The sequence below is a fragment of the Dryobates pubescens genome, chromosome 21, assembly GCF_014839835.1.
Source record: "Dryobates pubescens isolate bDryPub1 chromosome 21, bDryPub1.pri, whole genome shotgun sequence".
NCBI classification, from domain to species: domain Eukaryota; kingdom Metazoa; phylum Chordata; class Aves; order Piciformes; family Picidae; genus Dryobates; species Dryobates pubescens.
The window spans coordinates 11,308,418-11,380,263 of NC_071632.1; the positions used below are offsets into that span (position 1 = coordinate 11,308,418).

Genomic DNA, 71,846 nt, shown 5'->3' on the forward strand with positions numbered 1-71,846 from the left:
GAGAAAGCGTCCAGCTGCGCAGTGCGAGTGATCACCTACAGAACAACAGAAAGATATGTAGACCACCTGAACTGTGGGTTTGCCATGTATGGCATGACCAGAACTTGTGCTGTTGAAGTTCCAGAAATTGCCTTTCAGATGATTGACCTCAGCTCTACCAGTTCCCTGGACATCTCAGTGCTAGCAGACGTTCTTGTCAAATACAAAGTTGCAGACTACCCAGAAGTTTGCATCAGCCACGGAAGAATTTATGTGGCAGAAATCAGACGCACACCTTTTGTCGATGCAGACTGCAACCAACCCATCAAATCTCCCCAGAAGTCAGAAACGTTCACTTTGTACACTTCTGATCCCTACACAGCCAAAGACTTGTCTGCTGAATTACACCCCAGCACTGCCACTCCTCTTGACAGACAGAGTGTGGAAATCCAAGTGGATAAAATATGTCTCCACTCAGAAGATTATTTTCCCATCAGTGTTTCTAGTCGAAACTTTGGCAACACACTGTACTGGAATTCACAAGCAGTAGACAAACATGGGCTGCTAGTGCTTGATTTCAGTGGCACAGTAACAGCAACAGGCAGCGATGTGAAGAAGGTTAAAGTTGGAGATCAAGTGGTTTTATGCTATCCTGCTGCTGCCTCATCCAGAGTTCGGGTTCCAGGGACAGTTTGTTTCAATGTAAAGAAATTCCCATGCTTTCAGAGTGTCCCTTGTATGTCATACTTTATCATTGCATGGGAGATCTTCCATCAGAGGTTACCCAAGGGGAAACATGGCAAAACACTGGGTATTATTTCTACAGAGACATCCTCAGTTTTGTGCCAGGTTCTTTCTGCGGCAGCAGAAGAGATGGGTTGGAGAGCAGTACTTGCAGAGCCCACTGCTGGTAAGTTCCATGACATAAATTTATGCAATGCCCTTGTTGTTCTGCCACCAGCAAAGAGGCTGTCTCAGGAGGATCTGTCTCGCATGCACTTGCTTAAGGATGTGGTGATAGTGTGTGGGAATCCACAGTCTGATTGTATTCAGAATGTCAGTGAAATTGATCATGAAAATGTCACCTTCCATATCCTTACACTTAGCAGCATTTTCCAGAAAGCATCTCTAAAGGACCTGCAAAAGACTGTGCATGCATGGATCAGTTCTCTGAAAAGGAAACTGTTTGGACATCTGTCAGGTTTTGTTTTTCAGCAGACTGAGAACTTTGAAAGGGTGAACTCTGTGATGTCCTATTTTACCTGCAAATCTGTCCCACTTGCCGTACTGAGAAGGCAGAAGGACATCACTGTGTCTTCAGATATACCAATCTATGAGCCCCCAAAGAAGCTGTTCAAGCGGAGTGCTATTTATGTAGTAGTTGGAGGCCTTACTGGGCTTGGCTTTGAGACAGTGAAATTCATAGCTGAGCATGGAGGAGGGTGCATTGCAATACTCTCCAGGAGAATGCCAAGCAATGAGAAGCAAGAAGAGCTGATTGCTTTGCAGCAGCACTATAAAGGGAGCAAAGTGATATTTGTGCAGTGTGATGTTACTTCAACCAGTGATGTTGAGAAAGCTTTCCAGTCCATTGTGAACATCTTTGCAGGGAGCCCAATTAAAGGTGTGTTTCAAAGTGCTGTAGCTTTACATGATGGCCGTCTTGAGGTTTTGACCTTGGCTGACTTTCAGGAAGTGCTGAACCCCAAAGTAGCAGGGACTCTAAATCTTCATTTGGCTACGAGAGGCCAGCAGCTTGACTACTTTGTGTGCTACTCCTCTGTTACTTCCTTTCTCGGCAACTCCACCCAGACAAACTATGCAGCTGCAAACTCTTTCTTGGATGTCTTCTGCCTCTACAGGAGGAACTGTGGGCTTTCAGGCCAATCCATTAACTGGGGTGCTTTGAACCTCGGTATACTACTCAATCAAAGCCATATCCAGAACATCCTGGAATCCAAGGGCATAGACATTCTGCAAGTGCATGAAATCCACGAGTATCTCAGGAAGACCTTGCTTGTGAATAACCCTCAGCAAGCTGTTGTCAAATTAAACTTCCAAGCTTTATTTCATCATGTTTTCTCTCGGATTGCTTCAGTCAAAAGTCGCTTCATGTCGATTCTGTTAGAAGAATTCAGTGACAAGATTGAAACACGTGAGGAAACCCAAGCCCAGGATACTGCCTTAATCAAACCTGAAGACTACATCACCTTAGTGGTGAGTGACATCACAGGATCAAATGCAGATGACCTAACCATGAACACAACACTTTTGTCTTTGGGCATTGACTCCATGTTAGCTATGACAATTCAGAACCGTGTCTTTCAGGAGAGGAAGGTGGACATACCTCTTCTGAAACTGCTGGATCCTCACACAACTCTGTCAAGTTTAGTAGTAGTTTTAGAAGAGAAAAGCAATGGAAATGGAGTAGTTGAGAAAAAGTCTGTTGCAGTTGAAAGTGCAAAAAATGAGAGTCGTCTGTAGGAGTCTTCTTCGTAGAGGAACTGTGTAACTCTGATGATACCTGGACCCTTTGTGGTATCTCAGAACCTGCCACTGCAGACAGTAGAACATCCTCTAGTGCTTAATGTACTTTTCTGCACTGTCCCAGAAAAAAGCTCTTATGCTTGATGGATCCATTTCAGTTATTTGTTTGTCTTGTTACTTTCAATATTTTGTACCTTCATTTTCCTACATTTTTATCTGGACATAGGTTGATTGCTCCATCCATGCACGTTTCCATTTGGCAGACTTGTGTCGTCAGGGTACATTGCATTTTTTAAACCATATTGAAATTGTTATTAATATGGTCTGTTTGCAGCTCTAAATGATGAATGTGCATGTAAAGAAATCAGCAGAGGATTATCACCCATGTATGCAGTCATTCTTTGTGACTTTATATAATACTTGAAATTCATTAAAAAATTCCAGTCTAATCTACCTCTTCAAACACAGTTACTCTTCTATTTATTCCCTCACCTCAGACCAAATAATTTTTGACTAGTCTGTGGTAGTAACAGTACTTTGTATTATGCAGAAGAGCTTATAAATACCTTTGATATATCAGAAATTAGCACTTTAGATAGGATGTGCTAGTATACTGTAAGATAAATCTAATGTTAAACCTTCTAAGCAAGTTATATATATAAGGAGATACTTGCAAATCTTCTCACTATATTATATAGAGTATAAATGTACTCTAGATAAATTATTTAGAGTACATTTTCCTGAAGACTCACCACTGACATCACTTGAATATATATCCAAGAGGAACGAAACAGAGCAAGAGGGGTATGCTAGGGAAACTGTAAAGTATTTGCTCTTCATTAGTGAAACTCTTATTCTTCCTTTGGCATTGTTTATTCACCACAGAGTTGATTCAATTGAAAAAAAAACACAACCATATTTTTGCTGCTTCTTTCTCCAAAGTGGGTGGAAACCTCTAAGGATATTTAGACAAAATCATATAATGCTTTGGGTTGGAGGGGTTAGATCATCTTGTTCCATCCACCTTGCTACAGGCAGGAATGACTTGCACTAGATAAGGGTGCTCAAAGCCCTGTCCAGCTTGGCCTTGAACACTTCCATGAATAGGACATTCACTGCTTCTCTCAATGAGATCCAATCTAAGCCTACCCTCTTTTGGTTTAAAAGCATCGTCCCTTTTCCTATCACTACACTCATATAGAGTCTCTGCCCATCTTTTCTCATAAGCCCTCGTCACCTACCGAAAGGTAGGTGTTTCCTGCTGCTTGGGCTGGCCACACCTGGCTGCCGCCATTCAAATGGCCACGGGGACAGATGCTGCTGCCCAGCTCCTGCCTGCCTCTCTCTCAAGGCCACACGGCTTCCCGCCATTGGAAGGGAATGTGTGGGCAGCTGATGGTGCCCAGCTCCTGCCTGCCTCTCTCTCAAGGCCACACGGCTTCCCGCCATTGGAATGGAATGTGTGGGCAGCTGATGGTGCCCAGCTCCTGCCTGCCACTCTCACAAGGCCACATGGCTTCCCGCCATTGGAAGGGAATGTGTGGGCAGCTGATGGTGCCCAGCTCCTGCCTGCCACTCTCACAAGGCCCCACAGGGCTTCCCGCCATTGGAAGGGAATGTGTGGGCAGCTGATGGTGCCCAGCTCCTGCCTGCCACTCTCACAAGGCCACATGGCTTCCCGCCATTGGAAGGGAATGTGTGGGCAGCTGATGATGCCCAGCTCCTGCCTGCCACTCTCACAAGGCCACACATAGCTTCCCACCATTGGAAGGGAATGTGTGCGCAGCTGATGATGCCCAGGTCCTGCCTGCCACTCTCACAAGGCCCCACAGGGCTTCCCGCCATTGGAATGGAATGTGTGGGCAGCCGTAAGTGCCCAGCTCCTGCCTGCCACTCTCACAAGGCCACAGGGCTTCCCGCCATTGGAAGGGAATGTGTGGGCAGCCGTAAGTGCCCAGCTCCTGCCTGCCACTCTCACAAGGCCCCACAGGGCTTCCCGCCATTGGAAGGGGATATGTGGGCAGCTGATGATGCCCTGCTCCTGCCTGCCACTCTCACAAGGCCACACATAGCTTCCCACCATTGGTAGGGAATGTGTGCGCAGCTGATGATGCCCAGGTCCTGCCTGCCACTCTCACAAGGCCACACATAGCTTCCCACCATTGGTAGGGAATGTGTGGGCAGCTGATGATGCCCTGCTCCTGCCCACCTCCCTTGTGAAGCCTGTTACCTGCTGGCTGCTCTCCACACACACAGCCCAGGGGTGCCCAGCAGGCCCCACAGAGACACCTGCTAGGCCCCACAAGCTTCATACTCCTCTCAGCAGGTGGCAACTGCCACTTCTGCTTCTGCCAGTCTCAACTTCTCCTGGTCTGAACCAGTACAATTAGACTGACACAAACTCATGACTGCTCTCCTGAAAATTTATATCCTGATTACAGTGTCTGTGGCAACATATACCTGGACAGAATAAACTAATTCTGAACTTGGAAGACCGTCCTAAACCCAGCTGGAATCAGCATAAAAATACATCTTACTCATCAGAAACCAGAGACCTTGCAGGATCCCTGTCTCTGGTGTTGCTGGTGTGGTGGATGGACAATGCAGAGAGGACTTTAGTGAAAACATTTCCCATTCATATTACAGTCAGATGAAAGACAGAAAATACTTGCTGCCATTCCCAGAAGAAAAAAGTGAAATAAATTTGAAAAGCTGTACTGTGAAAGTCTTTAAGGTCAATAATCTCCCATCACATCATTTGGAGACACACATTTCTTATGACACACTGCATTCTGGCAGACAAAATGTGGAAGAGATTGTGGATTTCAACATGCAGCACATTGTTGCAGGTAACCCCAGTCAAGTTCTTTCAGGAAAATGGAGCCAGTATGGCTCAGAGACTGTTTAAAGCACATGCACAATCTGGAGCTATCACACCTGTTGCCAACTCCCTGCAAGCTGCACTTCCTGATTTAGAACAAATTACATGGAAGATAGATGCTGATCTAAGTATACATAAATCAACTTGATAAAGATGTCATTATGCATGACTGGCACTCCAAGCTCTGCAGCTGGCGCTGGAGTTTCACGTATAGGGTGACGACTAGTGGCCTCAGGGGTGGCAGTTGTGAAAGGAAATGTGCCTCATTCAAGGTGATACAAATCTCAGAAAAGCAAATATCTATATGCTATTAATACTAGTGTAGTAAATCAGAACAGATGGTCCTTCCTCTAGTTGCAAACTCAGCATGGTTTCGAACTCTGCTCTATTTATCAAGTTGACCATTTATCAGTTGAGCAGCCTTCCAGAATCACTGTGAAGGCTGACTTGGTTAAAAATCAACTGCCTTTTCCCTTCTCTCTCCCCCTCCCCCCCCCTTCCCCCTCCCCCCCTTTTCCCTTTTTTCCTTTCCCCTTCCCCTTCCTCGTCCCCTATCATTCCCCTTTCCCTTCTGTTTTCTGCCCGGCTTCCCCGCCGGCGACAGTTCCACTGCGCGCCCAGCAGAGGGCGTCCGCCTCAGGTTCCCTCCGGCCTCGGCTTGCGGCAGCCCCGCGGCAGCGCGGTGCTGGGACCCCGCGGCCGGGCCTGGGGAGGACAGGGCGCTGCTGTCTTCGCGAACAGGCTCCTGACAGCTCTGCAGCTGCCAGTGGATAGCTCAGTTTCCTTTTATTTATTTATTTTTCATCCTGAGACCCATTTTCTGGTTTTAATTCACATGTTTATTTGCCGCTGAAGGCTTGGCAGCACTTTATCTGATGCCTCAAGCTGGAGGTAACTGACACGCAGCAGACATGCCAGATGGAAAGTAAATACTGAAAAACGCTGGCTAGAATCAGAAACGTCAAACCCAGGGAAGCAAAACCAAGACAGGCGGCTGATGGAGCTAACAAGGAAAGCAACTAGAAAATCTCTAAGTAAAAGCAGTTAGCTCTGGGCAGTGTGTGGGAAGGTAGGAGAGATCTGTTCCAGCATTTTTATTTTTTTTTTCCCCCCTTCTGTTTACCATATTGAAGAAAATCAAAGAGCAAACCCGTGCAGGACACATTCTTCTGAAACTGTTCTTGGCCAATACTTGTTTAGCCTGAGTCTTGAAAAATTCCAGCAATGGCAGTTCCACAGCACCCTTAAGTAACCTGCTCTAGCACTTAGTTACATTTAGGGTAAAGCAAACTTTTTCTAATGTGTCAAACAGCTTCTTGATACTTCCTTCTTTGCTGTGATTCTGCCTGTTTTCATGGAATATTTTTGTTCTTTATTTGTCTGGCTCTTCTGAAGCTTTGAAGCCCTGTATTTGGTTTCTTAAAGCATTGCGGCAACTTGTTTTGTTTCATACTTAACACTTGCTGACGACTCCGTTCCAAAATCCATTTTTATTTCCCAAAATGATTTCCCTAATGTACACTCATTATGAAACTATTTGGGCTGCATAGTTTTAAAGCAGCTCATTGATACGAATTTACTGCTGTGAACCAGAGGCAACTGTCTGTCAACCACATTGATAAAAATTAATGCGGTAAAAATTATCCTCTAAGAATTGACCTTGGCTGTTACACAGTCCACAGTTGCTTACATTTCCCCCTAGTGATTTTCCTGATATTAGTTATAAATTCAGGGCTGGGTAAATGGTTTGGCAAAACATTCAAAGCTTCCCAACTTGGCAGACTGGTGAGCACCAAAACCAGATGTTCATCCTGACGTTTCAAAGAAGTAGCAAATATGCTGATTGCACAATGAGCAAAAGCAACAGGAATACAATTCTCTTCACTGTACTGTGGATACAAAAAAACCCAACAACAAATAAAGCATGAGGTGGGAGAGGACATCTTGTCTTCTCTCCAATGGCAAATTGAAATGTGTAGACTTTTTTCTTCTTCTATAAACAGAGCAACAAAGCTCCCTCTGGCATTACATGAGTAGAAAGGAGAGAGCACTGTGCTGTTCCTTGCAGTTGGCTCACAAAAGCAAAACAGAAGATATGCATGGAAAACTTTTACATATCCTACTTTCTGACAGATGTGGAAATACCTGGAAATTGCTTATGGTGAGAATGGAAGTCCTAGTTTCAGAGAGAAAGAGGAGTGCTTCATGACCTTAGAGGTACAATAGGTGGCTTTGAGGCTTCTGCTTTAAAAGAAAACACCTAAGCCGCTGCCAACATAAACAGAAATCAGAAGCCTTTCCACATCTGTTCAAAGAAGGGAAAATATGCCATTATCTCCTACATGCTGCCACTGTAAGTCCATCACAGGGAGGAAACATCCATTGTGTCTCATCCTCTAAGCTTTGCAATGACTTTGTAAACTAGAGTTGTAACCACTTGCTACTTAAATTTTTCAGCTCATAAGCCTCTGGGCTGTGTGTTCCTTCTGCTTCTTGTTACTGTCAGTACTAATCCTGCCATATAGTTAAGGGACCGCATCACGGCTAAGGGCTCCACTGTATGAAGCACTGTGCCAACACCACTGAAAAGCTTCACAGCCCTCAGCTTTCCAAACACAGTGGTAAATCTTTGAGTAATGCTTTCACTCATGCCAAAGTGACTTGGACCCCTGAGCCAGAATTGACTTAAGAGTTGTATGCTTGTGTGGAGAGAAGCATTTATGCCTCGCTTCATTCAGCCTCACTTAGTGCCTGTCTGTACCTCTGTGTGCCAAAGGGCAAGAGACAAGGGGACATCAGTGCAAAGCTTTCAGTTCATCCTTCTTTTACTGCTGTTGATTTAGCTTGCATGCATGGTGGTAGTCAAGCTACAGGAGTAACCCTAGAAATACACATCTCTCTCATGCAGAAACCTTTAAATCTTTGTGAGATTTACAGTGAGACGAGCAAATGTTTTAGGACAATGACTTCTGGCTTTCCCCTTCTTAATTCTTGATGCCTAAGTCATTTATTTACAGAGCAAATCCTCCAAAGCTGGCAGATTCTGATCGCACTAAGCTGATGAAATATATGCACTTTCCTGCCAGCTAAGGAGATATTTCTCAGATTATCCAGCCAACTGGCAGGACAGTGTCTCTCAGGAAATGTTTCCTAACAGCATCCCAGATGATTTGGTACAGGAGCCTGAAGGAGCTCCAGGCAGCAGCTGAGACAGGTCAAACTGGCTCCCTGGCTGCTGAACCATAAGTCAAGAGCCCCACAGAACCAGTGCCAGTGGCAGCCCTAAGGTCAACGCAGAGAGGTTCAGCTGGGTGGCAGAGCATGGTGAGAACAACCTGGCTCCATGCTCCTAGCAGCTGGAGGAAGGGCTGAGTGACATTGTCTTCAAATGTCTTGTCTCAAGCCATGCCATGGTGCCTAAAGTTCCCCCAGCATGCTTCTCCACTAGGAAAGCTAAGTGCATGGGCATTCATTACAAAGGTGCAAGAAGAGGGCTTCTGCCACTGTCTTGAGCTGTTCTCTATGAGTAACTGAATTTGTTTTCCTTCACAGCTGCACATACTTCAGTGTAAGTTTATGTGCGAACGCTCACTTAGGAGTAAGAATTTCCTATCTTGACTTAATTAAAGTTACTTAAAAAAAAATAAATCTACTTAAATTAAGTCAAGCCTCTTAATTTTGCCCTCACATAGCTCTGTATTGAAGCTGCTGGAGGCATGAATTAGACCAGATGTAGTCAATTCAGCTCCAATGTGTGTGCTGAGGAAACGCTTCTGTGAACTGATCATCTGAGGGTTTTGCAATGTACCTCTTGTCAGCAGTCGCAATGAAGCACTTCAAGGCCTAAGCCACAGCAGCATGGTTGGACGACAGAATCCATAAACAGCTCGCCATGGCCTCTGTTTAAAATAGAAAATGGCTTATTTAACTTCAGGCACAAATCCCATCACAGAACTTGGCCCAAATCCACAAGAATGCTTCCTGAGGTCAGCGGGAATTCACAGTTTGAGCAGAGGTCACGACAATGCTTGGCTTCTTGCCATAGCAGTTCATCAGAAAATAATTATGAAAGTCAAATGCTTACAAAGTGCCTGTAAGGACACATCAAATAAGGTATTGTGCTTTCTTTGCTGGCTACTTCTGAGAGCTGTCATTTGTTAGCCCATTGACTGCTCATTCTTCTAGCACAGAAACAAAGGCAATCCAGCTCTTCGTCCAAAAGCGCGATGTCCCATACACATGCTTCCCTAGAGACAGCAAAAATCCTGGACAAATGCAGCAGCCATTAGTTATGAATACAACACACCAGGAGTAGTTTTTCACTGCTGGACTCCAAAGAAAAGAGAGAGAGAAAGCTGAGAGGCCAGATTCCTCAGGACAGAATTTCAAACCATCATACTTCTCACATATGTCTACACAAGCCTTTACACTAGCAGACATTACCATGATTGCTTCTGGAACACCACATGAACAGATCTGTGATGAGGAAGCTCTGCTCCCCATTTCCATCTGCTCATAAAGAAAAAAAATAGAAGTGCCACTGACAGTATAGTCATTTTGGTCACCTGCAGGAACTACTCCCTCACAGATGTTCTTCTAAATGGTTGCAAGACTACAGCTCTAGAGACATCACAGCCTTGGGCTCCTTTTGAGCACTAGTTAATTTGAAAATATGACCTGAAATGCATGCCATTGCTTCCCTTTACTTATTGATTTGGAAGAGAATCATTCTCTTTCCAGACTCCTTGTAGATTCTCTTGCTGCACACTGTTACCTTATCTGCCTATGGCTGCTTTCTCTTGCTCCCTTTAAGCTTTTGGACAACCCTGCAGAGTGCTTTCTGAGTGGCCATTAATGATGTCAGCAGTGGGAGTTTTTGGGAGGAGATGATAGATATGGTGTGGAATATGGTGGAGTGGTGGAGTGGGATTTGTTGTCTCTGTTTCTGGCATTGGAAAAGAAGGAATGGTAACAGGGAGGTGTCCTTAGTGGGGGGTTTCAGAGCCATATATATTTTGTTCATATTTAAATCTAAAAAGGGAAGCTAGTCAGAGGTCATGGAAGGAAAGAGCATGAAGTGGGTAGTGTTTTACAACTTCATATTTCCTTAAAGAGCTTAAAACTTGTTCTCATTAAGGGCATGGTGGAACTTTCCAAGCTGATACTGATTTTTGAACTTGCAATGCCTCGGTGTACATGACACATCTACCACTAGTTTTGAACTTCAAGTAGCTGTTATTCATACTTTTATCACAATTATCAAGCCACTCTGTTCTTTTTTTCCCCCTTAAGGACCTGAGTTTCATGAATTGTAAAGGATGTGCGACTGTTTCAATTTTTATCCTGTAACATTTTTGGAGTGCTTATTACTGAAAGCTTGAAAGTCGAAACAAACCCGCGAATGTTAGAGAGCAAAGGTTTTCAATAACAATTTGTAATATTGTTGCTGGTGGTGCTGGGTCAATAAATGGGAAACCAGCTTTCACAACAGACCTTTAAACGCTGCTTTATTCCCAAAAGTCTGTGGGTGGCTCAGAGTTATCCTGTACGGAGTGTCCTTTTATGGTGACATTTGTTTATTCACATTATGGAGGGAAGGCTATTTCCAATAGCAGTCACCTGAAACTGTGCGTGCCGAGAGAAATCAGAGCGCTTCTTTCCAGCAGCACCTTCTGGAGCAGACTGGAGCAGCTGCAATATCCAACAGGCACAGGAGATGGCACCAACCTCCCAGCAGTGAGCCCGGCAGCAGGAGTCAGGGCTGATCCGTTTGCTCCCTCTGAATTTGCACCTCCAAATTACCACCGGCCAAGAGGTGCTGGGGAAGAAGGGAGAGCATAGAGGAGAATGCTCATTATGAGGACAACCATCAGTGCTGCTGATGTTGGGAACACATTTTGCTGCCTCTCAAGAGACGTGCAGCACTGAAAGCTGAAGTGGCCATTTCAAAGGCTGTCTCACAGGCGTTTAGGATATTGAAGTTGGTTTGGGGAAATGACAGGAGCCTAGGGAACTCCTTGCTACTACTGGTTAAAAGGTTAGCAATATTTTTTTGTTGCTAAGGGTGGTATAAAACCTTGTGCCGCTTCTTTTGTGAAGTCCTTGCTCTCAGTCAATGTGTAAAGTGTTTGGTTAACATAAGCCCCACATTTATAGCAGCTTTTAAAAGCATAATATAATTTAATAGTTAATAGACTGGTTAGTGATGACATGAGTGAATGGAAGATAGCACAGAAATATTAGCAAGAATATTATAATAGCTGTGGAGGAATTATGAGGGCCCTGAGTTCCTATTTCATAAACTTTTATTTTGAGGGAAGGTTTTGTCTTTCTTTTCTTTTCTTTTCTTTCTTTTCTTTTCTTTTCTTTTCTTTTCTTTTCTTTTCTTTTCTTTTCTTTTCTTTTCTTTTCTTTTCTTTTCTTTTCTTTTTTTTTCTTTTCCTTTCTTTTCTTCTCTTCTCTTTTCCTTTCTTCTCCTTTCTTCTCTTCTCTTCTCTCTCTTCTCTTCTCTTCTCTTCTCTTCTCTTCTCTTCTCTTCTCTTCTCTTCTTTCTTTCTTTCTTTCTTTCTTTCTTTCTTTCTTTCTTTCTTTCTTTCTTTCTTTCTTTCTTTCTTTCTTTCTTTCTTTCTTTCTTTCTTTCTTTCTTTCTTTCTTTCTTTCTTTCTTTCTTTCTTTCTTTCTTTCTTTCTTTCTTTCTTTCTTTCTTTCTTTCTTTCTTTCTTTCTTTCTTTCCACAAAGTGCAGGATTCAAAATGGAAAATGTAAGATTAAATCTAAAGCTGCAAGCTTACAAGTGAGAGGTGAAAAAGTGACAGTCTTCAGAGTAATACTATTCCACATGGCAACCAGCAATATTTTCCATTCCTGATTTTCTTTTCAGATATTTCTTTCTCTTGCTGCTGAACTTCTTGCCCCCTTGAATGCTCTGCTCACTGATACACAAAACACGGCAAGCTCATCCTCCTTGAAAGGGGCTGTTCATTCAGTGAAGTTTTTGTCAGAACACTTATGTACCTTCAAACTCAATTCCCAGTGCTTTACTTTTGCTCTCTCTTTGTGAGAAGCATCTGGGTTCTTGGACTGAACAAATAGTATACAAATACAACACACCGTGCTGCTGTGTCAGCATTGGTTGCTGCAGTTGGATAACCAGTGCTACACAGCTGCAGAAGGAGAATGGTCTTGACAAATAGGATACATTGGATTTTTCCAGTACAGAGTATAGAAAGAGCTGCCACTGAAATCCCTGTTAGGCAGCAACACTACGGAGGTAAAGGAGAGCTACATAAGTTGCCACAGCAACAATTGGGAATCTCTCAGGTTCTTGCTCAATTATTATTCAGAGGAGACCTTATTAATGTGTGCAAATATCTGAAGGGTGGGTGCCAAGAAGAAGGTGCCAGTCTTTTTTCAGTGGTGTCCTGTGATAGAACAAGGGGCAATGGATATAAACTGGAACACAGAAAGTTCCACTTCAGCAGGAGGGAAAACTTCTTTGCTGTAAGAGTTACAGAGCACTGGAGCAGGCTGCCCAGAGAGGCTGTGGAGTCTCCTTCTCTGGAGAATTTCAAGACCCTGCATTGGCAGAGTGGTTGGGCTTGATGATCTTCAGAGTTCCTTTCCAACCTCTAACATTCTGTGGTTCTATGATTCTATAATTATTACTTCCTTCAATCACCACCTTGCCAAAGTGAAGAACAGCAAAATGTATTGGATTATCAGCCATAGGAAAGCTGATGACTGACAGAGAAAAGCAACTTTACTTTAAGGCACAGATGGGAAGCACACACTGCCCTGAATTTGTCTGCTTTTCCTTTAGAGAATGACAAGTATTTAGCATTGTGCATCCCTTGGGTATCATTGGGGAACTATGAATGTTAGCTGCCTGTAACATTTCAAAGCAATCACACTGTTAGCACAATTAGAAACACTTGATTAAACCTTTCTACACTATGAAAAGAAGTTACAAACAATAGGTTCAGGGAGTTTTTCTCCTTGGCATGGACCTGTTCAGACAGCTTCAAGGTTGGTTTATGAGCATGACCTAGGAGAGAGCTGAAGGGGTGACACAAACTGCATTGTTGAGTGAGTAAATTATACTCCACTGCTAAATTATTTTTTGCCTTCCCATTTGTTTTTCTAGTACTAAGCCATGAAGTTTGAGTTAGTTGTACAAAAGAGCAGGAAGACTTTGCAATACAGAAGTCCTGACACAACTCAGACATGCAGTCATATTCTCAGATGGTTCTATGCTCTTTCTACCAACAATGATGGCACTCAGCTCCATCAAATAAGCCAAACATGGATCATTGCTAGCAAAAATACTCTCTTTCCATTCATAGGTTTTGACAGGAGAGAAGAATCAGTCCACAATCTCCAGTCTTGAGGTTGCCATTGACAAAACATTGAACTAAATATTTTCAGGTGTTTGATGAGGATCTAGTATCAGATGGATTGGAAAAGGAATAGAAATGACAGAAAGATTGTGAAGATTTTGGGGAGAGAGTTGAAAAATGAAAATGTCTTTTCCAGATCTTTTCAACATTCCATGAGTTGGCCAAAAAAGGGAAAGCATTTTGCATCTAAGGAGTATTTTAGTAGAGAATCCAGAAAGTGCTACTGGGGGAAAAAAAAACCCAACCCTTACCTTTGAAAACAGCTTGACTATCAAAGGAAAGAATTAGACTGTCACTTGGACTATTAACTTATTTGAAATATGAAGGATACTACTGAAAGGGGTGTTGGAGATGATGGATTACACCTATTTGCTACACAGTGGCAAAATAGATGCGTAGTAGTATGGTTTCTAGTGTGCCTATTTTTTTATTATTATTATTATTTCTAGTGATTTATTGGCAGAAGGCCTGTAAAAATAATGGAAAATCAAACAAAGCAACCAGTTAGTGAAAAAAAAGAATAGCATTAATACTCTTAATCTGTTCAAAAGCTGTATTTAAATAATATGAGTTGCTATTTAAATAGGGTGTTGCGTGCTTTGTCTGAAGTCAGAGCAGGTATGTGGTGTTTGCATAACTCCGAGGGTAAAAAGCTCTCTCTGGTATTTCTGGATGCTCAGAAGACCATTGAACCAGGACTGCATATTTATAATGCATGTTTTCTTCTTGAAGCTCATGTATATATATCTCTGATTATAATTCCTACAAATTACTGGAATGCCTCTGTGCAGTTTAAAGTCATGTGTCAAAGTCGGGTCTTTTGAAAGGAGTGATTTGCAGAGAATGAAAATACACTAAGCCTTTTTATCTTAAATCTCATCCCCTCAGCAGAAGGAATGGATATGAGTAGGAGAATACAGATTTGCTCTTACACAAAACAGTGGAAAATGTATAGGAGGGAAAAAAATACATCACCCTTTAATGTTGGCAATCTAAATCTTTTGGGGCACTCTAATACTGAGAATTAAGAGAATACGTGTTCTGCTGATGAGATATCTCCACTGATGGAGAAGGAACAGTATGAACATTCAGGGGGTGCAGCTAAAAATAAAAATAATTTTTAAAAAAGTTTTGAAAAGTCTGGTTTTACAGTGAAGGATAGAAAATCACCCAAGTGCTTAATCACAATCTTCTATAGTTTCTTGGCTGCTTGCTAATATGAGTATTACCATCCAGACTGATTTACTTGGCTCAGTTCTTCCCTTGATGGCTACCCACCCTTCTGAGAACACAGGCTCCAGGAACACTTGTCCCAGTCGCTAGGACATGCCTGCTCTGTGCATGCTCTGAAGAAAGGATTTTCTTCTTCTTCATTTTTCTTTTGTTGTCTTTCTTATCCTTCGATAAAAACACATGCACAGGTTGTGAGATAGATGTTACACATATCATTTAGTCAGGAGGATACTACAAGGATACTAAGCTTGCTGAGGACTGAATATCTGCTTGCATCAGGGAAACTGAGAATAATGAGATTAAGTTTACTTTTACAAAAGGCAGTAGGTCTGTGACAGCTGAGCTAGGGACAGCATGAATTTAGTAGGGCAAATACCACATTTTGTGAGGGGCAAGTGCAATGTGTGCAAGGTCAAAAGCAACTCTGGTGTCTTCTTGGTCTCTTTGGTTGTTCTTTGATACGTATGTTTACAATTTTAGAGTTCAAGAGACTTGTATTCAGTCTATCAGATTAACATTGAAGCAGTCCCTCCTCTGTGCCTGCCTTTACCTGCCTAGTTTGCTCCAGACCACCCTAACAACACCTATGTGTGGACTGCCAGGCAGCTTGGACTCAGATCTATTGAGGAGAGGGTTCTACTCCCTCTTGTTGGAGGGATTTCTGGTCTTCAATTACTCGTGCTGCACAGGGCACTGCCTTTGGTTTCAGTCCTCTTTTTCCTCTCATTTACGCAGGAACTGAGAAGAGCAGAGGGAGCAGGCAGCTTTAATTGAAGCGTTGTTTTGTATTAACAACAGTAACATAATAACAACTAAGAAATGAGGATTTTAAGTAGCAGAGTTATACATTACAGATGTGTGTGCCTGCCAGTCTGATCTCAAGCAGACTTCAATTCCCTAAAATCTGTGGGCTGTTCTCCTGCTCCAGGCTGCCCCACTCTTCTGGCTCTGTGTGCCTACCTTGCTTTAAGTCTCTCACCTGCTAGCAGCCTATATCCTTTTAGTTTGTTGTGTTCACAAGAAAGCCCTTTCCAGTGAGGTTGGTAGCGGCTTAAGGGTAAAACATCTGAGTGAATATCCTTTCTGTCAGTGGAGTCAGTGTCTGCTGTTGTCATATCTCCTGCTTATTTTTCCAGTGTGCTGTTAATCAACAGATTTATACAGAAATACACCAGTAACAAGTAGACAGTCACAGCTTGTTCAGAAAACAAGAGAGAGCAGCTGTTATCCAGGAAGAGTTGATAATGCTAACCTTGAAATTATTGGATCATTCTCCTGTCATTCTTAAACCTGAGAAACAAAATAAGAAGATAACTCCTTTGGGCTGAATTTGGTGGTTTTCATAGTTAAGACTCTACTGTTAAATGGGAGATTTGATTTAGAAGTCCAATTCCAGCTCTTTATTTTATTAAAAAGTAATTGAATGTTAAAATAGAAGCGTGCAGGTAAAACAATGGGAAACTCTCTGGATTTGTAGGTCTAATGTTGAATTTTATACTCCAGACCCTGTTTCCCCAACTAATATGTTTGTATATGCTTATAGAATTTACCCTTTCCCCCCCCCCCCCCCCCCCCCCCCATATTAGGGATGTCCAAAATCATGCAGTCAGAAAAGCTAACCTGTTGTACATTTTCTCTGTGCAAGGTGCCCAGAGCACCACCTTGTTGTTCCACTTGCACACTAATGCTTGCAAAACATGGCCATAATGTTTTCACTGCTCACTGTAAGACATTCTGCACACAGAGTATTTGATATCAGCAAGGGAATATATTTCCTTTGTAATCAAGGGACCTTACATGCAGTCTCTAATTAGCCCTTTCAGTAGGAAAAATTAACCCAAGTTACTACCTGAGTGGAAAAATCTCTAGGGAACAAGCTTAGGAAATGGCATGGGTGATTTGATGGATTGGGCTCTATCATCAGAATAGGCTGAATGAGCATCCAGGCCCTGTTCTGAGGAAGGCACTCATAGCATTTTAGATAAAACATAAAACTGCGACCCTTGCTGCTTGTGGTCATCAGAGAGATTAAACTATTTTTATAGTGTCAACACCAACACCATGGCCAAGAGCCATATATGTCACTACTTTGCACCTACCCAAATCCCCCAGCTGTTTCAGTGGTGTCTGATACCATTCTCCACTTCCGACACTAAGCTCATGTTAGAAATCATTCATTGCTAAGCAGCTTCTGCACTCCCTCTTGGGGTGGGAGTGCCTAACTCTTGGGGCTACTCTATAACATTTCATATTTCATCCTTCAGCATCCTCTGATGGAAGGAGATGTGGAAGGCCAGAAGTGTACACGAATGTATGTGCATTTAAAAGCTTGCTCTCTAACTCCAGAGCTGAGGCCTCTCATGGCTGGCAGCAGTTTTTAATATTGAGCAGAGCTTTGCAGGAGACTCCCAGCTGTTACAGAAGCAAATTTTCTGAAACTTTGACATATTCCCCCCCACACCTCTCTTCCTTCCTTCAGAGGACAAAAGAGGCTAGTTCTAGGTATAAGTGTGAATTTTGTGGTTCGGTCTCTGCACAGAAGCTAGTCCCATGGTGTCACTGGCAACCACATCACACTGTCTGGACTATAAACTGATCTTTAAAATAATCACATTTCATTTCTTCTTCATAGCTCTACAGCAAAGCATCTCCTAACTTCAGACTGGCTTTCCAGTCTTTCTGGAGTTAGCATCACCTCTACAGAAATGAAGAGCAGGACAGGAAGCTGGTAGCTGCTTTCTCTTGCTGGATGTGAGGAGGATGAAAGTGATGTCCCAGTGCAGTGGCCTTTGGCTGATTGCTGCCACTTTCCTGGCCTTTTTATAATTATGGTGATATCTTGAATTTTTCAAGAAGAGAAGTTTGGATCCATTGAATGCAATGATTTATGGATATGGACTTATGGATATTTCAACCATATCTTACAGAACTTCAGAATGTTATGTTGTCCAGGAAAATACAATCTCACAAGAAGCTCTTCCAAGACTCCAGTAATTAGTGAATTTTTAGCTAGCAGGTAACCAATATTCAGGGGAAAACAGTTTCACTGCACAAGTAGATAGAGCTGCTATTTATTTCCCATTCTCCTTTCAGTATCCAACTCTTCTGCCCTTTCCAGTTATTTCTTTATTTCTAATGGAAATAAGCATGGAGTAGCTTTCTTTGCAAGACATCTTAGCAACAATTACTTGGTTGGAAACTTAGATGGATACTTAGGAACCTTGCTTAAGTGGAATCCGTGGTGGAAGACATCCAGGAAAATCTATTGGCAGCTCAGATTGTACTGAGTAGTGTTAGAAGATTTAAGTCTCTCCAGAGATGCTTAAATCTCAAGTAGATTCGGCAAAGGCAGCATCTGCTGCAGCTCTTATTAAAAGAAAAAAAAAGGGAAAAAAAAAGTTGAGTAAGTGTAAGATGCTAATAAGCCATGCTGAAGTGAAATATTAGTGTTCATATGAAAGGTGGAACAGGCAGCATGGAATCTAGAAAGGGAAGACGAGATGTACCCGAAACCATAGCAGAAACAAATGTCACCGGCGTTGCGCACTAGGTAAGGTTTTGAAGGAGCAGGTCCCTGTACAGGTGCATGGAGTATTGGCAACAGAACAAGAAAAGTTCAGCTGTGACTGAGAAGGAGAGAAATAATGATATAATGAACACAATGAAAACAGTTATGTTTCAGGACTGTCATCCACATTTCTGTGCATCTGGAACGTATTTTTCTTGGAGCACAAGCAGAGATAAATCCTCATTTGAAGCCCAAAGAAGTCCACAGAAGTCTTTAAATTGACTTTAGTGGGTTTTTCACCAAGCCTTTGACTGGCACATCATGTAAACAGAAGTCTTAAATGAGAATCAGATGAATTCTTTTGGCTTGCACTGTTGCAGACACCTTTCCTAGCACTTTGGCTGGGGAAGCAGCAACATTTTAATGAAAATACTTTGCTTTCTTGCAATGCAAGTGAGACAAACATGTTAGTGAGAAACCCAACAATAGCAGGGTCTGGTAAACAGCAAGTATCAGTAGAGCCTGCAGGGATCTGATTCTTCCAAGCCTAACCCATGCATTTCATATAAATGTGGATCACTTGCTGATCTGGAGCCAGAGCGCCCAGTGCCAGGCATTAATAAACCCTCAACACCCAGTCAGCAGGAGAGTGCCACAGGGACTTAAAATACCAATTTCAGGAGCTCAGAGGTTTCGTGGTATTATCTGCTGCAGTTTTACCTCACTCAGCAGTGCTTAAGTTTCTTTTGGGCTTTCCATGAGTAGGCACTGACCCAGTATTTGGCCTTTAATGAAGAACAGAAGCATTAAATGCTCTAAAGTTTTCCAATAAAGGAGTGAGCCATTACTGAAATCCACTCATTTTATCCCAATAACACTGCATTTCCTGCCAATAGCTTAAAATATGCGGTTATTCTCCCCGAAAAGAAAAAAGGTCTTAACTCTAAAATAAGACTCTGGAAATGATATAATATAAACATGTGCTGACATTAATTACTGTAATATTTATCTATAAAACAGATGGTAGTGCTTTCAAAAATGTGTGAGCAATGATCAGAATGAATTCATTAGGCATTTATACTGCTGTCATGTATTCGCATAGGTGTTGCCTTGGACCCTGCTGTATGCTTAAGGGGCTCTTTCTTTTTAAGTGAGGTTTTACCAAACAGATGGAAAACATTATTAACTACTGTTTTCCTTTCTTGTCAAAGATGTTTTGTCTAATCATCACTATAATTACACATCCACATTGTAGTAAATCACGCTGTATAAACATTTAGAACGGAGCGGATTATTAGGGTGAAATGCAAAGTATTCCAGACATTAAAACAAAACAAATATGGACTGGACTCTGATGAATAATAACAATTTTCAACATCAAGGCCAGACAAAACACAATTTAATAGCTGTGGCTTCTCTTTCTTCCATTTATGTCCCATTATTCTACGTACAGGGTATCCTGGGTGCTTTCAAATGCCTCTCTGCCCTTTCTTTGTGTGAATATTTTAATGAAGAGGCATTTTCCCTTACACAACAGCCTTCTTCAACATCTTAGTGCCACTGTTTTCTTCTTTCCATTTCACATATGACCCCAAAAACATTCTGGAACAAAATGGACAACAACATAATCTAATGGGGACTGTTTGTTTCCTAAGATAGACACAAAATGAAGATTCTAGCTGAAGCAAGCATGTTTGATGAGGCTAATCACCTATTCTGGGACCAGATTCACAGTAGTCAACCTTTCCACCTGCAGTTCCACATCTGTGAAGTTCAGAATCACACAATGTTGGCATGAACAACTGCATTTCTGCCAGGCTTGTGACTCTGCTCAAAGACTGCCACAGCCCTACTTCATGGAACAACCTAGGTTTGGGAATTGCTGGCACTGGCCGTGCTTTGGCACCTTTCACACCATGGGCTGTACTTGGCTGTATGGCCAAACAGGGAGTAAAGTGGAGATGCATTTGATTTAACACCTGTGGTGTAGATGCCTGTGTTTGTGCTGGTCATCCTTTAAAGTCAGTGGAAAGCTTTTATGGCACTGGATTAATTGACTGTATTGACAGCTCTTGTGTCCAGATCTTTCTACTTCAAGGCTCTCTGAATTTCTAGGATTTAAAAGGTCCTGCTTCAAAGTAATCCCTTCCTATTATCCCAAAAGCTTGCAAATATTATCTTACTATGTCAGAAAATAGAGTTATTCTCTTGTGCACATCATGAGAGTCATCTGTTCAACTGTTGCAGACAACACTCAGATTCCATCAAAGACTGGAAGAACATTTACTGTGTCTTACACATGTTTCATGCTTGGAAAACAACAAATACTGTGATGCTGTATGCAATTTCGTGACCAATTTTCATGTCTTCTTTTCCAAGAGTCAGGCTGCATCAATATTTCCCCCTTTCTAACTTAGTTAAAAGTTATGGCACCAGCTGTTTCTTGCAAGATCAAAAATTCATGACAGCTATAGGAGCTATGCCCAGCAACTATGGCTAATACATAAAGGTTTTATTTGGTTTAGAACTTTTCTGCATACATTTGCATCAAAAATAGAGTTGTGCAGTGTCCTCCTATTCCTAAAAGACATTATGGTCAACTGCTAGGACCAGCAGAGTTATCAGTTACACTGGCCATATAAAGTTGGTTTATAGGGGAGCTGAAATACCAAAAAACACCCAAACAAACCCCACAAGGAGAAATATAAGTAGTTCTACAGAAAGTAAACTAATTACATTCAAGAGGAGGAAAAAATGTCTGTACAGAATCGATACACCAAGCAATAACAGTTTGATCTTTTGGTCGTCTGTGGTTCAATATCAGGATCTACTTAAAACATTAAAAACCTGGAGACTTTAAAAAATGAACAAACAAAAAAACCACAGGAAAGACAGATTTAACTTTGTTATATTTCCAAAGAAATGAGTGTAATTTTCCTTCATGTATCAATCCTGCTTTTTGTTCCTATTTAAAACAAAGAACCCCCCAAAAAACCCCCCCACAAGTAGTACAAAGCAATGTTTTCCTACAGCAGATTAAGTTCTTTCTATCTACAAACATTTAGAGAGCATGTCAGAAGTTGATCATAGCTTAGATTTTATCAGCAATGGTCTCTTTGTGGTAATTCCATACGCTGCCTGAGGAAAACCAAGGGCACAGAGTTAGCTGTTTCTACAAGCTGATTAAGAAAATCTGCAACAAATTGTGAGAGTCAGGGCTTGATTAGTGTCTGCTGCAACATAAAAACTGATACAAAATTGTTATTGCACACACACACACACACACACACAAAGGTTGATTAGCAGGAAATCTGTTATACCTTTCCACAGATGCATATTTTACACCTTCTACAGACACCCCTTGAAAGCCAAACTTCTGAGCGCTCCTGCGTGGGTGGCAGAAGGTTTACTCAGCTTAGTCCTGCTGTGTTGAAATGGACCCACATTACTGCAATGCCATTAGCTGGCAAGGTAGTAGGTGTTTAATGTTGCTATTTCAAAGCACATTAAGGCCACTGTAACTTTCTTGGCTCAAGATATGAATTCCCACTTGCTGTCTTGACCTGCCAGTGCTGCCCCGTGTGCTCATCCTTCTTGCCCAGTACCACACCGAGGTGAGGCTGACCAGATGACAGCTTCCTACTTAGACATGAGTGCACGGTCAGGATCAGTCTGTTTGCAGTGGCATGCTCTCAGGTCATATCAGAGCACACTCTAACCTTTCAGCAAACACTGCTGAGGGCTGCCATGCCACTTACCTCTGCCCACAGCAATGCAGAGTCATGGCACACTGTGCCTGCTGGAAAAAGTGGATATGCCAGATGTCTTTGCAAAGAACCACTGAAGTCACAAAGGGAAAAGCCAAGCAATGTCACAACTGACACACATATCCTTGCCACATGAGAATAACTCATGGAAGTGCTCTCATGCTATAGGAAAGCCAAGGACAAAACCAGACCTTCGGCTGCTTTGAAACCACCTGTTTGCATTGGAAGAGGCTAGACAATTTACAGTCATCCTCAGGTTACAGTTTAAAGCTGACATCAGTGAGCTATCAAAACTATCAAGGGCACAGGAACTGACTGATAACAGCAGGACCTCATTCTATACTAGAATACCTTTGCTACAAAGTCTACAGCAGGAGGAAAAGAAATCACTTGGCGGTGGAAACCTACTCTGGTAAGTGCTGGAACAGTTGGTCTGTAGACCCTTTTGAAGCACACATCTATTAACAATTTTCCTGTTATTGTTGTAAAAGTGTTTCTATGGTGCTGCTGGACTTTTCTGTTTGTGAGCTCCTAAGTGATGATGATATATGATGGCAGATATTATATGAGTGGTGTGAAGAGTGCTAGCTGACTGTTGCTGTTTTGGGCAGACATGGGGCTTCTAAATAGCCTTCTCAATGTTTAAAAGTGTGTTAAGGGAGGGAATCACTCTAAAAACAATGTTGTTAAAATGCTGTCTGGCTTCTCCTTTCCACAGACATCTCCTCATTTTTTAATGTCAGCTGTCAGCCATAACAAACTCTTACCATCAAAATGTAGCTGGGGAGATGGACTGGGAGTGGTTGTGGGGGAAGGAGCTGTTTAATCACTGCTGCTCTAAGAAAGCAAAACTTCTCACTCATCCATCCATGTGTCTCTCTCTGTTTGCCTTGAATGACATACAATGCCATGTGTATTTTCTCTTCTCTTCTCTTCTCTTCTCTTCTCTTCTCTTCTCTTCTCTTCTCTTCTCTTCTCTTCTCTTCTCTTCTCTTCTCTTCTCTTCTCTTCTCTTCTCTTCTCTTCTCTTCTCTTCTCTTCTCTTCTCTTCTCTTCTCTTCTCTTCTCGTCTCTTCTCTTCTCGTCTCTTCTCTTCTCTTCTCTTCTCGTCTCGTCTCGTCTCTTCTCTTCTCTTCTCTTCTCGTCTCTTCTCTTCTCTTCTCTTCTCTTCTCTTCTCTTCTCTTCTCTTCTCTTCTCTTCTCTTCTCTTCTCTTCTCTTCTCTTCTCGTCTCTTCTCGTCTCTTCTCTTCCATTCTCTCCTCTTCCTACCACATGCATAAAGAACTCCTGGAATTTTTGCCTATAGGGTTGAATGCTTAATACAGAGAAAAATTTTCATCTATGGAAATACAGGCTAAGTGCAGGACAATTACCTGACTGACTGGAGCATTATGGGTTGTGTGATAAGTCCCAGTGCAGTGCAGATACTGCAGTGCAGTGCAGTGCAGTAACCTCCACATGTGAGCAGACTAGCCTAGTGGCTGGCCCAGTAGCCTCTTTAGCTTCAGCTTCAGTTAAATGACTCTGGACTGCTGCCAGTGTGAAACCAGGCACAGGTCCTGGCAGCTGAGTTCAGAGGGGATCTGTACTCACATTGCCAGCATGCCGAGACTGCATGAGTCTAGCTTGATTTGCTGACAAAAGGGACAAAGCTGGGCTAAATTACACAGGATTAGACTCACATGGCTGCATTTCAGTATTTGTACCAGTGTGTCATGAGGCACAGCAGAGCCACTGATTTTTCCTGGATTTATTCTGTCCTGAAGGCACAGGACACAGTTGGGGAGAAGAAAGTGCTCCTATTCCCTCTCAGCAGCCTCATCCAACCTCCTGTGCTCAGCATGAAGTTGAGAGCAAAAGGTGAAAGACTCTTCAACGTTTTTCTGCTGGGAGGACACCTGTCATGAGATAGAGCTTATGGCAGGGCTGAGGGGGAAGCAACCAGGACAGAAGCTTCCAGACAGCAATTATAAAACAATCCCAAAGAACAGACTTTAGACAGATCAGTTTAGATCATAGGAAACAATTTATGAACCTATCATGTTCTGGTTTCACTAGACTGAACTCAGAGTGCACAGACAGTATGTGGTCAGGTTTCTTCACCAGCACAGGCACCCAGACCGCTTGCTGGGATGCAAGGTGATGTGCTGAGCAGCCAGATCTCAGCCGTGCGAAGGTAGAGGCCAGAGAAAGGCTGATACTGTTTGTACAGTGAAAGGCTTACTGAGCTGGGACTGAGCACTCACTTTTAAAAGACAGGATATAAATGTCAGATTATAATAGCTTTGGTAAAAGGAAGTAGCTTAGACTGCACAGAATTAGGAGGAAAAGGCCACATATTTTTACCAAAAAATTTTGTGTTGTCTTTCATCTGTAATGAAACAGGAGGAACGATGGAAAGAGGTCCTTCCAGCCCCTGACTGCTTTTTTAGAGGAATGATTATAGAATTTATGTACAGACCCTGACTCGTCTCAGGCAATGTACTTTTATGCCATTCATTCAGACACATACAATTAGGATATACCCAGGCCAATATATCCACAGATGCATCCTGTGCCATGATCAATATACGTGTTGAACCAGCTTTAGAAGGGAAGTGTGAAGTCCAAAAGCTGTAGAAACAATAAATAAAACATCACACTACCAGAGGATGGCAATTTTTATCTTGTTTGTTATTCATTCCTCATTTTATTCCTCGGGAGCTCAAAAAGTTCAAGCAGTCTCTGCACTTCTAATACGTTTGAAGTTCTGGTGTAGCAGAAAATAACCTGTGAGCCCTGAAGGAGGCTTCAAAGCTTCTGAATTCTGGATGCCCGCTAAAGTTGAAATATTTGAATAGCCAATGTGAAATTCTTTTTTTCTGACATCTATTAGAAAAACAATAGTTAATGATCTAGTACTTCCAGTGAGAAGTCTCTGTGTTCTCAGCAAGCTGTCAGATTTTATCACTTTGAACAGTTTGTGTAAATTTTTTTCTTTCCTTCCTGTACGCAATCCTGTTTTCACTTGGATTGTATCAGCCTCCACCACTCCAGAAAAATTAAACTAGACAGTAAGATTTGAGTTGTATATACCCCTGAAGTAATTTTAAAACAATGGAAGATTGTATCACCTGTGGAAGCACAGTCTGCTTGTTATGAACTCCCAGGACACCACACTGGGCCCAGCAAGTGTAGGTGATGTCTAGAGAAGATGTCATCCACTGCCAAAAACAGTTGGTTCCTGTTTCATACACACAAGGGTATTGTTAGGTGATACAATTTTGATGATGTAATGTTTGCAAATTTGTATCCTGTTTCCATAGTTTTGGTGGGTGGAATTGCTAGGTTGAAATTACCTTTGTGTGGTTGAACTAATCTCTCCCATTAAAAGAGGTTGTTCTTATCACAAACCAGCAGTGTGCCAAGGTGTCCTCTTTGCCATGAGACAGAGGTTCTGATTATGGATCAAGAGGCATCTCAGTGATAACAATTTGCTCACATAAATATTTGCACAAATTTTGTCAGCAGTGAAGCTAAACTAAAAATGGAAGAAAACTGGTAGAGCTAAAAAAAAAAATCTGCTACCTTTACATAACTAAGATGGAAAAGAACAAGCTACTCCAATTGCAGACTGCTGTGGACATAAGGGTAGTTCCCTACAGACATAAAGCTTAAGAGATTCCTGTTGCATGCATAACTTGAAATAATCTAAATTCCTGCTGGCTGAGGACTGTAGGAGTAGCTCAGGTGGACCTAAGACTATGCTGCCTCTGACAGTTTGAAGGTCCCCTCACCCCTTTAGTTTGGGTTGGAAGGGACCTCCAAAGATCATATAGCTCAATCCCCCTGCTGTCAGCAGGGACATCCTCCACTAGAGCAGGTTTCTCAGAGCCTTGCCCAGCCTGACTGTGAATATCTCCAGGGATGGGGCCTCAACTACCTCCCTGGGCAACCTGTTCCAGTGTTCCACCATGCTCATGGTGCAGAATTTGTTCCTAACATCCAATCTAAATCACCCGTTCTCTAATTCCAAACCATTACCACCCATCCTATCATTCCAGGCCTTTGTAAACAGTACCCCTGCAGCCTTCTTGTAAGCTCCTTTCAGGTACCAGAAGGTTGCTATTAGGTCTCCCTGGAGCCATCTTTTCTCCAGGCTGAACAACCCCAGCTCCCTCAGCTTGTCTTCCTAGGAGAGGCATTTCTGCTCTCTGATCAATTTCATGGCCCTCCCATGGAACTGCTCCATCGGGTCCATGTCCTTGCTGTGTTGAGGGCTCCAGAGCTGGACACAGTATTCCAGGTGAGGTCTTACCAGAGCAGGGCAGAGAGGAGTGACAGAATCACCTCTCTCCGTCTGCCAGCCACACTTCTTTTGATGCAGCCCAGGATGCTATTGGCCTTCCAATCTCAACTTTTGCCCTGTACCTATCCAATCTCTTGTACAAGTTAACAACTAAACCATGCTTTAGTTTTTGCTTAAGACTCTGTAACCCTTTAATGCCTGTAGTTTCCTGTGACACCTAGGCAGAGCTTAGTGGCTTCTTCTGTGAATATCTGAAGTACATAGAAGGGTAAGGCTCATTTTGTTCACACTGGTTGAATTGATAGGAAATGTTTACTAATACCCAGGCATCTTAATTTAGCACATTTTTATGCAAGGAAGAAAAACTCTAATTTTGTTTCTTGGAAAGGTGTATCCTGGAACCTGCACTCAGCCTGATCACTGACTTTGGTGGAAGGGTCTTTCAATAGGAGCTGTGGGGGAGAAAGGAACATTTTCTATGTTGCTACTACAGTCTCAGGACTAACCTGCCCTGCATTATCTCCCCTCCACAAACTGTTCTCTGCAGTCACCCTTGTGTCCTGACCTCCAGCTGGAGCTCAGCTCTATCCTAATTCTTTCCCACATTTATGTTTCTTTGTAGCAAGAAGCTGATATTTTCTGATAAATTACATCATCCTTCCTAGAGAAGTACAGAGTACCTCAAATAGCTCAAGATGCTGAGTGTTGTAGTCTCCAGCTATTTTTGAAAATAAAGAAAAACTACAGGCCACTTCTGCCTGTATAAGCCCAAGAACACATCCTGAATGGCAAACCAGCAAAATACTTCCCTGTATATAGAACTGTGCATTCTCCATTCAACACGATACACTGAGTCAGATTAAATGAACACAAACTTGCTGTAAAGCTATGCTTGCAATTTTTCAAAGACTGAAAAACCAGGAATTCCATGCAAGGAATCACTGCAGAGTGTGAAGGAAACAGAGTGTGTGATAGATGAGAGGAAACCATTATGACTCAGTTCTGTTTATACAGAAATCACAGTGAGATTTATTAGTAGATCCTCAGGAGCAGGACCAAACCCTGTGTAAGTGGGTAGTGAATGAAAACAAGAGGTCTGGTACTGGACTGCTAACAGTTTACATCCTCTCAATATGCTCAATATGTGCATGCAGATATTATGAAATATGCAGATTCAAAATAACAAAAGCTCCAGATTAAACAGTTCTATACAAAGCTGCTGTGTTCCTGGAAGATAATTTAACAAAAAAGGCTCTTTTTCCCACATTGGAAAGCAATTATTAATACCATGTGAAGAATCAGTCAAATTTCACAAACTCCAGTTGCATGAAAATGTTTTGATACAGACTCTAAGCCTCAGAAACCATCTGCCAGTACAAAACTTTCACTGAACTTTGTTGTGTTGACATTTCAGTAGAGGTTAATTTCACTCATCTTAACAGGAGCTGAAAAAAAAGCCAAATTGTGAAGTGATTGTACCTCTTTACATTCAGACGTGAGGCATTTACATTAAGATGAAAAGGCACCACTGTATTGTCTACTAGTGACTGAACAACACTGTGGACCTGAAATTCACAGAAAAAAAACATCAGCCAAACTCAGAAGCTACAGAAGCCCAGGACCTCTGACTGCCCAGGAAAAAGCCATGTATGATGTTTGCTGGAAGGCAACAGCATTCTTTAAAAACAGTCATTAAAAGGAGACTGGATGAGGCACTTCGTGCCATGGTTTAGTTGATTAGATGGTGTTGGGTGATAGGTTGGACTTGATGATCTCGAAGGTCTTTTCCTACCTGGTTAATTCTATATTCTTGCAAAAACAAGGAGGTGTTTGTGCCTTATCAAATATTAGTCAAGACAGAGGGGCAGGCATTGTGCCTCGAAAAAGTACTTTGTTTGAGGAAGGTGCACAGACTACTAAAAGGCCACAGAAAACAGGAAATGACTCACATTGCAGTACTTCAACATCTCTGGCCACTTACAGGGGTGAACATACTGTGCCTCATCAGCTCAAATTGTAATGGAGATGATTTAAACCTGCATTATCTTTCTTTAACAACAGTGAATGCACAGGATACAGAAGATCAAACGCTCAAACATATACGAGATCTGCAAAAGTGCTTCCAAAGCTCAGTGTGCTTCTAGAACCTGAGGTGGAAAGCTCAGGTGACAAATGGAAACCAAAGGCTTTAAAGTCCTTAGCAAATAGCAAGTATCAATTAGTAATTGAAACACTTGTGGGAAAAACTACATTGACACAATGGATGGTGGATGATGGAACAAAAGATCTTAAAGGCTGAATACAAGACCCTGGGGAGTCCAGTAGTGTATCCAAAGACTAAATGACACAACTGAAAACTGTAACTTCATTCAGGTTACCGGACGCGCTATAAACGCAGAGCTGAGCAGACGAAACCAGAGAATCAAGGGGAAGTATCACAGTGATGCAGGAAACCCAGTGGAAAAGTAATCTTTTCAAACCCATGGGAAACAAAAAACCTACGTGTAACTATATATATTGTATAACAGAGGAGGATTAGGTGAAAGACAAGGAATAATTCTCTCATGCCAGGAAAATTCAGTCATCTAATTCAAACTCCTGATTCAGAAGACAATATTTTGGTTTGTTTGCAAGTGTTTTGGCTGACATGCTGTCATGAGGAGATGACAGCAGATTATACTTAATGTTGCCATCCAGGACATAAACCCTGATTACTGTTTGGAAACAGATATCACTAAGAAAAACTCAATATGTCATAGGGAAAATTCTTGCCTGCATGTAGGGCTACTTTTCTCTTTCAACAATTTCAGAAGCCCTGTGATTTTGCAGAACTGCATACAGTTGGGCCCCATTCTAACAAAAGTCTCCAGGCATTTGTGCAGTGGAAATACAGAAATAATACAAAATCAGTACCTCAGCTTGGTATTAAAGAGGCTTGCTCATTTACTGGCACTGTTTCATATCAAATGAGAAGTAAGGAAAAAGATTAAGAACATGAGCTGTAGATTCCTATTACAATTTTTGCAGCAGTATAGGGGCATATTAGCATCACTCCATTTTGACTGTGTCCATCTACATTTTAGCTTCAGTTTCAAATGGAGATTGTATTTTGCCTTGCTTTCTCTTCAAAATTGCCTTCAGGGTTGATGTGTTATGCAGTTTCTGACTTCTTCCTCAACAGGCTCCAGCGGCCTCCTACAAAATTTACAGATAGCACTAAGGAGAAAGATTATACAAATGTATGATAAAATTATTCTGATATTTGTGATAGACTTGATAGCAAGAAGTACTGACTACCTACACCTTTTCTTAAAAGGGAGTTGCAAGAGATTATCAGCATAGGGAGTTTCATAATAATGGCATATGCTGTGTGCAAGAGAAATGTGATGAAAGTGCAAAAGAGTTACTCAACCACACTGCTGCAAATCCTTCCAAAACCCTCATCTGGTGTAGTTTTTATAAGGGAAGATCTAATGATGCACAGTGTTTGTTATCGTGCTGCCATGGCCACCTAGTGAGGAACGTGCTTAGGAAAGTCCAACAAAGACGGCACAGTTACGCTGACCCTGGCATAGGCCCTGTTGGACACAGAAACAAGAGTCCCTTGCTGGGTGTGTTGGTGGATGAAAAAAACCTGTGCTCTTGAAAAAGAGAAGGATGTGACATTCTTTATGTTGTATGTCTTTTTAATGTCCATGCATTCATAATGATGCCCAAACTTAGAAGGAACTCTCTCTGCTGGAGGTATTTCCAGAAACAGAGGTCTCACCCTGAACCAAATGTCCATTTCCACTGCCTCCCTTTGCCAGAATCATCGAATCAATAAGGTTGGAAAAGACCTCAAAGATCACCAAGTCCAACCTGTCACCCAAGACCTCATGACTACTAGACCATGGCACCAAGTGCCATGTCCAATCCCCTCTTGAACACCTCCAGGGACGGTGACTCTACCACCTCCCTGGGCAGCCCATTCCAATGCCTAACAGCTGTCTCTGTGAAGAACTTTCTCCTCACCTCAAGTCTAAACTTCCCCTGGTGCAGCTTGAGACTGTGTCCTCTTGTTCTGGTGCTGGTTGGCTGGGAGAAGAGACCAGCCTCCTCCCAGCTACAACATCCCTTCATGCTACTATAAAGGAACTGCTACATGGCTTTTCTCATAGTTTTTTACGTTCCTGTCTTATCAGGATTGTGTGTTGGTGCAACCTTTGAGCTACATGTTATTATGACTATCAGTACTAAGGCTTTTCCTGATTGGAAATTAATTACTTAACATGCAAACAACAACAGTGGGAGTGTGCAATTGACTGCCTGACCAAGGTGATTACAGAGGCAACGACATGATGGGCCTCAGCCACGGAAACTCTCTCAGAGAGGCTGAGAGGACAGGAAACTCCAATAACAATAAAACTTCAGTTACCTCCAAGGTATGATGGTTTGGATTTCAAAAGTAACTTCTCCACTAAGCAAGCAGCTCAGCACCAGAGGAAGAACAACTACTGATACTGTCCTAGATGACAGGAACAGTCAAAGTGTAACTATGAAAAAGCCTTACTGTAACAGCTGTATTCAACAACCTTGCAGAAATGACAAAAGGAGTGGAAAATCCAGTACCATCCCTTCCCCCCCCCAAAAAAAAAAAAAAGGAAAAGAAGAAAGAAAATTACAAATATGGAGAGATCTTAAAATAAGACTAAAGGGTAGAGTGTAAGCAAAATGTAGATGGTTTAAAGACATCATACTTGAATCTTGGCGTAACTGTAAACCATCTGTCAGCAGCTTTGCAAAGTTTCAAAAGGCTAACGTGGATAAACAACAAGATACAGGAGATCTAAAAATGAAGAAGGCATTCCTTGTGGAAATGCAGGAAAACAGCCTCCTGGGTTGTATTAGGAAATGCATCGCCAGCAGGTCAAGAGAGGTGGTGGTTCTCTTCTGCTCAGGTAGAGGTCACACTTGAATGTTGGGTCCAGTTCATCAGAATGATACCAATTTAATGTTTCATTCATACAAGAAGAGATCAGGAAATCTGGAACTGTTTAGCCTGAGGAATAGAAGGGTGTTCTGTATATAAATGTATAGAAGTATCTGATGGGAGGGAATGGAGAAGAAGGAGCCGGTGTCTTCACCGTGATGCCCACAGAGAGGACAAGAGGCAGTGGGCTGTACTGTTGCTTTCATATGAGGAACAATTAAATAGATCACGATTCCACTGATATAATTCAAACTGTTGGAGGAAATGATGGAGATCTAGAAAATCATATGTGGCACAGAGTAAGCAAATGGATAGCTGCTCATGGTCACACCTAATTTGAAAAGAGAAACTGAATGAAGGCAGCTGGTGTAAAGTATAAAGCAAAAGTAACAATGTCTATGTAGCTAACCTGTGCAAGTCTGTGCTTCAGAAGGCTCTGTATGTTAAGTTTCAAACACATGGTTGAGAAATTCTCTTCTATGAAGAGAAATACTGCTATTATTTACGAGAAATACAGCTATTATATATGGAGACACCACCCCTATGGGCTCAACCTGGATCACAAACTGCCATAGTCTGCAGTAATGTTCTGTGTAATTACCATTACATGTTCACCCTGTTCGTATGCTGTTGCCTTGGTAAAGCTACTCACTGTCACTGGTGACAGATGGACTTTGTTCTGATCTGATAAAACTGCTTGCCATAGCCAGCCTTGATTTGCCCCCATTTGAATTTACATTTCTGTGTGCATTTTTTCCCCAAAAGTTGTTATAGATTTAATACAGACTGTGGTTTGGCTTACTTGGCAATCCCTGCCTTGGTGTTGTGTTGCTGTCCTTTGCCCACCAGACCCTCTGATTTATCAGGATTGCGTCACACAATGTTGTGCAAAGGGTGAGACGCTGGTGACAGCGGTTACTTAATCCACTCCATCCCAGTCTAACAAACAGCTAATCCTGCAGGCACATGCAGCCTAGATGAGGTACATTATCCCTTCAGAGGAGATTATGGATAAAATGGTCTCACAGCAGGGAAGGGGTTATTCCTTCCCTTCCCCCTTTAACATTAAACATGTTATGGATGGGAGTGCCCAGCGCTGGTTTCTGTTGGAGAGGGAGAGAGGAGCACTGTTATGTAGTGGCTTGACACAGCAGGATCATTTACATCACAGCCTGGTCTCCAGAGAAATCCTGCCCAAAGTCCAGAGATGGCTGCAGCACTTTCACTCCTGGCTACTATTTGCTGAATGTGAAATCATGTGGATGAACTGACTGTGTTTGAGGATGTCACATGGAAAATACACATCCCTGAACCTGACACACATGGTGACAGTCACATGCAAATTACTCTATGGAGAAGAAAAACAGAATGAATATGTGTGTGCATGTGTGATTTCTCCAAGGAGGGACTGCTGAGCTTAGCAACCATGCCTGTTTTGTATGTGTGAATCATAACCCTTGACTCACTACCACAACAATGTACAGGTCAGTCTCATAATCTGGAAATGGGAGAGCAGGATTAGTCTTCGCAACACAAGACCTGTGGATTGCTGTTGACTTCTCTCTGAAGTGACTGAGCTTCTCAGCTTCTGCTAGAGTAATAGCTGGTGTAATTGAGAAAATCTATGGAAGTACCAATGACTTAAGGGCTTTGACACCTGGAGACATTCATCCTCCTGAGAATGCTCTGTACCTAAACAACCTAAACCTAGACAGTTCAAGGCTTCTTTTTACTTGGGATGGCAAAGATCCCACAGCTCCTATGCACCTCCACAAAACCGACAAGAAATAGACATACTGCTTTCTCGTACGGCTGGGAAGCACAATGAAAACGGAGTCACACCTTCCACGACTCTCAGATTATTACTAATAAACTAAACAGTGTCTTGGTATAAACACAGCACGTTTATTTATAGAATAAATCTCCATACATTTAACAAGGTAATTATTGATGTTGTACTTATCCTGGGAGTCAATAGCAAATAGTGTCACGTATCGACTGCCCTACGTTGCGGGACATAGGAAGGTTTGTGATCACACGAGATGGTTTCGCTGCTGGTGGGTTCCTGACCAACTGTTTTACCTCGCCCCGAGAGGCGGTGGCTCGCTCCGCTTCGGAACAGGTTGCTGGCCACCTGCCATCGTGCGGCTCAGGCTTCCGCCTACCCCTCTACAATCTCATTCTGTTTCTTTTCTCCTGCGATGCCGATTCCGGACGCCAACTAGGACTGAGGACCCAAAAGCAGACCCGTCCCGCCCGCTTCTCCCCTGAGGTGGCAGGGACAGAGCGTACCAAGACCGTACCAAGAGGCACCGCCGCGCCGAGCGGCCACGAACGGCAAGGGCAGAGCCACGTCCGCCTGCTGTAAACAGCCGGTGTGAGCCAACTGGGCCCCGCTGCGCAAGCGCGGTCCACAGCCCCGGCTGTTTCCTCCCGTCCCGCCCGCCGCTGGCGTACCTGAAGCGGCCCAGGCGCATGCGCGGCGCTGACGGCGAGGGGGCGAGTGGAAAGGGGCGGCGGGGGCGCGCAGGCGCAGGCGAGGCTGCCGTAGCTTGTACAGGGAGCGTCGGTCGGGGCCGGGTTTGGCCGGGCGCGCTGACGGGATGGACGAGGATGTGTTGACTACTCTGAAGATCCTCATCATCGGCGAGAGCGGTGTCGGCAAGTCCAGGTGAGGGGGTGGCCGCCTCCCCAGCCTTCTCTTGCTGCCACGCCGGGCACCGGTTAGGCCAGGCCCGGCCCGGCGCCGCGTTGGACAACCCCCAGCTCCGCTTCAGCAGCTGCCTGGCCTGGGCGCGGCCTGCCCAGAGGAGGGCTAGGCCCCGCGCGGGGAGCTCCCCTGCGCCTTCTCGGCCGGCCCACCAGCAGCCCCCCTGCTGGGGCCTGCCTGCCTCTTCCGTAGCCACCCCCAGCCAGCGTCCTTGCGGCGGGCAGGGGAGTGCCGGTGTTTGCCTGGCCCACTTGGAAACTGAGGCGAAGCAGAGCTCTGCCGGCCTGGCCAGCAGGATCTGGGCCTTCCTGCGTCTTCTGCAGCCTTCTGTCTCGTGGAGATGGCTGCACTTGTGCGTCTCCGTAGCACTTTGGGGTTAATCTGCTCATAGGGACTCGCACTGCGTGTAGGGGGACAACATAGGGTAGGCAGTGAAGTTGTTCAACCGTTGAGTCTTCTGCTGACTAATTATACTTTTTTCCTAGTACTTCGAGCCTGATTTCTGTGGCTTTTGTGTAAGCTGCCTTTTTTGTCACTTGGTATTTTTTTTCTTTAGCTTTTTCTTAGGGCCATAGATCTTAATAAAGGAGGTAGGACATAAATGCAGGAGGGCATCTGTAATACTGCCATAAAGGCAGTAATCTGAGCTTTCTGCCATGACCCAAACCAGCTTGTAAGTTGCTAATAAGAGAAACAAACGCCCTTATTTGTTAAAAATCTGTCGCTCCTGAGTTGATAATGTTCTATAGTAGGCCTCTGGTAACAGCCATTATGTGAGCAAATCTCTTTTAGCTGAGGTCATCTCTTTTATGTGTGACCATATGGAAAAAATTTTCCTGAGACAGTGTCCTATGTTTCTGTGTACCTACTTATGCTTACTTGTTTACATCAGAAAAAACCGTCAAGAGACCTTATGTAAAGGAAATAAGTGTGCTCTGAAATGATAGCACTACAGACGTTCAGATAGAGATACTTAATGCAGGACTATTCCTAAATTTACATGACTTAGCTGTTACTCGAGTAGGAAGGGTTAGATGTTTAACTTGTATTAGCATGGTGGTGTAAATGTTTGGAGTGTTGACGTCTAAGCCAAGTGCTGTCTTAAACCTGGGCCTTGTGAGTGTGCTGCATTTTGTAGAAGAGAGCAAATGTGTATGAAAGAAAGGTGGAGAAAAGTTGGCTGGTCGTAAGACTTGTAAACTTAGGTGTTTAAGCTAGAGGTAGTATGTGGGTTCCATATTTTGTTTTGAGTGAAACTGGTTTTGTTGGTAACTAAAAATAGCTGCTTTTAAATAGCATCCTGACAATCATCTGAGGGCACTAGTAAAAACCTATTTGCTGCCAATTTATTTGATTTTTCTGAGATGTTAGTTGTTATTTGGCAAATAAAGCAACCATTTTGATGCTCTGCAGTAGGAGGGGGGAGAAAAAAACTTTGGTCTGTGGTTAACTTCTGAATTGTCATCCAGTCCTATAGAAGTAAAAGAATTTTGGTAGTCACTTTTCTGTTAGTGCAGGACTGTGTCCAAATGTTAAAAAGGATTTGGCTGCTAAATTCACATGCAAAAAGAGAAGAAAGGAGGACTAGGGGAAAAAAAAAGGGTGTGGTGGGGAAGACCAGAAAAATAAACAGGGGTTTGTTTCTGTAGCTTGGAAATGAATAGAAGCTGCCAGTCACAGGAAACAGCTGCCTACCACATGGTAATACACACTTAGCACAGACAAACAAAAGTGGTGATTTTAGAAATTGTAGTCTGGGAATCTTTGTCTCTTGCCAAAATGTTTACATTTGGCACAAGTACGGTGGCACTGTGGGCACTTCTTTGAGGAACCCTACTCTTGTAGTGTGATGTCCCAGTAAATCTTAACAGTAGCAGTTCTGTTGGTAGTAGACATCCATCAGGATAGGGGGAAATCTTACGTGCACAAAAGGCCTTTTATGCAAAAAGATACAAAATTGTAAAGCAATGGTGAACAAATTCAGTTCTTAAACTTCTGTATCTCTGTTGCTGATGGGTGCAGTCCTTGCTGTTCTACTGCGGGCCCAGCTCAAGGATTCGTTGCTGAGGTGGAAAGCTGACTTGGAGTTTTCTTAAGCTTGTGGAGATGTTGCGTGAGGCAATATGAAACAAAGACTTTTGTGCTGAATTCTGGGGAAACACAAATGGAGTAAGAAAGGGGTAAAATATTTTTGAGAATCTGAGTGTGTGATTGTTCAAGCAAGTGATTGGACAACTTCTATGATGCTTTGTTTTCAAAGGGACGTAATAGAGGCAGAGAGGAGGCCTTCTTTCTGAGCACATCTGTATTATTTTTGTTCCCTGTTTTCCCCATGGAAAAAAACAGCAATCTTGCTGTTACATTCAGATTTGTAATTTGCAGGCTTCCAGTAAGCTATGGATATGCTGCAATAATGGTAACTCTTTATTTTCCTTCCCTCCCTATCAGCCTTCTGTTGCGATTCACAGATGATACGTTTGACCCGGAACTTGCAGCAACCATTGGTAAGTACGTGCTGATGCTACCTCAGAAAAATTTATACCAACTTCAGTAGAAAATTGTTTGTTCAGACTTGCCTAACCAGTGGTGGAGTTCAGACCTGTCTGCTTCTCTATAAGGAAAGAATGATGTGGGTATAGCTTTAGCATGCAGTGCTCCTTGCTGTAGACCATTGACTGTACTGGCCTGTAGTTGTCCCCTTCACGCAAGAATACATCCTTGGCTAGGCAGATAGCTATAAATATCACCTTCACCATGAACATGGAAGTCATTGGTATGGACTGTGAAAAACTCTAGTGGAACAACCTGCAGTTCACTGTCACAAGCATTTGAGGCTCCAGTGAAAATATAAGAGCTACTGATACATCTCCTGCTGATTTATCTGTACTAGATAGCTATCAAGTTTGAATAGTAATGCTACTGTCCAGAGCTTGTGTTCTAATAAGATATCTACCAAGTATTGTAAGAACACTTAGGACTCTCTTTAGTAGGGATGTTAGCTCTTGCAGCTCTTGACAATACTGGAGAGTACTGTATGGTTTCTGCTTTTCCTCTGTAGGGAGGACATAACAGTGTGGCTTTTTCCAGTTCCTTGGCAGGTAGAGAGCCAAGAACCTGGAGCTGCTGGGGAAAAAAGCAGTGATAGGTCATTGCTCTGTTGGTATGAAACCTACCAACAGTGAAGCCAGTTGTGCTGGAGGAGAGTGACCCAGAATGTATGTGGTTATTCATGTGAATTCCACATTAGTATATTTGTTTCATCTACCCAATTATGCAGATGGTTGTGAAAGGAAGTAAAATGAAACTTCTCAGAATGTGATGCAGCTCTGTGCCAAATTAATAACTGAAGTAATGGAAAAGATAGGTGACTTTTCCATGTGATGCATTTCAATTGTATTTTTTACTTTGTAGGGAGAGTTCTGGCTAAGAGCTCATATCAGACTTTTTCTTTGAATTCAGCTCTTGGTAAACAGCTGTGTCTGGTTTGTTGAGAAGTCAATAAATCAATCTGGTTTTGATCAGTGTTCATAAGAAGGAATGTGGCCTACTTTTGTTCATTTCATTGATCGTAAAACATGCTCTTGTGCAAGCACCCCTGTCTGATTTCATAAGAAAGGATAGAGTGGAAGGAGACTGCAATGGAATGTACTAGGTGGTGGAGATGGTGGTCTCATATTCTGATCTAAAGTACCCTGTTAGCTCAATTTAACAAGATTTTCTTGAACTCTGTGTTTTCTCTCCTGTTATGGCAGATCGATTATCAAAACCTGAGTTATTTACAAGATTATTTTCCTTTTTTTGTTAGCTGTCTTTTATTTGAGTTCCTGGTTTTCCTAGAATTGTATTTGCCACTTTGTTGGATAGATTTTGGTGTGCTCTTAGTTAATTTGTATACTTCTGCTTTTCAGTAGTCAGTCTTTAACACTGTTTTAGTTTCTGAACTTGCTTGCATTGCTTATGCAGAATTTGAAGCATTCTCTTAATACTGAGCTAGCAGCAAGGCTAACAGTGTGTGCACCCTAGCCATTTAATGAAGGTTACAGAACTGTGCAGGCACAAGACACTGAACCAGTATACTGAATGGGACAAGGCTGCTGTGGCTTCAGAATACACCTAATCTTTATCCTAAGGAAAAATGTTTCTTCTTAAAACTTGACATACTTTTGGTTTAAGTATCTGACAGACTTGTAGTAACACAGAGGTTTTGATGTCAGACAGATGGCTGAAAGTGTGCTGTCAGGCATTGGACATCCTGGGTGAGCAGTGGTGATTTTTTTACAGTTTAGGGAAAGAAATAGGCACTTACAGTGGAAGAAGAGATTCTAGTAGTCTAAAAGTTACTTCTGAGTGCTGAAAAATTGGCAGGACAGAATGTCTTTCAGGATCAGTTTGAGACAGCTTGCTAGCATAGCAGGCTCCTATGAACTAGGTGAAGTTCTAAGAACTGGTGTTGAAAGCTAAGTTAATAGTGACTGTTTTCTGTGAACATAACTCTGGAATAATGTACCCTCCTTGTGCATGGCAGGGAGCATTATATTACTGGCTAAATCAGGAACTAAGATTCTCAGTCCCTAAAACAAACAAACAAACCAACCAGCCAACAACAACAAAAAATCCCACCCAAACAAACAAAACCAACCAAAACAAAAACTCCACAAACACAACACCCACCCCCCCTCCCAAGCAGTTCTGCTCAGTTACAGCAAAAGTCAATGTCTTTTGGCAAAAATGTTGCCTGGAGTGTGGGCTTCTTGCAGTGCAGGATGTAGTCTGAAAATCACTTGATGCTTCAGGGAAGGTAGTGAGCTGAAGCTGTGAAACAGTGGAATGAAATTTGTGTAATCCTTTCAAATAAAGCTCTTTTAAACCTCAGTTGTAATGAAGCTGTAAATTTGCAGTTTTTAAGCATTCTGTGTGCTCTCTCTGACTTTGTAAACTACATGTATTTTGGCACCTGTTTGTTTATTCCTGAGGCCATGCAGATTACAAAGTGCAGCAGCACACTTACAGTGAGGCCCTGCTTAAACATTTTGTGTTAGAATAGCTATAGCAGAAATTCCAATTCTTGCAGCAAGTACAATGGCTGCTATTTTATGTCAAAATGCAGAAAGTTTGCTGTCACACTTGACAGTTGTACATATAAAGGTATCAGCTTTCCATGCTACTACTTCATTTCAGGGCTGCTGCCTGATGGAGTGAGAGGTGCTCCAAAATAATTGAAGCATACTCCCAGTTACTTGCTCTTGGTAACCCAAGGATTAAATTACAGCAAAATGGATCATAACTGTACTCACCCTCTGAAACTAATGTGTGTATTTGCACAGTCATTAACATCTTGTCCTTCTTGGCATAAGTTTTGTGCAGCTTTTCCTTGGGGAAGTGATAGGCTGCTAGTTACTGGGTATTTAAAGAAAAGGGGTTGAGGAGAGAGGGGAATTGTCGAGTGTTGAGGTCGATGGTAATAGTTCTGCTGTTGATAAACCATGTCTGGTTTTTTTTCTTAGTCACTGGGCATGGTAATGGGGGGTTCCTGATGTTCTCAGAATCCCTGTAAGAAAGATACTGCATGTTCAAATTACCTGAAGCTTATTTAACATGTTTGTTAGAGCAATTACTGTCATCTAACATCATATCTCGCAGGATAACAATCCTGTAGTAGATGAGTCTCTGTCTAAATTGGTTTACCTCTGCATGATCACCTTAATGGGACTAGGTCAGATTGTTTGAGATAGGGAAACAGCAAAGATCTAAGCCAGTGCAGCTTTGAAAGTGTTTCTCAAGACTGTGGGCCTGTTCAAGGAGAACACATATATGAGTAGTGAATAGAAAGTGAAGCCATTTGAGTTATAAACTTGAATATTTGCCCTGGAATATGTGCTTTAATAAAGAAAATGTGTTTTTTGCCTTATGTTCATGAAGTCTTGAGTTGATGGCTTAAAAGGCCCTTAGGCTTCTGCAAAAGCCTGTCAGCAACAAAACCTTGAGTTCTGATCAGGGTTAGTGAATAGCTGATGAAAGTTACTCATTCTGTTCCTGTCAAAACAACTTGTTTTCTGAGTGGTAGTTGTTTGTTTTTCTCTTTATCTTTCAAAAATAACTGTTTGTATTTCAAAACTAGTGTGTTTGAAGAGCTAAACCAATTTTTCCTTCTCTAGGTGTGGACTTCAAGGTGAAAACCATTTCAGTTGATGGAAACAAAGCTAAACTGGCAATTTGGGTAAGTGTCTCAAGTGTTTCATGTGTTGGTTTGCTTTAAGAATAGTGCTGGCTTGTGTTATGTACAGTTTGTATGGATTTCTATTTGCTAAGGCATTTTGAGCAGTGGGAAGTTAATACTGAACCATTAAGAAAATGGTATGAACTTTTGGACAACTAGCTAATGAGGCAATTCTCTTGCCTTTGAGCTTTTTCTGCAGCACTGGTTGTAGGTCTGGTTGGGATAGAAGTAGAGAAAAGGAGGAGTAAAGAATTACTAAAAATCAATCAGGCTTCCAAACCATGACTGGGTATTCCTTTCTGTTTTTTCAATGAGCAATATATTGTTTTACTTCTAAAGAGTTAGTCTTCATTGACTTCATTCTTCCTGTATACATCATTCTTGTCTGTACTTGAAGATTTTAGAAGGCTACACTTAAACTAAATTTAGTAGTGTTAATAGGTTAAGAATTACTGCTACATGCTCAGTTTATGCTCACATTACCTCTCCAAGAAATTTTTAGCTTAAAAACTTCATAGCCCTCATGCAATGACTTTTATAGGCTTGAGGTCAGTGTTGCTTGTAGCAGATGCAACTGACAGAGGGAGAGGCAGTATTTGTCTCAGTCTTAGTGTTCAGCATTGACTGAAGCTAAAAGTAGAACTTGTAAATTCATGGCAAGTGAAGAAAGAAAAAGTACTGCCAAGCTTTTCTTTAAACTTTCTCCAGCTTCCACACTTGTGTGACTTGAAACACCTTTTGAATATTCAGAGCCAGTTGGGACTTCTTGAAGCAAGCAAGAATAAAGCCTTGTTTCTCATATAAGCAAAATACCTGACCTGTACTTCCTTGGGAAATAGTAGTGGAACAGGAAATACATACTGCAATAATTCAGTTGCTTTGAGCGTGGTTCATGTCTTCATTTAAAATAAGCACTTTTGTCTTAGTGTGGCACTAGTAATTGCTAAAAAATAAATGGGTTTGACAAGGAAAAGAACTGCAGGGACTTGACAGACCTCTATATGGAAATTCAGACTGGTAGCAGAACAGTGCTGTCATGGGCTGGAAAACCTTACATGGGACTGATTTAGGGTTCATGTTGATCAATGAAGAAATAATTCTGAGGTAAACTGAAAAAAAGTTTCAAAGGTGTATTGTGATAGAAAACCAGTTTGAGATGTATGGGATTGACTGACTCAAGATTGTTGGTAGTCCAGTTCAGTTATTCATGTTCTTTGGCAGGGAACCATTTGGAGCAGGGGGGTCATTCTGCCCCTGTACTCAGCATTGGTTAGGCCACACCTTGAGGACTGTGTCCATTTCTGGGCCACTCAGTTTAGGAAAGTTGTTGAGTTGCTGGAATGTGTCCAGAGAAGGGAACAAAGCTGGTGAGGGGTTTGGAGCACAAGCCCTATGAGGAGAAGCTGAGGGAGCTGGGGTTGCTTAGCCTGAAGAAGAGGAGATTCAGAGGAGACCTTACTGCTGTCTACAACTTCCTGAAGGGAGGTTGTAGCCACGTGGGGGTTGGTCTCTTCTCACAGGCAACCAGCACCAGAGCAAGAGTGTCCTCTTGTCCTCCTCAGTCTCGAGCTGTGCCAGGGGAGGTTTAGGCTGGATGTTAGGAAGAAGTTCTTCATAGAAAGAGTGATTGGCCCTTGGAATGGGCTGCCTGGGGAGGTGGTGGAGTCACCATCACTGTTTAGGAAGAAACTGGATGGGGTGCTTGGTGCCATGGTTTAGTTGATTAGATGGTGTTGGATGATAGGTTGGGCTCGATCTCAAAGGTCTCTTCCAACGTGGTTAATTCTATTCTATTTTGAATCCAGTGTTTCATGTGTCATTTCTAACCTGGGGTAACTTGGGTGGAATTATTTAATCCTCTTTGCAATGCATGTGCACTGTAACTTAATCTCTGAGAAGAAAACAGCATTTTAATATTTGTATTTTTGTTGACACTTTAAATTTGAAGATGTAAATTCAACTTCACTTAAAAACAGAGATTCTGCTCTGTCATAGCATATAAAACACATTTTATCTGGCACTGAATCAAATTGAACTGGACCAAGGTGATTGAAGTGAGTGAGCTAGCTTTCTTGCCATGAGTTTTGATGCTTATTGCAAAATCTTAGTACTGCGGTTGTACTTCTTCCTGGTTGCTAAAGCCTTCCATAGAGGTGGCTGTCTTATTGCTGTATAGTCCAGTGATTTACAACACTTAACAGCTTAAAGGTGTTTCCTAGGACAGACTGCAAACATCTCAACATGCAGTAAAACATCAGGGGAGAGTATAAACTTGGTTAATCTGATAGCTTTAGAATACTTATTTTGTATGTTCATTAGAAGCAGCATGCCTGACAGCTAAAGGAGATTCTGCTAGAATTCAGAATAATGGAACTTTATGAATGTGGCTGTTTTAGGATACTGCAGGTCAGGAGCGGTTCAGAACATTAACACCCAGCTACTACAGAGGTGCACAAGGTGTTATCCTAGGTAAGTATAGCTTTGCATTGTACTGAGTTGTGTTTTTTAAGGCATTGGAGTTAGACAAACTCACATAACCTTTCTGTAATACCTAGTTGATGTTAAAAGCCATTGTTTGTGTTGAATAACTCTTAGTATATTAAAGGGTGTCAAATTCAGTGGCTGGCCTCTGTCTCATGTAGTCTTGCTGTCCTGAGAAACATTAATTTTTGCATGAGAGGAAAAGCCACTGCTCTTTGAAGGGATAGCTTGGAGCTATCTCTGTGCTACCCCAAATTTGCCTCTTACCTTTTTTTTATTACATCTGGTTTTTGCCTGTGCTTGCAAGAAAAACCAAACACACTTTTTGTTTTCTTCTCAGTGTATTCTTTCTATATCAGCATGTACACAGGTTTCTCTTTCTTCTTCCTTTTGCCTAATGAAATCAATACAAACACTGTAGAGTGTGGCTGAGAATTTTTTGCTATTTGTCCCTCCATACTGATGGGATGTTACACAGAATCGCTTAGAAAAGACTAACCAGGAGCATAGAAGTCATCACTTGGTGTGAGAGAAAACCAGGCCAGAACCCATAATTGCAACTTTCCACTGATAAACTGTTAAGCAGTCACTGAGCTCTGAAGTTCTGCTTCTCCACTGCTACAAGTGAGGAGCTGATGAAAGTAAGGGTAGGGTATTAAGTCTGACTTGCTTTGAAGTTGTGTCTGTTTTGAGAGATTCTTGGTAAGGTATTGTGTCCAGTTAAATTATTTGACTTGGAATAGCCTCTGTTCTGAGACTTCCTGGTGGCTTTTGGTTTGCATGTACTTGTTTCCCAAGTATGAGTTGCTTTATCCTCTGGTGTGGGAAGTTGCTGTCAAGGCATGTCTCAAGTCACTTAGTTGCTGGCACTGAACCTGCCACTTACTGTTGAAGGCTGTAAAAGTAAGCAAGCGCTGTTTGGGTGATAGAAAGTGTTGTCACTGATACTTGCTCTCATTTTAGTTAATAACATTCTCCTACATAGTTCTTTGTTATTATCTTGGATAGCTTTGTTAAACAGCTTCCTTAAAATAAGATTGTTCATGCAAGCCAAGCTATGAATGTGATTGAAACCAACTGTTTATGCTTGTCTCACATGGAATGTTCAGCTGCTGGTGGATGTTCCATTTTTCTGCAAGTATGGTCTTTCTGTAGTAGCTAAATTGGAATCCTTGGGACTTCAGCTTTCAGAAAGCTGTGGGTTGGTTGGTTCCCCCCCTCTCCCCCCCCTTTTTGTAACAAACTGTATTTCCTGGAAAAAGTATTGTGGAAATAATGTTAATATCTTTCAGTTTATGATGTCACAAGAAGAGATACTTTTGTCAAGCTGGATAACTGGTTAAATGAACTGGAAACGTACTGCACAAGGAATGACATAGTGAAAATGCTGGTTGGAAACAAGATCGATAAGGTAAACCGAAATCAACTGCAGGAATTCATCTGTTGGTGTACTTTGTTAATGATGTGCATTAATGCTGTGTCTTATTACAGGAAAACCGTGAAGTTGACAGAAATGAAGGTCTTAAATTTGCCAGAAAACATTCCATGTTGTTCATAGGTATGTTATGGGGGGTTGCAGGGTTATTACTTGGTTTTATTACAGAGTGAGAGGTACCACTTCTGTAGGACTGATAGTCCTTACATGTACAATCCAGTTAATGATATTGCTCAGCTGCAGTAGGTACAAAGATAATAGATACTCCACTTCTTTTAAAACTTTTCATTACCCCTAAATATGTCCAGATATTTATTCTGAGGATGAGTATACTGAAATTCAGGAGGATTAAGGGCAGAATACAGGCTCTACTCTAGTCTGACAGAACTTGTTTTAGGTTTGGGGTTTTGTCTGATTTCTTTTCTCAGCCTGCTCATTAAATAAGTAGCAGAAGCAAAATGAGAGATGGAAAACTGGCACTAGTGGCCAGCTTTCAGTATAGCAGAAGAGCTGGCACTTGACAGAAATCTGCACTGGAACTGGGTTGTTAGAATAGGAATGCAATTAAATTTAAAATGGGTGGGATTGAGTGACATAATCCTGACTGGAGCAAATAGGTTGGTCTCATCTTGCTGCAAGATGAAATGAAACGGGACTTTTATGCAAAGCCTTGCAGTGATGAATTGAGGTGGGCGGTGAAGTGGTTCTTTGTGCCTAAGTTTTAACATGTTCCATTTAAGTATCAGCAGAGGTTTCTTCATAGGATGACTCCAGTAGCAAAGCAGTTCATTGACGTGTCCTGTACTTTGTCATTAGTCAGAGATAAGGAACGTAAGACTAATCTTTGCCTAGTACCTTGCTGTGTTTCTTTTGGCCGTGCTGTCAGATGCGGAAATAGAAGTTCAAAGCTGAGGCACAAGCTGTTAACTGCATGAAAGATGAAAAGAAAGATAGAAATTAAACTATAAATACATCTATCTGCATGCTGTGTGTGCTGAGTATCTGCATGGCTGTGTGGAGGAGCAGCACAAGCCCCAATGGTACTGAATAGTTTCAGATGGTGCCTGTTGCTCTTAGAAGACAGCAAATTTCCTGGGTTTAGCCAAAGTAAGGCTCCTGAGTGAAATTAGATTCTGTGAAGTGAAGAGGAAATGAGATCCTACCTGCTTTTTATCAGATGAGTTCTATCATGGAGGCTGACCCAGAATCCTGCTGTATGGATCCTTGAAGCTTACCTTACAGTGGTGCTGCAGTTCTGACTACAGCACTGAAATAAAGAACAGCCACCAAGTTTAGCAGACATCTTAAGTTAGCAGAACCCTCCTTTTGCCTTAGTGTAGTGCTTTCCACAGAAAAATAAAGCTAAGCCATAGCTGTCTTTATGTATTTTGGTGATCTTCAACTTGGAAGCTCTTACATTAAAGTCTTTTGAAGTGCTGCCTTGTGTGGTGACAGAAATCTGCATACTTGCTAATTCTGGCAGTGCTATGTTGTTACAGAAAATATTCTAGAAGTTGTAAGTCTAAGCTGGAGGTTGAGACTTAACTGAAAGAGAAGCATGTTCCTGGAAGCTGTGCTAACACTTGACTTCTTGTGTCCCTTCTCCAGAGGCAAGTGCAAAAACATGTGATGGTGTACAGTGTGCCTTTGAAGAACTTGTTGAAAAAATCATTCAGACTCCGGGACTGTGGGAGAGTGAGAGCCAAAACAGAGGTGTAAAGTTATCAAACAAGGAAGAAGGATATGGAGGAGGAGGAGCATGTGGTGGATATTGTTCTATGTTATAAACTTTGGGAAGCTTATTCTTTGCGTATTTAAACAGCTAGTGACATCTTTCTGTACATAAATTCATTAAATGCTATTTTTAGGGACCTTGCAGTTTGCACATATTTGTTTTGTATCATGGCAGTTCACACTTGTAGGAAAAAATGTTCTGCAGCTTCCCCAGTTTGAAAATGTTATGGTAAGCATGCCCAAACTACAATCTTCAGGGTTTTATAAGTAGCATAAATAATGTGCAAGAACAAATGCACTAAAAATTTTATGGCTCTGTACATTTATCATGTAACTACTCTAAACAAATCCATCTAACAGAAACACATTACTGCATTGTCTGCTCTTTGTCTTATTTTTAAATAGTCTTGAAATTATAGAACTAGAAATGTGCACACACCTTGAAAGCAGTGTGAGCTATAAATATTATGTTTCATCTCTTCTAGTAAATGCTTTTTCATGTTATTAAAACCAGCAAGATTCTACAGTTCTTGGGCAAATCTGCTGAGGTCTTGTCTTTCAGCAGAGCTGTCTAAAATACAAATTGGCATAGGCCATAGTTGGTATCAGCACTTTCTTGAAGCATCTGCTCTGAAAGCTTCCTTTGCAAAGCTGTGGGATGCCTTTCTTTTTTTTTTTTTTCCTCCTTTTTAATTATCACTTCAATTTAGGGCTTACCTGGAGTTTTAATCCTGTGATATTTATATACTAAATTTGTGGTACTCTTGCACTCTAAGTTTTTATGATGCAGTCTACTCTAGACTTGCTGTACAAAGTCTTCGTTATTGGTAAGGGGTCAGAATGACATCGCTGTTCTTTCATTGTGAACCAGTTTGCCACACTTCAGTACCAATGCCTGATTCTCCTCAATGTTTGTAACACAACTATCTCCAAGTGTAGCTCACTGTGGCTGTGAGGATCTCTATCACCTGTCAGCTTTGTGCAGCTACTTGTTCAGAAATAAAACTTCCTGTCGCAGACACTAAGTGGAAGCTGTAGGGCTTCTTGATCTCTGTATGGAAAGATAACTATTGCAATGAGTATTCACTTGAATTTACTGTATGAAAGCCAATGGTTTGTTTCAGAAGACTTGTATAGACTAATAAATTCTTTTTTCCACAGTATCCAACTTTTCTAACCTCTTCCTATCGTAGAGCTGTGTATTTTCTAGCTCATATGGTTTAAACAAGGTCACCTCTCAACAAATCACTTCTGATGCGGGGAGGACAAGACAAGGATACTGTGTTGTGGTTTTCTTTTAAAATAATCACTACAGTGCAATCAGTAACTGAACTACTGGGCAGTTGCTTGTAAATATGGTGACTGACAGCACTTTTTTATTCCTGCAGGGTTTTGTGTGAATGTCAGCATACGTGATCTGTATTTTTGCAGCAGGTCTTGGCTGCTTCTGTTAAGATACACTTCTTTTCTTCACCAGGAAACTTTTGTTTTCTATTCTGTTTTACACTTACTAGGAAACAATACCAAAATTTGCAGACTTAACTGTGCTAGTTGTTTTTAACAAGTATTGTATCTACAGTATTGTTAATGTAGTAGAGTAATTTAAATATGTAAATGTAACTAATATTAAACATACTGTATCAAAATGTTAGATTGGTATTACTGTTTCATGCAGGCTGTGTGGGCTGAGCGAGTATTAGATTTGAGGTCAAAGGATTTGGGGTTTTGTAGGCTGGTAGTAGAAGACACTTGTAGGAGCATTAAAAATAACTCACTTTAGTATTATTTCAGTAATATTGGGTAAGTATCGTGATGCTACCAGATGTCTGTAGTTCATTTCCATATTTTCCCTCTAGTGTGGGTGCATCTCTCTGAAGAGAGACTTAATTTTCAGTTTCTCACAAAAGATCCTTTTATCACAGGACCTGGATTCATCTCTCATTCTGCCTTTGCCAGATCTGACAGCCTGTGTCAAAAGGAGGAGCTTCTGGGCGCTCTGAATAGTGGCCATTGTTCTGCAAAAGAATCAGCTCACTTGTTCCTTTCCCTCCAACTTTTTTCTGAGGAGAAGAGTATTCTGAACCAACAGGCTTAGTGAGACTGAGCAGTTAGACAGGCTTTCATTTTTATTTTCTGAAAAAACCCTGACTTGCAACTAGCTTTCCTGTCCTCCTCATTTGAGGAATGGCTTTTCTTAGAGTCTTACCTCCTTTTTTACCTTGCTGTGTCCTGGAGGGGTGGGTTCCTGTGCTTCCAGTGTTTCTTAGAGCAAATTTAGCATCAGTTAGTCGTCTTTGCTGCATTCTTGTTTGGGTTTTTTAACACTCTTCCCGCCCCTTCAGAGCGGGAGGACTGCCATCTTTCAAATCAGTCTATTCCCAGGTCACAATTATGTCACTGTTGTTTCCAAGTGCACTTTCATTTTTGCAGCTGCAATGTAAACATTTTTGAAACTACTGCAAGCTGTATCATAACCTCTACTTACTGCTGATTTAAGCCTCTGTCTCTGTGGAGTATTGATTGTTGTGCTCACAGGAGTACGCTCAAGAGACCCTTCAGTCTACCTCAGTACATAGCTGAGGCATAATGGAGAGAGCTGCTGTGCTCTGCATCAGGTGATGACAATGTCTACTGCCATGGCAGTTTCATAAGAAATTACTGAACCAGAATGAGGTAACTGAGAAATGTTACATGATGATGAGTGGCAGTTAAAACTGAAGTTGTTCCCAGTTCACTTCCTCCATAGTCACAAAGGCTGATGTAATAGTGGCTGGCAGAGGTTTTCTTGTAGTCTTTACAGCAGCCTGGACAGGAGTTGCATCTTCTTGAATTTACACTTGAGAATACCAAGAGTTGTGATGGTTTTATCTTTGTTTGCTTCTTACATTGTTTTAAAAGGGAGGTGGGACAGACTTCTGGGGAAGGATTCAAGATGCCTTTTACAAAAAATTCTTTATTGGTGTGAGTTTTAGCTGAACTTTTTCTGTTCTGCAATAATGAAGTCAATGGCTGGCTCAAAGTCAGGCTTAACTGAGTGAAAATGTGAGTTCAGCAAGTCCTCAAAGGGTACCAGTGACCGTTTCTTCAGCCTTGGCAGAACTTCAGGAAGCGGCGTTCTTGCTGCCATCACATGCCACAGTGGTAACCGCTCCGTGTGCTTCGTGTTGTTAGGTCCATTGTTTGTGAGTAACCTGACAGAGTGAACTGCTATAATTTTTCTAATCTTGCCCCACAATTTAGTGTAATAATTCTGTGTTCTGAGGCTGAACTGAATGCCTTTTCCCAAACATTAAAACCTGGGCAGCATGTGTTGGGACCAGCACGAGTTGCTGCTGTTGGCATTGATAGAAATGTTCAAGGTGCTGCATCCAGCCCACATAGGCTCAGAGCTTCTGTAGTAATTTTCAGTGCCTTGCTGTCCTCAAGGCGTCAGTAAGCAACATGAGTACAAGCAGGGTATTTGTGTTGCCAGGCATAATGGTTTCAGAGGTGGTTGAGTCTTCAAGGGCAAAACACCAGTTATATTTTCCCCAGTCACTCCCCAACAGTATTAGATTATGAGTTAAAAAAGAAGAGAAACCCTCTGTTAAAACTGTTCCAAGTTTTGTACCTGTGGCACCCTCATTAAAAATGGAAGGGTTGTACAGACAAAAAACTCTGAATGCAAATTTTTAGCCAGCTTAAGATGATATATTTTTATGAAGCGCGTTAAAAATCACACCCTTAGTTCAGCTGGTTCAATCTGGCCCCAAAGAGGCCAGAATGACTGCCTTAAGACTGGGCAAAAATGATGACTTTATCCTGCAGTGTCCAAATGGCTCCAGCTGGCTGTTGTTGTACTGCTGTCCTGGGTTAACACAGCCTGTGCTCACATGGCTCCCCTCTCCCCACACAGATGGGGGGTGGAAAGTAACACACAAAAGACCCCTCTGGGTTGAGCTAAAGAGTTGAGATAAAGAGTTTAACTGGAAATGATCCAATGCTCACTTACCTCAGCCTGTTTGCAGAGAAGTGCAGCAAAATGGAAGAGCAGCAGCAGAAGCCAAGTGACCTCCCCTGCAACCAGCCCATCTGAGAAGCCCAACACACCAAAACTGGAAACCAGCAGTAGCAACTGGAACAGGAAGCCTCTCATGTTACAATCTGAACTTCAAGCCCCATGATACTTTGCTCCAGCCAACGCTGGAAGCTGCTATGATGGCAGCATGGTCTTGAATATCATCAGCAGATTCAACTCAGCTCATGACAACTGCCCAAGAAATCTCTTAAGTCAGTGTCCCTGTCTCTGTTCTCTACTCCATCAGACTTCCTGAATGCTCTGAAATGACTGTAAACTCATAGGTGAGAAAGTAACTTCTACTCAGCATCAGGCAGTTCTATGCAAAGCAAGGAAGTGTGTTTTTCTGAAGTTACTGGTCACAGAGGTAAAGCAAGGAAGACTGAGTGCAGCAAGTGAAGATGAGGAGGACTGGTGTTGAACCAACTGCTTTTCAAGATCTCTTCCATAAGATGGCAGCAGCCCATTTTGAGAGCTTGAGTGGGAGACTGATGAGAGAGGGTATCAGCTGGAAGCCCTACAAAGCAGGCATTCAGTCTTCAAAGGCTTCATCGCTTGCACATTGTGCACATCCCTTACAGTTGTCCTAGCACATATCAATTGGGAACCCTACTTCCTGTTAAACCATTTGGTGTGGTACAGCAATGGTTTCATTGTGGTTTTAATAAATGTGATGGGAGAGGCCAAGAGGCAAATTCTGCTGGAGCTGTTGGTGTCAAGTGACACTTCTGCACTTGCAGGGGTTGTGTGTGTGGGATGCAGGGAGAGTGACAGGATCGTTTGGCCCACTTTGTACCTTTTTTTTTTTACTGTGTTGCTTTGTGCAGTTATTTTGTTAAGAATTGCCCAGAGCAACTTGAGTTTTGTTGAGCAGAAGAGAAAAACAGCTGGGATTTTTCTCTCCTCCAAAAAAAAAAAACCCAAGGAGATCTGTTTCATGGCACTGAACAGTTTCAGTCGAATCAAGCACTCCTTTTCTTGCAAAGAGAGGAAAGCCTTGGGGAGAGGGCAGCTGCTTGTTGGTTGGCTTTATTTTGTTTTATTTATTTATTTATTTAAGCTAACAGCAGTGGAAGGAAAAATATTTTGAGAGGAACTATTTTCTGAAGGCATATAACATAAAGGATTTTGTATTTCAGCTATTTTCCCTTTTCCTTCTGAGTGTTTCCCGTATTTCCCGCGACACAGTGCCTTGTGTGCTGCTTTTGTGCAGTTTGACTCACCTATTTATGCATTTTTCTCTGCAGATGAGTGTCAGACACTTACCCATTAGTAGCAAATACTCAGTAGTCAAACTGCTGTGATCCTTTTAATAGAAGACTCCATTTAAGTGCAAATTTGGAATCATTCTTTCGGTGCTTGTGCTTATTCTGGATAGTGTGGGAGGAGCTAAAGCAGCCCGCTTTTGGCATTCCCTGTTGCTTACACTTACTGGCTAATGTTAGCCCTCTGTTTTGGTTTCCTGTGGCCCCATTAGTATCTACCTTATCAATTGCAGAGGAGCTGCAGTAACAAAGCAAGACTCTTCCATTTTGTTTTTAAGTTAAAGGGTTCAGCCTCCCTGAGTCAGTACAGCACAGCCCAGATGGGATCTGTCAGGAGCTGGTTCTGACATTGCTCTGTCTTTGAATTCAAACTCTGGCTTGGTGAGTAGCCCAGAGCTGGGTCTTGTCTGCAAGTGGTTGGGACAAACACAACAAGTGTGAGTGGTTTCCACAGGCACACTGGAGAAGAGTTGCACCCAAATTACTGCTGACAGGAATCTGACGGTTTCAAGCCCAGAGGAGAATTTGGGGGTTTAGAGGCTGAGAGCATCTCTTTAACTCTTGGACTTGGGTGTTTGGTTTTTTATTTTTCTGCTGAAAACAGCAGCTGAGGTGGGTTGCTTTAGCCCCTTTTCAGCTTTCAAACTTTGGCCAGTGGTGAAGTTCAAAGTCTTCACAGAAGTTATGCTTGGCAAGAAAAGCAGTATTTGAAAGGGTCATTTCATTGTTACTGGTGTGCTGTGCGTGTGCTGCCTGATTTATACCAAGGAGACTCCTGGAATGTGTGTCTTGGTGACTTCTTTCTTTCTTTCCAATTAACTTTAAAGAAATAAGAGATGAAAGCAAGTTACTTGAATAAATGTTTTATTTGTTCTAGAAAGGTTCACATTCTTTCCAAGAGTCCACTTTCTTCCACTTTCAGAATGGAGCCTTTTTCACCTCAAGTTATTTGTATTGTGATAGCATCCCGAGGCTCTGGTTAGGATGGCTGCAGAAGGCTTGGGGAAGCAAAGTGGGAGACATGGGGGGCACTGGGTGTGCAGAGTTGGCTTGTGGCACCGAGCACAGGAACCAGAGCTCTATGGAGCTGAAGCCTGGATGAGGAAGACTAAGCTCCAAGTAAAGTGCCTGGGTTTTTCTGTTTTGTTGGGAACAGATGAGGCTGAAAGGAAAAGCCCAACATCTAGCTGAGCTTGGGCCTAGGAATGGGCTTTCCATGGCCACAGAAAGTGCTTTTGTGCAAAGTTGTGCCACAACAAGTTAATGGCAACAATTTTGGTTAGCAACTGCTCCTTGCAACCAATGGCTTCGCGTCAATTGTGTATCAGATGTTGCCACATATTACTTTATTTTTTGTGTTTAGCCACAAATAACTCGGGACACTACTTTGGTGTTACAATACACCATAATTTACTTCTAGCAAGCATGTATTTCCTAAGAGACAGAATGGCTCTCAGCCTGTATGTGTTCCTTGGTCTGCTCTATACTGGGTGCAGCTGGATGATTTCATGTCATCCCAAAAGAATTCACACAGGCTGTTGAGAGAAAAAAAAAAGAGAAAACAGGCCATGGAAATAAATTGTAACTAATTGTGTTCTTAAATATAGGGCTACAATGCACACTAAGGCTGTATAATGCTGCCCACTGCTGAACTCTTTCAACAGCCCTGGAGCCTTTACCCTCCTGTGGGAGATGAGAAAAATAAATTTTAGAAGGCATCCTGCAGGGGAAATTCCACTAGCCAGTAAATTCTGTGATAAATTCTCCTTTCATATCAGACAGGTGGAAGTTCAGGATTCCAGGACAGTTCAGGGGAAGGATGAGGTTTGTACCAAGTTCAGGATTCCAGGACAGTTCAGGGGAAGGATGAGGTTTGTACCATGTTCAGGATTCCAGGACAGTTCAGGGGAAGGATGAGGTTTGTAGCAGCACTGACACACCGCTTTAAGGAAGAGTGAGAAATCCAAGAAATATGCTGAAATCTCCCTGCCAGGTGGGGAGGTAATATGGGGAGTTTTCAAATCTGATGTGTAACAACACAAGCAGTTTGTTAGTTCACTGGGTGTTTCTGGGCTTGGCCAGGGGGGAAAGAAAGAGTGTTCAAAAAAATTTGAGGTGTGGTCATAGAAGTATTGGGTGGGATGTTGGACTTGATGATCTTGGAGATCTTTTCCAACCTTAATGATTTTACAATTCTGTAATCGCCTCTGGCTTGCTCCACTTTCAGTTTTGGTTTTGGAGTTTAAAGCTGTTTCCAAGCTGGACTCTTCAGCTTTTTATTTACTGGAGAAACCATCTGATTCTCCTTGCATTAGGATGTTCATTAATTCTGCTCTGTTTTAACTACATCAGAAACCTACCAGAAAATTTCCATGACAGAGATTTCAGTGTAATTTTTGGACAATTTCTTTTATTCTCCTTTTAGCTTATTTTATTTAAACGTATTCTTGAATACTTTCCTGAACTTGAACCTAAATAAATAATTTTCATTTGAAAAGCAATGAAAGTAGTTTCCACCAATATTCAGAAGGGTATCACTAGGCAAGTGTAATGCTTGCTGTGTGTGCTGCTCTTCAAGTAAGACCTCTGGTAAGTGTAAATCAGTTTGGGTTTTGGTGTTTGGGTTTTTTTTTCCTGTACAATTGTCCCCAGTGCTGCAATAGCACCTGCCAGTTAGGAAGCTTACAGCCCCTGGATTCCAGTGAACTCTGGAGGGCTTTGTGTGAGCATCAGGACCTGTGCTGTGGTGAGTTTTGTAGCAAAATGGAGGCTGTGGCGTTGAAAATGCAGAGACAAGATAGAGTCCAGAAAATGTGTGTCCTCTTGCAGCATTTCCTGCTCAGGGCAATGACGCCTTTATGGCTGCAAGGGTTTAAGCAGCTTGCTATTGACTAGTCTTCTAGTATTTGGTTTAAAGATGGTTGACAGTGGGCTAGAGTCAGAACAGAAGCAGAAGCTTTCCTTCCCCCAGTCTGTTGGCACAGGCCGCTGCCGTTTACCTTGAAGTGCCCGTTCCTGGAGACACCAGCGCCGAGAAAATGCGTCCCGGTGAAAAGCCAATTCATGTACCAGAAATGACTACATGTGTAACATAATTAGAATACCTGCCTTGACTTCTCAAACCTATTGTGGCTGGGCCTGCTTTTAATCTAGCATCATCTCTTCAGCTTACGAGATGAAATGTAGCTGGGGAGCGTTATGAGAACCAGATGGAGAGCCTGGCTGGAGGGCTGGCAGGGCTGGAGCCTACCTTGGCCCGCTGCGAGCCGAGTGTGCTCTATACCTTCGAATGATACCTTAATCCACGATAAAGACAGACAGCTCACTTTTCCAAAATCAAAACCATATTCATCAATGGTAGCCTCCTTCCAACGTGGCACAGGCTGCTGCTCAAAGAGATGCAAGTCTGGAACAGCTTGATACGGGCAGAACTAGATGGCTACACATGGATAAGATAAAAATCATTCAGCTACCTAATAAATAAAGTTGAAAGATGTTCTAAGATGCTACAAGCTCAAGTACTAACTTGATTTATTATCCCAGAAGGATATTTGCCCCACCTTTCTGTTGCTGAATCCTGATTTATAGTACATGATTTTAGGCTTGAAATTTTTTTTATTAAAGAAAGAAAACCTTTCAAGTGGAGCTGGGTGACCTGGCTTTCTCTGCCCAGCTAGCTTCATGCTGCTTAAATTAATACAGCTTGTTCAAAAATGTCGTTGAATGGACAGATTTTGAAGTCAGCAAGGATTCAGTTTTGGTAACTAAATGTTATTCCTAGATGGTAAAACACCAGTAGAAGTAAAGTCAATAAACTCTAAAGGCAAAGATATTAAAGAATTCTCCTGCATCGCGATTTTCTTCTTGCCATTGAGGGAAAAGATTGTATTTTATACAGGAACTTAGATGTTTCCCTTTCTGTAGTCCTGTGTGGATTTAACTAAAGCAGCAACTAAGAGAAACAAGAGTTTCATAAAGAAAGCCTTGTTGATAATTATAGAGGGGTTGTAAGCGTACGTTCATAGCCTTTATTTTTCTTGTTCAGAACTTTATTATGGATCTTTAAGTTTCAAATGACTCTTGATACTTCACATGTGTGAGACAGATTCTGGGTAAATAAACATGACTTATTATTTTGGGACAATCCTTCAAACAGATATTTTCAAGGGTGGCGTGGGGGGCGGGGTGGTTCTTTGCTTTTTTTGTTTGACCACATATGACTCATAAATCTGTAAGCTAACTATTCTAAATCAGATTAGCAGGTTGTAAATAGGATGGGATGAAGCTAGAGGGAGAAATAAATGCTGCTTCTAGTTAACAGTTCTAGTTCCAGCAAAGCACCTTCACATTAAAGAAGGTAGAAATTATGTATTGGTTGTTCAAAGTCTTGCTCAAGGTCAGAGTGAGAAAAATTTGCCATGAAAACATGGAACCTGTGTGTTCATTTGTCAAATCTCAGGCTATGTTTGTGTTTGCAGAAAAGAATATTCCACAATGGCTTTTGAATACTCTGTTGTGGGGTTTGTCATCCCCATATTCAATCAAGAGGAGAAATTAGTGGAGGAAAATGTGACCAAGTTCTGTCTGCAGAGATAAAGTGGTGTGGCCCTGCAGATGTGAACAATTTGGGGGTAGAAGTAACCTTCAGGGAAAGTTTTGGCTTGAGGTGAAGAGAAAGTTCTTCCCAGAGAGAGCTGTCAGGCTTTGGAATGGGCTGTCCAGGGAGGTGGTGGAGTCACCGTCCCTGGAGGCATTCAAGAGCGGGTTGGATGTGGCACTTGGTGCCATGGTCTAGTAGTCATGAGGTCTTGGGTGACAGGTTGGACTTGGTGATTTTTGGGGTCTTTTCCAACCTTGTTGATTCTATGTTTCAGAAGTCAGGCATTCATTGATCTGGAAGAAAAACTGTACTCCGTGCAACCTCTTTTCTTTCCAGGTAATGTTCTCCTGGGTAAACAACTTGTATTAAATGCACAGTGTCCTCGGCACCAAGAATGTGACTGCTGCGAGCCTGTACTGTGTTATACACTGCAGCCTTTGAACCATTGTGTGCTGGTGAATCATTTTCACAAAACATTGATTCAAAAGACCGTGGACTTCAGAACAGCTTGTTTTGTAACTCTGGAAGCTTAACAAAAGACCCTCAATCCACCAGAAGAGTGATCTTCTGGTCACACTTTGCAGCCCTGCTGCTTACAGCATTTGCTGGATATCCAGATACAAGCTCCATAGATCTCTCTGCTGTAATTTATGACATCCACTTTTTGCTGGAACTGGTAGAAAAATTAATCATAGTAGTCTCTTTTTTTTTCTCCTGTTGTTTTTATATATATATTTAGAAGTTTAAAATTTCAGAGAGACAGACCTGAAGCTGTATTCTCTCTTCAAACTGGTAGTATCTCCATTTGCATGCAACATCGTGAATTTCTCTGATTTACACTTTTAGTCAAGGAAGGAGAAAAACATTCAAAGCCTACTGTAAGTTATGACAAATGAAACTACTGTTATCTTACCTGCTGAAAAGCCAAGAGCCCAGAGCCTGGCTGGTTCACATTTCTTCTTTCCAAAGGTGTTGTGCTGCTCCTTATTCATGCTTCATTTGAGCTTCCAGCCAGTTAAAGAACATCATCCTACTTAGTATATACAAGGCATTTATTTTCTTGCACATACTTACTTTGTTATTTAATGCCACCCAGAGTTTTCAGGGTGGCTTAGAGAGTATAAGTAAAAGGGCAGTGTCAACTATTAACATCTACAACTTAAACCAGATGATACAGTGAAGGAAAAAACATTAATCATGAGATGCTTGAGTGTCAGCAGCTGAACTTGCCCTTGCAAGGCAAGACGAATCATACAGACAGATGCAGCTTTGATCTGATCTGACTCCTTGCTGTGTCTTCAGTAGCAGGTGGCCCTCAGGTGATGCTGCAGTGAGGAAGGTGGTGGCCGAGCTTCGCCAGAATGGTGGCTCAGACTCAAACCAGGAGATGGACAGCAGGAAGAGAGGGGTAATACCTCATGACAGAAGATCTACCACTGGGCAGAGGCACAGTCTTGGGTGTAAGTTATGCTTACATCTGAGCCAGTGGAGAAAGGGGAGCTGTGAACAGCGGAGACTCACAGGGCCAGACTTAAAACCAGTCTAATTTTTCATTTGTGACTGCACTGCCTGTGCCTCACAGCATGTTTTGCATGGCTTAAGGCAATCCTGAAAGCAGGAGATGGTGAGGACATGGGTGAGTTAATAGTCTCTTGTGTCTCAGTCAACGTTCTTTGCCTGTCACTTGTTTCAATACATTTCAGCATGAAAGGTCCAGCTAGAGTGAATTGCTTCACAAAGAAAGCTAAGCTTTTCACCATCTAATCAATATTTCCTGAAGAGGTGCCAATATCTACTGAGCAGAATTATGCTCTTTCTGCCATAAATCACATCATTTCTGACCCTAAATCTCCCCTGCCCAGATATCCTCTCTCCTGACGAGTGACATTTAGAGCAGGGATTTCAGTGTTTATGAAAAGCACCTCAGGTGTTCTGCAGATAGTAATCCTTGAGTAACTCATGATGATAATTTTTGGGAAATTCAGAATGCCTCAGTACACAGGCCAGGCTCCTGTATCTAACTGCCATCCACTGTATCTAACTACCATCTTGGATGGGGATCAATTTGTGCTCTTGTACTGTACACAGATATATACAAAGTCTAGATTTCCCTCCAAAATGCTTGGTGTTTTGGTAACTAGCTAGATGAATAAACATATAATCTTTCAGGAGCTGGAAGAACAGCATCTAGTTCTCCTTGCCCTCTTCGTTTCTCTCCACCGTTTGGCTCTCACTGTAATTGAAGACAACTGCTCTGGCCACTCAGCTCAACATCTGCAAGATGAAGTTATATCTCTTCCAGATGGGTCACCCAGATGCCAGCACATTTCATACCCTCTGGTATGCTTTGGGCCTCCACTTTGGCCTCAGAGTTGTCTACCTGTGTCCAAGACTGCTGCTGATGCTCTTTCGGGCAAGGCACGTGGGACTGGATTCCTGTGTTTCTCTCTGTAATGCTACCCAAAGGGAAAAGAAAGGGAAATGCTGTGAGAGACAGTGACAGGGAGCTAACAGAAAGCTCATTTTCCTTGCAAATGCATCCAGAGCTTATGCCCAGCAATTTTCCTGTGACAGATGTGAGCTGAAGAGCAGCCTCTGCCATCATGCCATAGTTCAGAGTACCTGTGTATTTCTGCAGGAGTAGGTATTGATTTTCTATTTTGTTTTAAGTAGAATGGTATTACCAGAAAATTGTTAACATTTACATAGAGAAGCTTAACTCTTTTAAGTGGCTTCATGCCATTAAGTAGGAATGTAACTACTCCAATACAGCAGTTTGTCTATGGAAAGGAAAAATAACCCTTCAGAACCCTGGCACCAGTTCCACACTGGAGCTAAACTGCTGTAGCAGATTGAAATGACAAGACTCGCATTTTGAAATGAGCATGTAAATGAGGCATGTGCCCAGGCTGGCATGGCACAGGAATCCTAATTTGCACATATGCCTTGGGGTTTATGCACACACACACAAAAACAATTAAAAAATCTGGCAGAGGCTATATAATAAAAGACTGAAGGGATGAGTTTAATATTCTTTCACCAATGCTGTGTGAGAAGACCTAAGCAGACTTAATGTTCAATGTTTTCTTTAACAGGCAGTACCAAGACATCTGTGGTACTGTAATGAAGACAGCTCATTACAGATGATCTGTTGTTGCATGTATAGAGTGTACAAAGTCTACAGTATGTATATACAAATTTACAGTAGAGAGACCTCTTGGGTGTCTTTAGTAGCTTTCTAGATGCAATGCAAGAGATTGGACAGTTTGCTTTTATCAGGCAGGTCTTCTTCTGTCTCAGCAGGTGAAACATGGGATGTCATTTTGTCTTGGTCTGCAGCAGTGCAATACATCATTGGAAATCTTTCTTGTTGCTCACCATTTGAGGTGAGGTGTCTTCTTTATCACCAGCTCTTTGGGGGCTTCTTGTGTGCAGACAGCCCTGTTGTGTAGCTCCAGGGCTTGGTGAGAAAAGCTGGATCACAGAATCACAGAATGTTAGGGGTCGGAAGAGATCTTGAAAGATCCCCTAGTCCAGCCCCCCTGACAGAGCAGGAACACCTACAGCAGGTCATACGGGAGTTCATCCAGGTAGGTGTTGAATATCTCCAGTGAAGGAGACTCCCCAACATCTCTGGACAGCCTGTTCCAGGGCTCTGTCTCCCTCACAGTGAGAAAGTTTTTCCTGCTGTTCATGTGGAACCTCCTCTGCTCCAGCTTGCACCTGTTGGCCCTTGTTCTATCATGGGACATCACTGAGAAGAGCCTGTCTCCATCCTCCCTAAGCCGGGTCGAGGTCATCTGTGCCCATCTGAGCACGTGGTATCCTGATACACAACAGGGAATTTTCCTTGTAACTTATAGATTCAGGCTTTCTAAAACATTTTTCTTCCACTAGCCATGAAAAAACCCACCTGTTTGAATTGTGGAGATCAGGTTGTCCTGGAGCACTGGGTGTGCAGTGGAGCACAGTGACAGTTAAGGCTGATTGATCAAAGGGAGAGGTTGAGCCTGGTGCCATGCTGAAGACCCACCTCTGCCACCACAGTCATTCTGAGCTGTGGTGAATGCAGCAGTTCTGTGGGCTGCAAGTTCAGTGGTGAGGCAGGCTGTGCTGCAGCCTTGAGCACTAGTTAGTGCCTTACGGCTTGGTTCAGAACTGCAGTGTGTTTTCCACTCTAGTTTCATGTAATTGCTTTATGTGCTTGAAAATTTGATAATTGGGCAAGTTGAAAGCTTTCTTCCAGGCAAAATCCTTAAAAGGCTGCGTTTTAAGGGCTCACTAGCATCTGACACCGTTATGCCTTATTATTGCAGTAGCAGACTTTCAAATACGATGCCACTGTGAAAAGGTCGTTTGTGTCGTTTAGCAGAAAACGCTGAAGAGGGAACTGGGACTTCATCAGCCTCTGTGTAAACACAGCTGAAGTGACTGATCCAGAGACCTTTCAGATGAGCAGACTCAGGAGGTGTACTCTGCTCCTCAAACCCTGCTTATGTATCATAATTTTGCCTTTTTTCTTCTATTTTTTGGGGGAAGCTGCAGAAAAAGTCATTGCTGTTGGTTCTGTGAGTGCGTACACTCTCTTCCAGCCAAGTCACTGGCAGTTACAGTGCACCAAATAATCACTTCTCAAAAGCTGGCTTTAAAGATGATATTTTTAAAAACCCCAAACATGAAAAAACAACCAAAAAAAAGTCATGGGATGGCTTTTTCAATTTCAATTTGTAACTAAATTACAATTTCCACTTCAGTTTGTAATTCTGCAGCGTTGTCTCTCTGCCGTTAATGAAATCCATATTGTAGGGATGGCCTTGAATTGATGGAGGGAAGAAAAAGCAGCTGCATTTGCCATCCTGCAGCTCTGTGCTTTTCATTATGTTCTCTTGTTTTTGTTTTGAGGTATATTTTCTGGAGCAAACAACCTCCCCTGGGGCTGGTCTCCTGCAGAAAGCAGGAGGAGTGCTTGGTCCTGGCTCTCAGAGGCGTGTCAGTGCTTACACTGCAGCCTGTTAAGTCCTGAGGTGCTCAGAAGGGAGAAGCAGGGTTTTCTGTGGGTGAAAGTTCTGGCACAAGTATTTGACTGAGTGACTGTGAGTATATTACTGAAAAACCAACTCAGCCAGCAAGATACTGCCAGAGTTGGCCTAATGATCCAAGCATTTTGCATAGTTGATGACCAGGATAGGTTCATTCTTTCTCCAAATGACACATTGGAATAATATTAGCTGTCTGTAGCCTGGCTGGGATGTCTTCTTCCAGACACATAATTGTTGCTGTCACCTCTCATTCTGTGTGGTATGCAAGGCTGATGCCTATGAATTGTGCCCATATACTTTTTAAGAGCACTGGAGGCAGTCAGTCTTGAATTCTGAACAGCTAGTGATGGCTCAATTAACAATGGACTGAAAAAAGCACAACATTTAGAGTGCATGCATCAGCTAGATGGTTCTTCAACAAGGTGTCAGCCACTGTATGTACAAAAAGTAAAGCTGCTTTGGTAGAGACAAAGTGATTCCCCTTAGATAACTAAAGCCCAAGCCATCTTTACTTTGGTTTGCAGAACTGGATTTACTGTGCTTTTTTCTTACTTCATGCAACCAGTGACTGCTTAGGAGCAGAGGGCTGAAGCTCATATGGACAAAGAGAGCTCTAGAGAAGGGTTTGGTCACACTCAGCTCTCTACAGCACACAAACAAGTCTTTCCCCTGAAGAAAGACTATGAAATTGAAGCAGAGTTGTTAGACACTGTCTATGTTTTTAAAGGATCAAAATAATAACATAGGCACATCACAGCTTGATTTTTGGCTCTCTAGTAATTAATTTCTCTCAAACTGAATCTGCACATTTATAAAGGTAAATATTTTACTTCACATTAAAGTGAGAGTGTTTATTTATGCAGTTTCATGTCCAATAAAAGCTGTGCTTTACAGTGAGCTATACAGAATGACAGCGGTGGGCTGAATTGCAGGGTCACACTATAGATCATACTTGCTCTGCCAAACACCCAGCAAGGAATTCTGTAGTAAGGGGCTGAGCAGTGAGCAGAGCCAGAAACAATACAGGTTAGAAAAATGTTTGGTTTATTCAGTGAAAGAAGAAAGAGTTTGACTTATTAGGGAGGCTTTTCCTACTGTATTCAGTCTGGATCCAGGTCCTGGAAAGAACCTTTGGGATGGCACTTCCTGTAGTTGATCCTAATCTGTCCTCAGAGCCTCATGTGTTGTCTTCTAAACCAAGGAATATTAGGTGTGTTTGAAGATCTAACTAGCAGTTTATGCTCTGCACTGTTCCAGTACCAGACTCATGCCTTTTTCCACAATGCACGTGAGGCTGTGTGTCTGGTGAAAGGTGGGGAAGGGTCATCCTCCACGTGCAGATGAGGCGTGTGTTACTGTGCAGCTGTGAGTAGCAGGCTTAAGTAGTAAGAGTGCCTTATTCCACATGTTTGCAAGGGTTATTTGTCCTCCAGAAGAAAAATTTACCCTAGGACAGAAGTGACACTGCACAGTGCAACCACTGCATGGATTTGTGCATTTTCTGTATATGGAAAACTATTTGAAGGTAACTTGTCAGATGTCTAGAAGACCAAGAAGTGCCCAAGCCAGCATGGCAAATAGCTTCTGTATAGGGGCAGTACAGTTTGCAGGCTCTTTTGCAGATGTGGGACAAGAAAAGTAGCACTAATGGTGAAAGTGGAGAGCTAGAAGAGGAACTGTTGTCACACACACAGAGAACATGGCATCAAAGTAAGCTTTCAGTACTGAATAGGCTATTCTCCAGACACGATTGATGAGCTGCACCCAAAGCTCTGAGGTGTCCACAGTAAACTGTCCTCCCCATGAATCAAAGCTGAGCAACACTTGTGGCACTGCTCAGCAGACACAGCTTGGTGTATTTGGGGAGTGTAACTTACTGGTGGGGTTGTACAGCCTCAGGTTGGACAGCACAGAGATGGTGGAGCCATGTCAGAGATCTCCCTTTTGCCTTGAGCTCTGCCAGATTATTCCCCATAGAAGAAATGCAGAAAAAGCATAGGAAACTCCTTCAAGAATTGGTAGCAGAGGACATTCCCAGTTCTCTGTCACTTACTGATTTTGGCCAATGTGTATCTCTGGTCTTCTTGCAGCTGCAGTAGCTGCACTGGTTGTCTTCAGTCCAAAGTCCTTCAGTCTCATCGTGTAGAAGAGAACTGTTCACCCAGCTTAAGGGAACTTTGCAGTGCCATGGCTTTTGTGACGAGCAATGCTGCCAACACTCTGCTTCAGACTTTGTTGATGTGTCATCACTGAACATCACATTGGTTGTTCTCCTTGTTCTAGCCTATAGACTGCTGAGGATCACAGTGTTGGGGCATATAAGTCAGCCCTTTGCAAGTTTAACCCCAGCGATGCTCTGGCATACCATTGCTGTGTCCACCAAGATTTAACATGAAATAGCATTTACTGTTTTACACACTGAGAACATAATCCATGATGTCTGGCAATACAAGAAGCCTTTAAGAAAGGGCAACTGCTGTTCAGAGCTTTGAAAATAGCTGTTTCTCTCTCCTGGGCCAGATAAAGCAGGTTGGGACATTGCTCTTGGGCACTGCCCAGCTACATTTAGCCGTCTATTAATCTGTCACCCATACAGGTTAAGGCTGATGATAGGAGCAGCTGGATTCTAGTCTGATTTCAAAAGCAGTTGAAAACTTCCTGTGGATGGGCTTGTAGGCACATGCAAAGCAGTGGCTGAATTTATTGCTTCACTGGGAGCTGTGCACTTGCACAATGTGTAAAGCAAAGGCAGTAAATGTTACTGCCCTGGAGGGCAGCCGTCTGTGCGCTGCATAGGGATGGGAAGCTCTTGCTACTAGAAGCTTCCTTTTGATGAAGTCTTTGTCTGGACAGATTCACATTTGTGCCAGTTGTTACTGCTGGAATTTGACTCCTCAGTAAATGAAGAAAAAAGTGGATCTGACTGAACCAGAACAGACTGCTTTTAGTGTGCTCTTTAATTACAACTCTTACCGGTTTCACACTGTTTTGGTGCCATAGTTTAGATTTTTACATTAAATAACAGCAGAAAGGAGGGAAAAAGAGGAAATGTTTATTTAATTCATGCCACAGAATGTAATGACAAGAGATTGTTTCCATATGTACTGTTTTTGTTGACCTTTTAACATTTGGAAATGTCAGGAAATACCATTAGTGTAGGTCTATCCAGCTTTAATGCTACAATAACTTTATAGCTATTCACCAGGGAAATTATTACACGTTGCCTGAAACAGCGAAGGTGCATGCGGGCATGCACACAGATCTCTTTTTATCCCTCCCTGCCAAATAGATCTCTGTGGCTGCATGCAGACTCTGTTAAAAATGCAACTTTTGTCTGCCTGTAATTTTGACTTTGCTTTCAAACCTGCCAGATGTCCTGAGGCTGTGAAGAGGCACATTTCCGGGAAGAAACTTCCAATAGTGTTGAAAGAGCTTTGAGTGGGATTAGACAGTGGCCAAAACTGCCTAGGGTTTTCAAACACAGATATTAACCTTTGCCTGGTTTTTGTTTGTTTTGTTTAGTGTTTTGTGTGTGTGTTATTTTTGTTGTTTGTTTGTTTCTTTTTTTTCTGAGGGACCTGTTAAGATACAGAGTGGTTCAGAAGGCAATGCTTTAATCTATGCATGTTATCCTACCTTTAGAACCGAGGAATAGATTTCAGTCATGACTTTAATACTTAAGTCCTGAAAACATGGGAGGTATTTACTGATTAAGCAATGTTCTTCCTGGCAGTTTTGGTGGTGTAGCACCCATCTGTGCTTTATGGCATGGTGCTGTGCCACGGACCAGCCCGGGGTGCAGCTGGGTGGTGGAAGGACACTGTCACCTTGGACAGCACCAGTCCTAGCCTCTCGATGTATTACTGTCCTCTTGCTACAGCCATAAACACAACATCCCAGAGACCCAAGAGAAGGTGATTAACAGCAGGCACACTGCCTGTGAGAGTCTAGCCTAGAAGTCAAATCTTCAGTAGCGTGAGAAGGATTTAGTCCTTTGGTTAGGACAAAAAAGAACACAGTATGTGATGGGAATTAATCTTTCTTCTCAAAATCTCAGCTGAGAACTTCATGTAGAAATCAATGGAAACTGAAACCAGCAAACACACCTACATGTAGCTATAAGGTCTCCTTGGAGCCTTCTCTTCTCCAGGTTGAACAGCCCCAACTCTTTCAGCCTGTCTTCATAGGAGAGGTGCTGCAGCCCTCTGATCATCTTTGCAGTGCTCTTCTGGATCCGCCCCAGCAGAGACATGTACAGGACTCAAGTGGCTCCATGCAGAAGGCTGTAAGGAACCAAGGAAGATGGAAGATCATCAGTGACTGGTAATGGATCAAAGGGGGAGATGTTGGGTGGTTTCATACAGTCAGTCTCCTGTGGTAAATGATTTTGCATTGCTCAAAATCCAGCTCTGGTGCAGTCCAGTTTTACTGCTTTTCTGAATACTCTGACTTGTTCAGAAATGCAGCAAAAGGCTTTCGTCCCAGTTCATTCAACTTAAAAAATGGAAAACAAAATCCTCTTAATCCCTCCTTGGAGCAGCCTGCACAATGAAGTAGCCAAACTGGTAGTCACAGTATTGCTATGGTGCTCGGGCTGCTGTGATTCCTGCACCTCATCCCTCTCGGATCACCAGTGTGATCAGTCATTCTCTATTAGGTTGGAAAAGCTCAGAAAATAAGAACAATAAAAATGTTAAACGTGCTGTGGAATTCCATTCCACTTCTATAATGAGCTTAGCAAACTCTAAAGCAGAGAATACGTAATTTTAAACAGATTTTTAAATAGCTTTTTTTGTCAGCTCTCTTGGAAGAGAAGCAGAGCCAGCTGATGATAACTTTTTCAGGATCATAAACAGCAGATTTCTGGGCTTGATCCCCGAGGTTCTGACTGCCTCAGCTTCTCTTGCTGTTGCCTGGAGTGGGGTGAGCTGTGCCTTGTGGGATTAGGAGCTCTCAGAGGGGTGGTGAAGGTAATCCACAGTGCTTCTACTCTCACCTGTAGTGCAATGGTAGCAACGCAAGAACTGCTGGTAACTGGACACAGAGGCAGCCAGCTGAGCCTTGCAAAGGGCCTGGCTCCTGTTAACTGGAGAATAGCATTGCACGGCAGTAATTGGAGTTTGGCAGTGCTTGGGTAACAGTTGAACTCGATAATCTTACAAGTCTTTTCCAACCTAGATGTTTCTATGATAGTTTCAAGGATTCCTTTGCCATCTTCAGCTTCATTTAGTTCTCCCTTTAACAGATGTCTGTTTTGAAGGAGAAGAACTTTTCCATTGCAGAGGGCTTTTTGGGCACCTTAAGCAATGGATATAATATAGAGGTGGAGATGCCGTCACATCTCCCTGCAGAGTTCTTGTCTTTGTTCTTAATCTCACTTGACTGGTAACTGCTCTACAAAGCAAGAAGGAAAACATTTGAAGCATCCCATCAGCCCAGCAAAGATTTTTAACACAGACCAGTCCAATTAGACTATAATGAGCAGCCAAAATAAGATCCTCGTGCTCTTGATAAATCACATGAAGAAAGAACTGGATAGTCATGTTGTAGTGAGCAATCTGAAGCTGAAAGCAAGAGTTTCTAGTCTCAGTTTCTGTCTAGAAAAGCAGACAACATGGAAAGGATCTGCTGCTCTTGATTTAAAAAAAAATATAGAGCTGGAAATGAAACAGATGAAGCCATTAGTTTATTTCACTTGAAAGCTTCTGCTTTGAGGAGAGCTATGCCATATTGTTCTGGACAAGGACACCAGATTAATCGCTTTTTCTCTCCTTCACCTTTTATAGTGATGCTGCACAAATGGTATCAAGCTGACGGAGAAAATTATAAATATACTGTAGCTTCAATTTAGCAGCATTAATCACACAAATTTAGTACTTTTAGATGGTAGTAGGTCATCCATTAGCTGCAAAGTTGACAGTTGTAGCGTAGAAGCTCGAGTTCAGGCCTCATCTTCCCCTTTCAGGTCATCTATTTCTTTCTCAACAAAAACATCTGGCCATTTCAAAACTGTAGTTGTCATACGTTTTAGCTAACAGTGGAATGTTGAAAAGCTGTCCTGCAAAACATAGCTCTTTCCTGTGCCAAACCAGTTGGCCTAGAGTTAGAAAATGTTGTTATAAATCTTCCCTTGGCTTTTTTCAACAGCTTTAAAAATACAGAATTAAATGCTTTATAAAGACTAGCCGGTGCACACAGGTTAGTGTGCTGAAGAAGCTGAGCATGAAAAGCCACTGAGACCTCTTGAGTGCCACCTCCCAACCCTGAACCTTAGATGGAGGATCCTTTGGCTTTCTTTCCCTCCTCCAAAGCACAGCTTAATATAAGGCATTGAGCAGAGTCAGAAAGATACTAACAAACCATAAAGGCTGCCTTCAGTCACATGTATGCACACTCTCCAGTGATGTGTGTCAGTGAAGATGGTCTTTCTCATTGCTCATCCAGATATTACCTCAGCCTTATGTGTAGGCGGAGGTATTTCCCCCAATACTTCACTTGTTTGCCAAAAAGAAGAAAAGGGCAACAAAAAGAAACAAACAACAAACCCCAAACCGAACAACCCCAGAAACAGCAACACAGCAGTTTTCATCAACCTAAAGGAAAGATTAATATGAAGTGAAAATTTTGGAAATGATGAAACATGTTTGTTACCTTTCCAAGGTACATTTCACCCAGGAGAAACTGAGAACATCAGAAGTGTACCAGCTGGTGTGCTGGTTTATCACCTAATGATTACCTGAGAGTCTGGGAATGGCAAACTCAACTTCTTCCTTCTCCAACAGATGTGTAATGATGTATGTCACACACAATGGAGGACACTGGAAGAGCTCTGCCCCCACTGGCTCTGTGGTTTGTGGCTAGGATGCACCATGCACAAGCCTGCATTGGTCAGAAACCCTGTTTGAGATAGGCACGGAGATGTAAGAATCCATCTCCTTTCCCCGTGCAATCCTTCTGGTTCTGCTCTGGCTGGTGACACCGTGCCCTCCACTGAACGGTGCATGGATCCATGGGTGAATCAAACAAAACCTGCAGGGAAACAGCAGGACCCCTTCAATCAGGGTGTGCTGAAAATCCAAACCCTACTGATACTTTGGGTCTGAGCCAAAGCAACATTGTTTTTAAAATTACCATTCCAGTCTTGTGGTTTGACAAGGACAGCAGGAATGGAATGTTCTCCACTACCAAACCCTCCCATACTCCTCTTCTGGAGCAGCAGTGCCTGGACAAAGCAAGAGGAAAAGACTGACTCCATGGGCTATCTTCTCAGAGACATTACAAAATTTCTGGTAGGACAGAAGCAGCTGTATTTCAGAAGAGCCCAGCAGGGCATGATATTTGTTTAAGACAAGGAGGAGGAAAGTTCAAGTTGTCTGTCTGCACGGCAAATCCCAAACAAGGATCTGGCTGCCAGAAGTGCTGGGACTCACTCATGCTTCATGTTCATCATCTTGTCACTAGAGCTGTACTGCTTTGCACAAGGAGTAACCAGAGTAAAGATTAAAATCCAACCACTAGGCTGCAAGCTGAGCATCTATGCATCCATTCTCAACAGTCACTAGTCAGCAAGCTGCGCTTCTTTTGCTCAGTAGAAAGAGGCAAAGACTTCAAAACCCTTCATCTGAGAAAGAAAAGGGACTTAAATCCATGTCTTCCCCAGAGTGGGTAAAGAGCCTCAAAACTACTGCTCTGGATCAGGGATGTTGCAGGCTCACTTTTCCTTGTGCTGCATAAAATGGGAAAGAACCATCTTTCCTTTTGGAGAAAGAAATGTTTAGATCTCCTCAAAGTATTAGATGCTGGGAACTTGAACAGGAGTTTTTGTGGTCCCAGAAGATAGGAACCTGCCATACATCACACTAGGAAGAAGAATGATGCAGAAAAATTATCTCTAGCTCTTTCTGCTAGCCCTGAATGTGATGCCTAGCAGCCTGGTGCCTTTGCTGCTGTCCCAGGATGCACAGCATGCAGCAAGATCACTCTCACAACTGGAGTACAGCACTAGTGACAAAGGATGCCTGTTTCTTAACCTTGATTCTATGGTTTGCTTTCAGGCAGATCCCCTTAGTTCAGCCAAGGCCTTTTCCAACCCTAAAACTATCAAGCAGACAGATAATACCCACCCTTGGAGGGACCAAGAAATGCAGGTACAGAAAGAGAGGCATGGATCCCAGGTGTTGGCATGCACAAGCTTCCAGGCTCACGTTTCAGTAAGGCCTGTGCGGAAAACCACTTCTTATTTCCAATTCCTTAAGCCAGTCATGGTAAAATTGCAGACTAGCTCCTTAGGAGCCAATGCCTCCTGTCATTTGCTGTCCAGGAATGTGGAAGCACATTCATTTTCTAATGGAAATGAATTGAGCAATGCTGTTTGCCTGCCTCCAGTCTAGGACTCTCAACACACTGACAGTGATACAGAAGAATGACTTCTTACCCTTCATTTCTTCTTAGCCTAAGCCTACGAAGCTGTTCTTCCTGTACAAAGCAGTATAAATGCTGTTTTACTGCCACAGTGGTGCTTTATATCAAAACTGGACAGATAGATGGTGTCTTTGCAAGCTATTAGGTAGGAACCAGGCTTTGATTACCTAAACAAAATCTCTAGATCCTAGAAACAGACTACTACCTTGCAGATCTGACCAGGGACAGGTATTACAAGACATCTGTTACCCAGACTCCCCCACAGCGTGCTCCAGTCCCTTTGCTCTGGAGGCTGGCGTTCAAGGCAGTAGCAAAGCTATTTCTATACCACAAAGAGATTTGGCTTTGGTTTTCATTTGCCACAGATTTAACTCCCTTCTTTCTGAATTAGTTACCCTGTTCTTTCTCACTGCTGGGCTTTCTGCCTGGGCATGTTTACCTAAAGCATGCTGATGTTGTGGCTGATGATTATTTTGTAAGAAAAACTGTTCTCCAGCTTGTCCATCTCTCCTCTGCCGTTGCCAGCAGTAGCCACCAAGGCTTCCCTTCCTCTTCTACATGCCGGTCTTCTCTCATAATTGAGGTTTTCTTCTGCATGCTGTATAACCAGAGTAGCTGTATTGCATTTTAGAAACTGTGTTTGGGAAGCATTTGAGACTTCCCCCCACCCTCTCCAGTGGCTGTAAGCAGCAGCCCATTTATAGCTGTGTCTGTGGTGTCTGTGCCGGGCGCTGCGTTCTCCCCTCCGGGGTGGGACTGAGGTTTCCTGGCCGGCGCTCAGGGCTGGCAACCACACAAGCAGCAACTGCAGGAGCCAAGCAGCAAAAATTTAGAAAGCTACTTAACAAAGAGATTGCATATGTGCTGCTTGACCCAAGGAATGAACAATTACTTTCCCAACTGCTCTAAAAGGGGGCTGCTTTATTTCAGTATCAGAAAAGAGACTCTGGCTTTCTCCCCAGCTAGGGGCAGAGCAATCCTTCATTAGCGAGCCCGCATAGAAACTTTTATCAGCCTCAAAGCAAGCTCAGCTCCTTCAGTTTTTTGAGCACAGCCTGGTACATTGCCACTTTCTCCCAGTGCTCTCCATGAGCATGAAATGGCTCTCATTGCTAGTAGGGCAGAGTCCTTGCACCCCAGCACTGTCAGTCAAGATGATTCAGGAAGGGTGGTCTTGGGTAGCAGAGGAGGGCTTGTCACTCCTTTCTCCTACTTTTTCAGCCCTGGATCAGCCTTTCACATAGTGAAAACCAGAAAGCTATCCCTACCCAGGTGATCAGAAGGCACAAAATCTATCAAACTCAAGGCAAGAATGTGACATTCCTCCTTTTCATTACCTTTAAATCTGCTACTGTAATATTCATAGATTTGTAGAATGGTTTGGGTTGGAAGGGACCCTGAAGATCATCTAGTTCCAACCCCCCTGCCATGGGAAAGGACACCTTCCACTTGATGACTCAAGGGCTCCGCCAACCTGGCCTTACAGCAGCATCTCCCTGGAGGTGTTCTTCCTCACTTCCAGCTTTCTCTGCTGCTAAGGGCAGCAACTAACACAGAGCAGAACACTCAAGTGAAAGGGACTTCAAATACCAGCCCTAGCATGGTTAATGCCCTGTGATGGGACATTGTTTATGGCCAAAGCTTCAAGAGACACTACTGCAGTATGAGTCAAGGTGAAGGGGGAGCTCTGTTGCTCAAGCCTTAATTTTATCCTGCTCTGCTTGGAGCAGGAAACTTCAGGACTGATCTTGTGGCAGTTTCCAAAGTCAAAACTCAATTTGCTGTCTGGGGCTACTCCCAAATTGTGCAGCAGCAGAGTTGGACTTGGAGCCCCCTTTGTGCTGAGAACACAGATGTGCTTTTCAATGCCAGTTCTCAGGTACCTCCCCTCTCCCATCCAATAAAAGCAGTGTTGTGTTCCAGCTGACTTACACAATCATAGGATGAATTGGGTTGGAAGGGACCTTTAAAGGTCGTCTAGTTCAACCCCTCTGCAGTAATCAGGGACATCCCCAACTAGATCAGTTACTCAGAGCTCCATCAAGCCTGACCTTGAATGTCTCCAGGGATGTGGCCTCCACCACCTCCCTGGACAACCACTTCCAGTGTTCTACCACCCTTATAATAAGAACTTCTTCCTAATGTCCAGTCTGCATCTAAATCTTGCCCTCCTTTTGAAGATCTCAAAAGCAAGGCTTCATCTTAACTTGGGTTTCCCCAGGTAATAAACAAAACTCTCAGAAAATAACTATTTGTAATTATTCATGGCCACCACTGGATGTCAGTGATTGCTGGACTTTAGCAGAGGTGTTTGGTTCAAATAAATAAATAAAGTGCAGCTTTTTCAGACCTGCCTGAGCCACAGGACCAGACCC

At 42.5% G+C, this 71,846-nt stretch overlaps 2 protein-coding genes across 2 annotated transcripts in view; both read left to right on the top strand.

Moving 5' to 3' along the window:
* Positions 1-2,463, top strand: part of LOC104298531 (uncharacterized) — a 10,904-nt gene extending 8,441 nt beyond the window's left edge. Inside the window, exon 7 of the mRNA XM_054171171.1 lies at positions 1-2,463. This exon is cut by the window's left edge and continues 3,096 nt beyond it. Within this exon, the coding sequence (XP_054027146.1) occupies positions 1-2,463 (2,463 nt within the window).
* Positions 2,464-34,005: 31,542 nt separating this feature from the next.
* Positions 34,006-46,764, top strand: RAB18 (RAB18, member RAS oncogene family). The gene is made up of 7 exons (XM_009898568.2): positions 34,006-34,183; positions 36,671-36,726; positions 40,378-40,439; positions 42,836-42,908; positions 44,213-44,331; positions 44,412-44,478; positions 45,964-46,764. The coding sequence occupies exons 1-7, from the start codon at positions 34,116-34,118 to the stop codon at positions 46,140-46,142; spliced, it is 624 nt and encodes a 207-aa protein (XP_009896870.2). The 5' UTR covers positions 34,006-34,115; the 3' UTR covers positions 46,143-46,764.
* The last annotated feature ends 25,082 nt before the right edge of the window (positions 46,765-71,846 follow it).

What these genes read in the sequence shown, in the direction of transcription:
- RAB18 (XM_009898568.2), top strand. Translation starts at nt 34,116, where the DNA reads ATGGACGAGGATGTGTTGACTACTCTGAAGATCCTCATCATCGGCGAG. An exon ending in GGAACTTGCAGCAACCATTG is followed by an intron (nt 36,727 to 40,377) that starts GTAAGTACGTGC and finishes TTCCTTCTCTAG; the next exon opens with GTGTGGACTTCAAGGTGAAA. An exon ending in AAGCTAAACTGGCAATTTGG is followed by an intron (nt 40,440 to 42,835) that starts GTAAGTGTCTCA and finishes TGGCTGTTTTAG; the next exon opens with GATACTGCAGGTCAGGAGCG.